The sequence below is a fragment of the Silene latifolia genome, chromosome 2 (assembly GCF_048544455.1).
Source record: "Silene latifolia isolate original U9 population chromosome 2, ASM4854445v1, whole genome shotgun sequence".
Taxonomy (NCBI): Eukaryota; Viridiplantae; Streptophyta; class Magnoliopsida; order Caryophyllales; family Caryophyllaceae; genus Silene; species Silene latifolia.
In genome coordinates, this window is record NC_133527.1 from 194,147,287 (window position 1) to 194,211,286 (window position 64,000).

General features: G+C 37.5%; 7 protein-coding genes and 1 non-coding gene across 9 annotated transcripts; 3 read left to right on the forward strand and 5 right to left on the reverse strand.

Moving 5' to 3' along the window:
- Positions 1-829: 829 nt before the first annotated feature.
- LOC141644153 (sphinganine C4-monooxygenase 1) lies at positions 830-5,283 on the reverse strand. The gene is made up of 2 exons (XM_074453625.1): positions 4,599-5,283; positions 830-1,806 (listed from the first exon to the last, which is right to left on the reverse strand). Exons 1-2 carry the CDS (start codon positions 4,809-4,811, stop codon positions 1,252-1,254), a joined length of 768 nt encoding a protein of 255 aa, XP_074309726.1. The 5' UTR covers positions 4,812-5,283; the 3' UTR covers positions 830-1,251.
- Positions 5,284-13,656: 8,373 nt separating this feature from the next.
- TRNAP-AGG (transfer RNA proline (anticodon AGG)) lies at positions 13,657-13,728 on the forward strand. The gene has a single exon. It is a non-coding gene; the product is annotated as a tRNA-Pro (tRNA).
- Positions 13,729-13,991: 263 nt separating this feature from the next.
- Positions 13,992-20,349, reverse strand: LOC141644154 (UDP-rhamnose/UDP-galactose transporter 6-like). Its single transcript, XM_074453626.1, has 6 exons — positions 19,966-20,349; positions 17,337-17,570; positions 16,433-16,617; positions 16,149-16,349; positions 15,082-15,243; positions 13,992-14,605 (listed from the first exon to the last, which is right to left on the reverse strand). The coding sequence occupies exons 2-6, from the start codon at positions 17,464-17,466 to the stop codon at positions 14,288-14,290; spliced, it is 996 nt and encodes a 331-aa protein (XP_074309727.1). The 5' UTR covers positions 17,467-17,570; positions 19,966-20,349; the 3' UTR covers positions 13,992-14,287.
- Positions 20,350-20,786: 437 nt separating this feature from the next.
- On the reverse strand, positions 20,787-24,480 carry LOC141644155 (uncharacterized). 2 transcript variants are annotated; one of them, XM_074453627.1, is made up of 3 exons: positions 24,326-24,479; positions 22,586-24,127; positions 20,787-21,297 (listed from the first exon to the last, which is right to left on the reverse strand). In XM_074453627.1, exon 2 carries the CDS (start codon positions 24,074-24,076, stop codon positions 22,592-22,594), a length of 1,485 nt encoding a protein of 494 aa, XP_074309728.1. In that variant the 5' UTR covers positions 24,077-24,127; positions 24,326-24,479; the 3' UTR covers positions 20,787-21,297; positions 22,586-22,591. The 2 variants fall into 2 exon arrangements, with proteins under 2 accessions (XP_074309728.1, XP_074309729.1); XM_074453628.1 differs by having other exon boundaries at positions 20,787-21,194; positions 22,586-24,480.
- Positions 24,481-25,556: 1,076 nt separating this feature from the next.
- Positions 25,557-28,718, reverse strand: LOC141644156 (uncharacterized). Its single transcript, XM_074453629.1, has 8 exons — positions 28,572-28,718; positions 28,363-28,474; positions 28,208-28,243; positions 27,680-27,817; positions 26,732-26,818; positions 26,399-26,446; positions 25,975-26,051; positions 25,557-25,871 (listed from the first exon to the last, which is right to left on the reverse strand). Exons 2-8 carry the CDS (start codon positions 28,435-28,437, stop codon positions 25,730-25,732), a joined length of 603 nt encoding a protein of 200 aa, XP_074309730.1. The 5' UTR covers positions 28,438-28,474; positions 28,572-28,718; the 3' UTR covers positions 25,557-25,729.
- A 3,014-nt stretch (positions 28,719-31,732) lies between these two features.
- LOC141644157 (cullin-3A) lies at positions 31,733-36,529 on the forward strand. Its single transcript, XM_074453630.1, has 2 exons — positions 31,733-32,210; positions 34,342-36,529. The coding sequence occupies exons 1-2, from the start codon at positions 32,050-32,052 to the stop codon at positions 36,380-36,382; spliced, it is 2,202 nt and encodes a 733-aa protein (XP_074309731.1). The 5' UTR covers positions 31,733-32,049; the 3' UTR covers positions 36,383-36,529.
- A 719-nt stretch (positions 36,530-37,248) lies between these two features.
- Positions 37,249-44,656, reverse strand: LOC141644158 (putative hexosyltransferase MUCI70). Its single transcript, XM_074453631.1, has 10 exons — positions 44,573-44,656; positions 43,959-44,187; positions 42,452-42,613; positions 40,942-41,297; positions 40,559-40,770; positions 40,222-40,478; positions 39,949-40,127; positions 39,246-39,346; positions 38,506-38,584; positions 37,249-37,587 (listed from the first exon to the last, which is right to left on the reverse strand). The coding sequence occupies exons 2-8, from the start codon at positions 44,179-44,181 to the stop codon at positions 39,275-39,277; spliced, it is 1,461 nt and encodes a 486-aa protein (XP_074309732.1). The 5' UTR covers positions 44,182-44,187; positions 44,573-44,656; the 3' UTR covers positions 37,249-37,587; positions 38,506-38,584; positions 39,246-39,274.
- A 7,090-nt stretch (positions 44,657-51,746) lies between these two features.
- On the forward strand, positions 51,747-52,993 carry LOC141644159 (uncharacterized; the record flags this gene model as incomplete). The annotated part of the gene is made up of 1 exon (XM_074453632.1): positions 51,747-52,993. A coding segment is annotated over one exon (1,095 nt), but the record flags the coding sequence as incomplete, so codon positions are not given.
- Between the last annotated feature and the right edge of the window lie 11,007 nt (positions 52,994-64,000).

The following is a 64,000-nucleotide window of genomic DNA, read 5'->3' on the forward strand; positions in this document are numbered from 1 at the left end:
ATTTATAGGTGAGAGAAAATAATAAAGAATGAATGATGAATAAAGTATATAAATAAAGTAATGAGAATTGTTGATTTTTTAGGAGAGAGAAATTAATAAAAAATGAATGAAACTTACAAAAAAAAAAAAAAAGGGAAGATAATCAAACCTGTGTGAAAAAGGAAAGAGGGAAGATAATAGGAAATTGGAGGGAGTATACTCCTATTAAACTCTCGAGTATGTGAAATACAACAACATCAGAGCCTTAATCCCAAAATGATTTGGGGTCGGCTGACATGAATCATCATTTGGAACCGTCCACGGGTAAACGCACACATCAATGCAAAAAAATAGAAAAGAAAAAGTGAAAAACAAAAGAGAGTGAAACATAATACAAAAGTCAGGTAAACTTATAGGTTTTAAAATCGAAGTCCGAATTTCTCGAGTATGTGAAATACGAAGACATATTCAGTAAGGATAAATATTGAACTTTCGGGTATGTCAAATACGAGGACATATTCAAAAAAAGGTTAAATCCCGAAAATATTGACTATTGGCTGGCAGTGTGCGCAATGCTGGGTGATCGAGAGCTTGAGATGGCGGTGTAAGGTGGTTAGTTTGAAAAGAAATGAAAGAAGGTTAAAATAACACTCTTTTACCCGAAAATTTTGAAAATGTAACGGAAAAGTTGATTCCTTTACCGTCTCAAATCCAGATCATGAACATCACAATTGGGAGCCATATGAGGTGGAAAAAAATACAATAGCAGAGTGTTCTCAGGTGAAAAAAATATCCGATTTTGTATACAAGTACACCGCGCAAAACAAGGAAAAAGAAGACAGAACGAATACAATCAGCAAAATTCAGCTGAGAAAAACAAGTTCTATATTAAATCCGAAATAAAGAACGACTGTGAACACTAAAGTCAGTACAAAATGAACAAAATCACTCCTCAAACTTGCTCCGTGTATCCGAAACTACTTTCACTAATCAAATACACCATTCAACACAGGCAATGCCATCCTGGAACAAACCTGCAGGCGGCTGCAGTCATCCTTAAACAAGCAATTCTAAAATCGCACCTCTACATGATTGAATTTGTTTCGCGGGTCAAAAACTTAATATAGACACGAATCAATAAGACTACAAAAACCAACATGTACATTAAAGCGCATTCCAGGGTATCTCAAATCAAATTACGGGATAGAGGGAGAGGCGGAGAGTGGTTCATGGATCACATACACTGACTATCTAATTCAAATCCAAGGCGGTTTATTCATCCTTCCATTCTTTTGTTGGTCTGGCCTCAAACCCACCACCTTCTCTATGCTCTAAAGAGTATGGCATGTAGGTCCCCAGTATCCGATCCCACATAACAAAGAACGGCTGGGAGAAGTTGTATTTGGTGCCGTAAAGCTGGTGGTGCACATCGTGATATGCCGTGTTATTCTTAAAGAAGACGTGGAAAGGGTTCCCTGGTAGCCATAGACCGCAATGATCGTCCACTGTTTTTATTGTTGCAAAGGAAAAAAAGAAAATAGATGTCCGAGGAGACATGCCAGAGATGAGAAAGGACAGAGCTCCACCAATTGTGTCGAGAATGAGACCCTCTAATGGATGGTTGTAAAGAGCCCCAAATGCGTAAGGTACAACAAGTCGGTGATGCTGCGCGTGGACATGACGGTATAGGAATTTGTTGTGATGCATATATCGGTGCATGAAGTATTGCCAAGTGTCCAAGACCATCATGGCAGTAAGAAATTGACGGGCGAGAACAAATATAGAAGTTTTCTGTTCGCTCAATGTTTCAATAGAACTTCCTGTCACCTACATACAACATGCATATTCGATAATAAGAAAGACGAGATAAAAAATTTATCCACTGAGATGCCACATGAAAACTAGCACGAAATCCTTTTTTTAGGGGGGAGGAGGAATAGCAACATCACAATGTGAACTTTTGCGCTCCATTAAACTTAAAGCCACAAGACCTAGCAGCACGGATCATTTGGGTAGGGGTCGGGTCGGGTCAGGTTGGTACATTCTGGGTTAAGAGTCTTCCAGTCGTTTTCAAGTCAGTTGATCGGGTTGGTCAACTAAGTATATTTTCAGGTCTGAAAGAACTTTCCGCCAACTACATACAGCATTTAGAACCGTAACAAAGCAGAAACCAGCTAACTCAGTCATTTAAGACGCCACATGAAAACTTAAGTGAATTTTAAGATACTTCGGATAAAAGCTACAAGCAATTGGGCTATCAAAACTCAAAAGTGTCTCAGTCATTTAAGATGCCATATGAAAACTATCAGTGAATTTTAAGATACTTAGAGATAAGCAACTGCAAGCTATAAGTGTCTCATGCAATACAAGATACTTTTACATGCTCATTTATTGAATGTTCTGAGATGGCAGTCCACGACTATTTTCAAGGGCTGCTGTTTGTTTAACAGGCGGACAAGCTCTAAGATATTTCTATAACTAGATCTTTCTCGAACAGTAACTTTCAAGCACAAGTCGTATCTCCCAAATCCCAATCAAGACAATGAGTTCACAATGCTCTGCCGTCATTTCTACCTGTGTTTTGATTATTTGAACAACATTTGTAAAGCTGTCAACTTGCTTTCTACATGTTAGAGTTCTCTAGAATGTTCTGTTCAATTCCTCGGTTGAAATTTACATTAACATTGCATTTTTAATTGTTTTTCACTACACGTTGATTTTGATAAACTAAAAATCCTATCTGCTTCCCATTCATATCCGTCACAAGGCTGAATGTAACCTTCATATTGAAGGTTAATACATTTTTCACTACAGATTTGAAAAGCAAAGCACATATTCCCTTTTTGATAAGATAAGGACATATACCTAATTTCACTTAAATAGGCAAGAAGTTTGCATGTAACAACGGAAGGAGAACATATGCAGAAAGACATCGTCCATCGACTTCTACTAATCTCTCAAGCAAACAAACAAAATTACATTACTCCCTCCATCCCGGTTATTTGTTTACCTATTCCATTTTAGGGTGTCTCATTCATATGTTTACCTTTTCTATATTAAGAATGTTGTTTATGAGTAATTTGATCATATACATCCATTGTGATCCACATGTCATCTACTAACAACCAGCACAAATGGTCTCCTCCTCTTTCCTTGGTCTTTGTGCCAAAACCGAAGGTAAACAAATGACCGGGGACGGAGGGAGTATTTAAGTTCAACTGAACATTCTGACTCATCCCAAATCCTTTCAAACTTGATGTTAATAATAACCATTTACCACTTTTCCACTAACTAACCCAAATCTTGACGGTCCTAGCTTGGAAATAAGAGGAAGGATACCTCTTTCCAGCTGCATCCCCTGTCCAAGTTGAGGACGGAGCTGATTTTGCAGAAAAGAAAAGAGTATATTTCAAAAGACACCCCCTGTCTTCTCTTTATATATTCTTCAGTGAACCAAAGGCAAGGGAATATAGACTCGGGCACTAAAGGGATATTAAACAAATGGGATTGGTGCATAGATGGGATATGTAATCAAACTATCAAAGAGCATGAAAACTCTTCCAACGTTTGGCACAAAGATTGCAAGATTTGTCAAATACATTGGTCAGATACTCAAATTCACTTAAGTTGAACTGACGTCCATGAATAAATTTAGGTGTTCTGGTCGTAGCAGATGAATTGGTCCTACTATTTCACATGCACACTTTCAACCTATATGATGACTAACAACTAGCAAGATCATCGATTCATAGATAAGAAATGCAAACCCTATTTTTTAACTATACTTGGGTTGACAGAGAGGAGGGAGGAGGGTGGAGGAAAAGAGACAAAGAGGACGGGTGAGCAGGGAGATTTATGGTGTTAACAAGTTCAAATGACCTAAAGAAAAAAGACATTAGATTGTCCAGGAAATTAACACAAGCTATACTTATTCTTAAGTAGAAACAATGTATAGCGAACTCCCGTAATTCTAGTAAACAACTTTGATCCAAATCGACCACTACTTGTTCTAGCTCAATCAACTTCCTCTAGGAGACATTTTCTGAGACTCATATTCTTCACTGATATCAACAACCAAAATTAATATTCTTCTGCAAAAGATGAATCAACATTCATATTTCGATTTGCCCAAGGCATGCTCTTTTAAAGGCCTTTTCTTTAGCACCACCACAAACCGGGGAATGCCTTTCCAATATTTCCTAACTCCACCACCATTGAGGCAAACTCCACATTCACATTGATCCTGACTGAAAGTTCCTCAAAGTTGCAGCAAATTAAACCTCAATTCAATTCTAAAAACATCGAAACCGGCACAAAGATAGGATCTTTCTCGTTCAACTACACTTCCTTTCTCAATCCTCAGCTCAGTGATCAAAATTAAGACATGGGCAATCCATAACAACAAATTGAACACATAATCAACAATCTACAAAGCAAAATCTCCACCCCATTCTAATTAAATCTAACTTCATCAGCTAATCAAACTACCCAAATGCAAAATCAATCAAGTTAACTCAAAATTAAGTCAAAAAAAGCCACACTAAGATTAAATTAAACCAAACAAACAACAAAAAATTCAGAAAAATTGAGGAAAAGAGGGAATGTATATGAATACATACAGCAAAAAGGATAAGAGCAACAACAGCTTGAAAAAATTGTTGAAGAAGAACACCCTTAACAACAGCAGATTTAGGAACTAAATTCTTCTCATCTTCATCTTTTCTTGAATGCAATCGATAATTATCAAAATTACCCAACAAAATATAAATCCCAGAATATATCCAATACACTATAATTGGTGCAAATGTTCCCAATATTTCATCTGACACCATTTTCAACTAAAAATAATTGACCCAAAATTAAAATCTTATTCTTATGGGTGAAAATTACATCACCCAGATGATGAAATGCCAGATAATACAAGAAAGATTAAAACTTTATCAATTTAAAAAAGTTGATGCAATGTGATTTGTGATTAGCTGGTTGAAAAGCTTTTTTAGGGTTTAATAATAATTGGGGAAGAATAAAAATCAAAGGAGAGAAGAGTCAATAATGTAACACAATGTTGTATTGTTGTGTTGTTGGAATTAGCAGGTACACATGTTATGTTTGTGTTTGTTTGTTTCTTTGGAAGGAAAGAGAATAGAGAGAGAATGTCAAAGTGTTTGTATTTTGTTTGAGTTTAAACTAAAGTCAGATTTCTGAAAACTGTGGATGGAAATTTGGAAATTTGGAAAGTAAACAAAATCACCCATAAAAATGTTGCAATTTTTTTCAACAATTGGGTGTTATGGTTTTGAGGTCGTTACACTTGTTTAGAAGTGGAAATAATGTAGAGGTGAGCATATGCTGGGCCGGGTCGGGTTTGGGCCGGGCTCTAACATTAAATAAGGCCCAACAAATGGGTCAGGTTGTCCTGGGCCACGGAAATGGGGCTTTTATTTAGCCCAAGTCCGGCCCATGCGGGCTCTTTCGGGCCACAACGGCCTTCGAGGCATGACAAAAAGACCACTACGTAATGACTAATGAGTAAATTATGGTTTTAAGTTGGCGAGATATTTGTGAAGAAGTAAGTGTCTTGGAGCAATTGATATGTAAAAACCTACCGACTAGTGACATGTATTGTTTTTTCACATACGAATATTACTCTTTTACATACGTCAATTACAACTTTAACCTTGTCATTTTTCATCTTTTACAAGTAATTTTTTTTTCTCCTTTCATCCACTAAATCATCAATAGCCACCTCCGTTCACCACCTTCGTCAGTCCATTTACTGGTAACCTCGGCCACACTCCCTCTGCGCCGCACTCCTCGCCCCCTGCGACTACAAGTGTTCCCCTCCCCTAGAACCGCCTTATCTCCAGCCCCAGCACTAGCCGACCACCGGTGTCCCCAGACCCAGCCGACCAACGGCGTCCTACGTTCCCGCCAACCATTGTCGTCCCCAGCCTCGGTCGGCCATTGTCGTCCCCCTACAATCGCCCCTCCTGCACTCCCCCTCCTTGCTCCGCATACCACGACCACCATTAGCCTCCCTGCTCCGACTACCACTGTCCATAACCTCCTTGCTCCGACCACCACCGTCCAACAATCAAACCCTCATTCCCTCCGCCATTAACCTAATTGAAGAACTTGAAGAATTATAAACCCTAATTATGATTCAAAATAATTAATACTCGTAAACAAGTTTTTAGTAATTGCAGACAAAATAATTATTTCACTAATTGAAGAAATGTAATTCATTGTCAAGTTTCAAGAACAATTTTGATTTAATTTTAGGGAGAAAGTATATGTAAAACCTAATTTGTTTAGATTTAGAAAAGGGGTATAGTATGGAAACTTTATGAAAAAATGTATATAAAAGACTAAAATCCGTATATGAAAAAGCAACACTCTTAGCAATCAGCCATTAGCACATTACCAACCGTGGTACAGTAGTGCATATTTTTATGATCATACAATTTAGCTAAATGATACCATTAGCATATTGCAGGTTGACATTTTTTTTTTTTTTTTGGCTTTGAAGACAAAATTATTCCGAAGTCAAAATTAGTGAAATGATACCAAAATAAAAATTTCCAGTGAAGTTTCTATTTCACGTTGGGCCAGGCCAAAATATGGGCCAAATGCTAAGCCCATACCCGACCCAAAAAATAAAGCGGGTTTTTTTGGGCCGGGTCATGGGTTTTTTTGGGCCTAATTTGAAGCCCAAGACCCGAATAAAAATCGGGCTGGGCCGGGTCGTGTTAGCGAGCTTTGGCCATTCGATCAGCTCTAAAATAATGTTGTTTTGGCTTAACCTATTTGAGTCGATAATTTTTTTTTTTCGGTTTTTATAACTTGTGTTCAAAGGTCAACTTAAATAACAGAGAATGGATGAAACTTAAATGAATAGTTTGTGTCAACATCCTTAGGGGATTGGCTAGTTATTGACGCAATAAGCACATGTGATGAAGTTAGTGAAATGAGAGAACGCAAGCAAAAATAAAATAATAAACGGCAGGAAAAATATCATTCACTTTTTTTATTTTTAATTTAACAAATAAAAATATTCATTTGAAATTTTTATTTTTGTCACAATCAATCATAATCTATTTTTTACCCAAAAACCAAGGTACATGAAATAGATCAATCAATAAAAAAAACCTATGATCACTTGTATACACCAGTCACTTGTCCAATATATGCCCAAAATAAAAATGTATGCTTCCCCGTCTCGGTCCTTTGTACTAAGAAGTTCTCTGACATTCTCATTTGTCAACTTTTAATATTTACTTGTGTAAATTTACGAGAAATATAAATATAAATAGATAACAATTGAGTAATACGCCCAAAACAGAAAATAGATAACAATCCAGCGGACAAAATTTTATACCTGTTTCCTTTCTATAATCTACCACTAGTAGATCGAGAACCTCATATTCGCTACTTCAAATTCAATTATTTATTTTCGCAAATATTCACCCATAACAACCCATGCATTGCAACATTAATATCCGTAGTTACATATTATAAAAGAATTTTATAATCTTACCGTATACCAAAAAAGACTACTTAAATAAGATCGTACATGACTGTATTTTCTTTTTTGATATTACAAATATTCTTAAGATCCTCCTCGCTAATGAATAAGGTCAAAAAGTTAGTAAGAGTGTTTAATTTGTATTTAAATATAGTGGTTAGTGAATAATCAATCGTATTCAAGTTCGCATAAGTTAATAATTTATCCATGCATATCTTCGTCTTACGAACACATCTCAAATTCTTACAATTCTCGACATTTACAATAACAGAAGTACATAACATTATAAAGCAAAAATACGTGTATAAGTTTAGTGTTTAGTTCAGTAAAATAAAGTCCAAAAGGACATAATCTTAGTGTTATAATTTTTATTCTTAAGCAATCGTTGGTTGGCGCAGTGGTAGTATGGGGCTGCGCTTAGTAGGGAGGTCTGCGGATCGATCCCCTACAACTGCGATTGGGAGGGGTTTAAATACCGTAATCCTTAGACATACCCCGAAATCCGGATTAGTCGGCCCAATGTGGCTCAGATTACCGGATGGTTTAGACCAAAAAAAAAAAAATTATTCTTAACTGATACAATTATTAGTTAGATATGTTTTTTTAGTTTCCTAAATTCTACATTTCCTAATAATGTTTTTATTACAGCATTTTTTATTACAGTACATAGTAATATTAATATAATATTATGGCACAAAATTAAAGGAAAATGAAAACAATCCGTTGGTTTCTAAAAACATAGGAGGCTTATTTCCTCACATGGGCTAAGGGCTAATAACAGCCCAAACCTTAAACCTTGATCTTAAACTGAACCTTTCCGCGTTGTTTTTCTCGTTTCTAGATCTTAACTGGAAATTTGGAAACTTTCCTTATTTTCGTTTATTACCAATTTATTTACCAGGTTAAAAAGTAAAAAAAAAACAAAAACAAAGGATAGGTTTAAGACAATAAAAATAAATTGTCGGTTCTACTCTACCACTCTTATAAAAACAAATTGCAAATTGTGAGTTCTACTATTCCTTATTTCTTTTACCCTAGTAATCACTACGTACTAGAAGTACCTAATTTACTCTTACTTCCTCCATCAACTCAAAAAAAATTTCCTCTCGTAAATTCATTTTTTTTCCTTTTTGAAACTTCAATCTTTTCCTTGGGTAAAATCATTCCTTGGTTTAGCAAAAAGAAATGTCGAGACGAGACTTTACTATGCAAGATACACATCACGTATTACCTCAGCCGAGCATACTAGGAGTCGGTCCACGTCCGAGCTTGTTAGGTCCTGTTCCAAGTCAGCATTGCGTTCAACCATCGTTGGAAGTTATTAAGTGGGTTCCACCGCCGACGGGTTTTGTAAAAGTGAACACGGACGCAAGTGTTAGAAACGATGGTCGAGCTGGTTACGGTGGTCTCATTAGGGATGCGAGGAGTGTGTGGGTTTTAGGGTTTTGCGGGTTCCTTGGAAACGAGTTCGAGCCTGGGATTAGGTCCGTGGTTCAAGCTGAACTGACGGCTATTTTGGTTGGGTTGAAGACCGCACGAGCCATGGGGTTGAGGCTAGTTATTATCGAGTCAGATTGCAAGGTGGCGGTAGACATGATTCTTGAAGGTGAAGATATTGTGAGAGACGGGCGCGACTTGATCGTACGGGAGTGTAGGGCATTGCTTAACCTAGGTGGTTGTTATACTATACGCCATCAGAAAAGAGAAGGGAACTTTTGTGCCGATAAAATGGCTAAGTTTGGCGTAGAAGGCGATGCGACTAGAGTAATCTTTACAAAGCCACCTGCCCAAGTCGTTCCATTGTTGATTGCAGATCATGTTGGGGTCGGCTACTTGAGGGGTACAAGATTGTAGCATTGTCTACCTTCTTGATTTCAAAAATATTGTCTACGGTGATGTATTTAGATAAATGAGTTCATTAATTTGTATGTATTTTATATAATATTAAACATTTGCAGTAGCTTCATTGTAAATAGTAGTAGATGAAATCTTGATTTGTTGTAATGAAAAGTTGATTGGTTTTCAAATTCAAAGTAGATAATCAATCACTTGTCATTGTAGATTTGTAATTGTTGGATTTATGGAGAAAAAAATGAAATGAATTAGCTTATTCTCTTGTACCTTGATGTAGTATTCCTTATTTAATCGAGTTAATTGTTTGGTTTATGTATTTAACCGTCTCATATAAGACTTATTTTCCTTTATCTTGATTGTTTCTTTTAATGGTCGTACTGTATTTCATTTAGCCTAATATTTATTTCAGAAGCGTACATATTTTCATAAAACAACTGTTTTTAAAACTTTGACGCGTACTCGTATGAACTTGTCACCCGTGGGATATTAGGAGCTAAATTGAGGGCCTTTTTTTTTTTGGATTATTTCCACTTTGGTGCCCTGAGGTTTGGCCTAACTCCACTTTAGTGCCCCGATGTTTGTATAATTTCATTTTAGTGTCCTGAGCTTTGAACTATTTCCCACTTTGGTGACCTGAGATTTGTCTTAATTCCACTTTAGTGCCCCGAGGTTTGAAAAATGTCGCTTTAGTGCCCCAAGGTTTGATAAATATACCATTTTAGTGACCTAAAACTAAACCAACGGAAACAATGATCTGTAAAAAATAACTAATAATTTCAAGGGGTATTATTGTAATCATATAAAAATACATAATAATTAAAATATTTCCAAACTCTTTTCAACCCTAGTGCTGCTTCTCCTATTCTACTCCTGCAATTATTTTCCCCAAAATTCATTTTTATCAAATCAAAGAAACTCACGAAGCATTATCCATGGTGGTAAGTGCCTTAGTTCCCTTTTTTAATTTTAGTTTTTTTCTTTAATTTTACTTCATTTTTTAAACGAAAGTGTGTATAAATGACGTAGTATGCTATTATTTTGCTTGTCTTAAACAAAAAAATTGTAACAGTTAAATTATTTAGTATAATTGCTGCATATTCAATTTTCTAGCCATCCTCGTTTTTTTTTTAAAATCAGAATCATAACATTATCACCAATCGGGGTGAGAGTGGGCGCAATACTATTGGAGACGAGATGTTGGCTATGGACGATAATGGTACATGTATGGGACAGCCAGGGAGTGAGGCAAGTAATCTGAAAAATTGGAAAACGTCTGATTCTCCATCCACTGATGATGATTGGGATGTAGAATGTGAAGATAACTTTGCACCTAGCGATACAGAACTTGATGATGGGTTTGATTCTGATAATTCTTCCTCCTTCGAAGATGATAGTTGTAGTTATAAGGTTGACACGGATGATGCATTAATGGATGTCAATACCTATTATGTATCAGATTCGGGGGATGAGAATGAGATACCTAAGTATCTCACTAATGGTAAATGGTTTTCGTATCAAGAGACTGGAAAGATTAAGTTAGAGGTGGGTTTAATGTTTGAGAATAAGCTTAGATTTCTAAGTGTGCTTCAATCATATGCAATTCAAGAGGGTTTTAGCCTTGATAAACAAAGAAGTACCAAGGAAAAATTCTGGGCCACTTGTAAAAAGGTTGTTTATTCAGACTCATCTGAAGAGGAAACACTACCTTCTAAAGTGAAGAGCATGAATGAAAATGTAGGGAGCTCAAAATATATTGGGAAAGCTATGTTGGCAGCTTCTGAGGCAAAGTCATGCCCATGGAGAGTGTATGCTTCGTTATTACCTGATGGTATAACCTTCCAAATCAAGACCTTGAATAACCAGCACACTTGCACAAGACTTGATAAAAACCCAACTGTAAAACATCCATGGATTGCTGAGGTCTTAAAGGATGATTTTAAGGAAAACACTAGCATGAATGTTATGGAAATGAAAGATTTACTTGTTCACAAGTTTGGCGTGAGATGTAAAAAAAGCATGTTGTATAGGGCAAGGAGTCTATTGAAAGACCTTATTGAAGGCTCTCATAAATTATCCTATGGCAGGCTACCAACATACATTCAACTCATTCTTGAGAGAGCACCCCACTCAATTTGCGGGATAACATGGAACACTACTGAAGTACCTCGGTCAATTCATGTCTTCACAAAGTTGTTTATAAGCTTTGAGGGCTTGTATCAAGGATTTTTAAAGGGCTGTAGACCGTTCATTGGAGTTGATGGTTCACATCTAAGAGGAAAGTATGGAGGGACTTTGTTAGTTGCTGCTACCCTTGATGGTAATAATGGAATTCTTCCTATTGCATATGTCGTTGTGGACAAAGAAACAAAGGAAACATGGTCTTTTTTTTTCTATCATCTAAAGAGAATGGCGAATACAGAGACAAGGAGCAAATGGGTAATAATGAGTGATAGATAAAAGGTATTGTGTTTCTTTTTTGTTTTTTTCTATTACTTCAATACATATATTTTTACCCAATACATAACCTTATTATTTCATATCATTGGTTGATGTAGGGAGTTGAGGCAGCATTAGATGAACAACTTCCGGAAGTTAGTAGGAGAATTTGCGCCCGACACTTTTATGCCAATTTCAAGCAAGAGTGGCCCGGAGACTTGATGAAAAAACACTTTTGGACCGCTTCTAAGGCTCACTCTGAATTTGTTTTTACTAAAGCTATTAACCAAATAAAAAAATATAGCACTGATGCATATGGTTATTTGATGGATGTGCCACTTGAATTGTGGGCAAGACATAAGTTTGATAAAACTCGAAAGGTCGCTGATGTGACCAACAATTTTGTTGAGTCTTTCAATGGAAAAATTAGGGAGATTAGAGCATTGCCAATCCTTAGTATGCTCGAAGGAATAAGGAGAAGATCAATGAAAAAGTTACAAAAGAAAATGAGGGCAGCACGTAAATGGAATACCGAGATATGTCCAAGGGTGGACAAAATGGTGCAGTTGAATTGGGATGATGGGTACTTATGTATTCCAGTAGCGGCAGGAAAGGGATTATACGATGTAAAAGATGGTACTATATTTTTCAATGTGAACCTTGTCAAGGGTACTTGTGATTGTCAAGCATGGCAAAATATAGGGATCCCTTGTAAGCATGCTGCAAGTGCCATCAGACATCTCAGAAAAAAAATAAGAGATTTTGTGCATCCTTATTACACTAAGGATATATATTTGCAAACTTATGGAGGAATCATTCATCCGATACCTGACTCAACAACGTGGGCCGAAGATGACTTACCTTTTCTACAACCTCCTCACCTAACTAGAAGATCTGGCCGGCCTAGAACTCAAAGGCGTAAAGAAATAGGGGAGCACCCAAAAACAAAAAGGTCCACACAGGTTAGATGCTCTACATGTAAATGTTTTGGACATAACAAAAGGGGTTGTCAAGGTGGTGATACAAAGAAGCAGAAGACACAAAGCCAAAAATGAAAGGCAAAGGAAAAAAAAGAAAACAACCTCGACTCAGTTATTGTCACAGTCTACAAAGTGCCTTACTCAAGAACCTTGAGTCAGTGAAGAAAATTATCTTTAAGCACTTATTGTTGTGTTAGATGATGATGCTATATTTTTATTTTTGGACAGTTGATTTAACACAAATGTGAAGATTGGATGACAGGATTAGAATATTTTTGGATGACAGATGGTTTAGCACAATGTGGGGATTAGTATATTGGCTTTATCATTTGTATGACATAAGCTTTCAAATTAATATTTTTGGACGTGTTGGTTACATTTTTCTACTGATTATTTTAAAGTTATTATTAATTTTAAGTTATTCAAGTGTAAAAAATTACGTTTTGTTTAAATTACGTAATTATCCTTAACATGCTTAATATATAGACAAAAAAAATTGTTATGTGAGTCTAAGGCACTAAAGTGGAAACATTACCAATTTAAGGGCATTAAAGTAAAATTTCACAAACCTTATATGACATTAAAGTGGAATTAAGGCAAACCTCAAGGCATTAAAATGGAATTAAGCCAAAACTCAGGGCACTAAAGTGGAATTAGTTTAAAACTCAGGGCATTAAAGTGAAATTATACAAACCTCAGGGCACTAAAGTGAAATTAAGCCAAACCTCAGGGCACCAAAGTGGAAATAATCCTTTTTTTTTTAAGTATTTGTTAATCTACAAGCCACTAACTAGGTAGTCTTTGATTGCATTAATTAACTCAATAAGTTTAAACAAATTACAAAATAATATATCGTATTAAATTTGTTACAGTGCATAACAAGGGCATTTGGTCTAGTGGCATGATTCTTGCTTAGGGTGCAAGAGGTCCCGAGTTCAATTCTCGGAATGCCCCTTTATTTTAATATTTTTACAAAATTTGGAAAATTAGGATTATTCTTCATAACTGCCTGATCGATCGTTGTATTTAGCAAGTTTTAAAGGAATTAGGTTTAGTTTGCATAATTAATTCGCCTTATTTCCTGTTAATCACAATTACAAACTTTTATTCGGAAACCGCTAATAAAGTAATTTTACGAAGCCAGGCCACATACTCAGCTAGTTCATTTGTTAATCGCAAATAAATTCGAATAAATTGTAAGACTTACAAATCCTGAATAACACTAGGGAAGCTCAAACAGCAATCAGAAATAGAAGTGGCATGCATCCAAGAAGAACAAAATTGAGTATCAAACAAGACACATTCTAACTCAAGTAAATTTCTCTCGGCATTTCGACACATTCCAACAACAGTAATTTAGAATGCCACCAATATAAATGATCTGTAATGATAGATAACGCTCAGGTCCGATGTCTACTTGAATCTAACTCTCATATAAATGACTAAATGTTCACTCGAGAATTCTTTGCATGTATTTGTTGTCGGTATTTGGATTAAGAAGAGAAAGAAGGGACTAGACTTTGCTATCGAGTTCAGTGGAATCAGCTCCATTCTTTTGTTGCTTAGGCAATGAAGGACTCCGACGTTCTTTTCCACCAGGCTTTGAGGAGGCATTGCCGTACCATATCATGCCTAGCACAGCTATGATCATGCCTAAGACCACATGTAGATTTAGACCCTCTTTTCCAAAGAAGATGAATCCGAGGATCAGAACTAGAATTGTTTTCATATGGCCAAGTACTTGGAAGGAAACTGCTGTGAATCTACCGATGCAGATGAACTGGCTCAGGTTTGTTCCAATTGCAATTGTGCATGAAAGGGTTATGAAGAACTGTGGAATGAAAGCAAAACATTAGCAGCGACTTTTTTTTGCAGAGAAATCGGGCAAGGATACCAAACAACAATATGAAATGATTGGCAAGTTTTGGTAAGCGCTGATGACCCGGCCTGAATAACCAAAACCACTCAGACAGACCAGTACTCGAATAACTGGACCTGGTCCCAAGCCAAAAATGACACGACTAACCAGAATAACCGTTTGCTAGGCATACTCAACAAATCATTTTTAAATTTGAAATATAATTTACGACAGCAAGGGATAACGTGCATGTTAATATGTTAAGGCTTTGGACCTCTTTGCTTTGTGCTCCGAGATAATAATGTCAAGATAAAGAAAGTGCAGGTACAAAATCTCGATGGTTGAAAGAATCACGCGACACCTTCCCAAAACTGAATTATAGAATTCTAAAGAATATGGCAATGAGAATAATGGCAAATAAGCATGTTCTAATGGGACGTAGTCCTTACCACAGATGGTGCAGTGTAGTTGAACGCATCAATCCTTTTGCCAGTCAACCAATAATCGAGGAATGGGCCAACTGTGAGCAGCGATACAGCCTGCACTGGCGCGGTGTGACCCAGTAGGTTGAAAGAACTGAGCGAATATTTCTTCTGTAGATGATGTACATACTGCAAAATAAATCAGACTAAGCTCAGAAAACTTCAAAAAAAAAAAAAAAAAGCTAGATAAGGTCAGTAGCAGTATGATAACATTTGCTATGTATTGAATCCTTTGTCATGTAACAAGAAAAATAGCATGCTGAAAATTGCGATAACGAATACAGTAATACTGTACTATAAGAAAATTCTTCACTACACTGCTCCCTGCATGATGAAAACAATAATGCTTTTGAGTGAGAGAAGGGCACATGGTCTCATCCTTAAAAGTACAATATTAATGTCAATTGCCAATCATGCCCGCGGTTTCAGAGGACCACGGTAAGATTAAGTTAAGATTCAAATGGCATTAACATGCAGTGCAAGAGAAAGAACGGCAAACATAAGTCATCAAAATTTCTGTTTCCACATATTCCCATGACGAGCAACAACCTTACAAATGTTTTGTTTGTAGAAAAGATCCCTACCCTATCTTCACCCCCTCACCTAGTCACCTCTGTCGTGACTCTAATCAGAGTTGTTACAGTTAGTTTTCCCTACTTTACGGTTGAATATTCAGGTCACAGAGTATCTTTGGAGAACATCCTTCATGTGTATTGAACGTAGAACAATACCTCGTTTCTAAGATCATTCTAGGTATAAATAACACAAGTTGAAATACCTACGGTTGGCAACAAAAGACTAACAGACAACTTTGACGGAATCTTCTATTGAAAAGTACTCGATGTTTACTATTTCTGAAAAATATAGGGCGTTTTAATATTTTATAGAAGTTAAAGATCAGCTAGGCAGAAATGCTGCAATACGCTACCTGTAGAAGCATGAGATATATATACATATGCAAACTAGCCTTTTCTAAATCCAAGTTCTTTAAAATTAAGCTCAGTAAATGGACTACAATGGCATCAGGAACTTACATATTGCTGTAGAGAAGTGCTCCAAACAGCAATGAAAGCAGCTACAAAACCCTTAGTATTTACACTGACATCAGTAACTGTGCATACCCCGACACCTACAAGAACAAGCCCTATGCTGAGCTTCGTGTCTCTTGAGTACCTAACTTTGTCGAGCACAATCTCCAACAGGCAGGAAACAGGTATCATACTCAACTTTGCAATCTGCGAAGAAATAGGAATTCTTGGATCTAACTCTTGTCTAATGAAACTTGATGAGATTACAGAATTAAATAAGGGAATGTTACCTGATAGAACCCAACAGAGTTCAACATAAGACTGACATTCATGCCAACAATGGAAAAGTTTGCGAATATGACAAACTTCAGTAGGTCAGACAATGGTAAATGAGAGGGTTGAATGAATCCGAGCCATTTGAGAACAAGAGTCATTATGGTTGTGAAAGCAAAGTGCAAACCGGTCAACGTCGTAGCTGCAAGATGTAAGTAAATGTCTGAGATTTAACTTCTACAACTCTATAAGGCATTTGACTGAAATTCAGAAAGCAAGATTAACTAGGTGGAAATATGAGGCATGTAAAAAAGATCCTACTAACTCTATGACATATATAATCCGCAAAACCTCATTTCAAACTAGACCATCAGGCAAAATACCCAATATGTAAGGACAAGTTGCTATCGTTTTAGGTTGATGACCTCATTAAGGCGACAAGCCTACCCAATCGATCTCTAATTTCTACCTGTTACTTTGAATTAATCAAGGTGCTTTCGTCTCTTTGCAACGAAATCAAACCCTATTTTCATGTTCTTCAAACCCCTGATATAAGAAAGAGTGGGCCTAATTTTGTGTGTGTGCGTCTCTCTTCAGAGTACAGCTCAATACTCTAAACGTGTACGAAGACAAATAAGCGCAAATGAACCTTATAATTTTTAAAAATAGAATAGCTTCTCGGGAAAAATAATATCATCAATATAAATCCTCCATATAACCTACGACACAATACAAAGGTTATCTTGGTAATTACCTCAAGCTGTCATTCAGTGATCTATTTCAAAAGTGGGATTTCAGCTTAATCTTTAATCCATAAAGGGAATTCATATCATGAACTTTAGTGGAGTAATCAATTAGAAGACTAGTACACTAAAATTGCCAGTAATGCAAAAAAGTAAGAAGAGTATATTAGACAGTTACCGAAGCTAAAGCCATATGAGGCCATCAAAGCCTTATTTACAATAATAATCCCCACTGATGTGACAACATTGAACATCCAAGCAGCAGCATCGATGCTTGCTTTCTTCTCTGCCTTGGTAGTTGGAGCCATATTTCTTGAACTATTTGCACAAACAAAGATGCTCACCCCTCAGTTATTGTTAAACAATGCGGATCATTTCTTGTATAAGCATCGTCAATTCTATGACAGTTTATCTGCAAATATAAAAAAGAATTTCGCCATCACACGAATAAATAGAACTTTAAGTAACGAAACAAATAGCAACTGATTACTCAAAAACTCAATTAAATGCACTCTGTAAGGGAAAAAAGTGAACATTCTTGTATCAGAATCGAAGCTATCAACGAAAGATACCATAGACAATTCAACACAAACCATTACTCTATAACCACGAGCAGTACATTATAGAAGTGTTGAACTATTAGCAGCAAACCAAACTGCTACCGACGCTTACTCGAGTGTCTTCTTCGTAATTTGAAAAATGCTCTTTGCTGCATATCTGTCTAATAAAACCTCTCCGATCTTAAATAGAACCATGAAACGTTTGAGCGAGTATACCTTACATGTTCAGAATCCGAGAATGCATTACTAGTGTACCAGAAGCGTGATTCGTGAGTCATGACCACAAACAGTTACGCAATCACTCTAAAAATGTTCTCAGAAATTAATCTAAGTATAATAATTTGATAACGGAGAAAGGGACAAGAAGCGGTTTTTCAAGGTTGCCTCTGTCTTACCATAAACAAAGAAAATAATGAACTGCCCGTGGGTCAACATTATTTGATGTTTTCCTATATCAAACGATAATGCAGGTACATTGTGAACATTTTACATTCTTACTATAACATCAGCTAATGTTGGTATAGATGGTTCTGTCCTTTAGCATCACTGCATCAGTAACAGGCCTGTCCATAAGATGTTCGTAAATGATTGAATATCCATAGGTGTTCTTGTAACGGCGAAGAACACCTAACTAGTAGTTGCTCAACTAGACAACAAAAGTTGACTAAGGCTAGAAATCTAGAAAGCTCAAGCCCTGTGGTTCAACTAACAGGCATAGGAATCCGGACTTATAGACAAGAATCACAAAACAACCGCAGATCTTTTTGAGAGAAAAAGAGAATATTAAAGGGAAAGAAGTACAAGGAGAATGGGTCCTCATTGCTTCTCAAGTGACAATTAACTAAGCCTTTATTTACTGTGTATTCTGTAGTCGAGTTATTGAGGATGCGCAAAGGCCCTTCTGCCCTAACCCGATAAAGGCGCAATAATAACAACTCTCCCCCAAAAAAATAAAAGAAAAATGTATATGCCGTGAATAATTGGATTCCGGTCATTCCAAACAACCAAAACACAGCAGACATTGCGCATTCGAAGCAACTTTCTCTATTTGTGAGTACACAAACCCAGAAACATCAATAGGATAAGCTCAACACTGAGACAAGATTTAGCACATTAGAAGAACTAGCTGACACCGAGGACACCATACAATGTCCAATCTGGCAGCACTAAAGAGAAAATACATCTAAAATTCTAAACTAAGAGGTTAATTCAAGACCCAGATATACAATGCAAACTGATTCAACCGAAAGTTTAGTACTTTCAAGAAAAGCAGTCCTGTTCTTCTTAGGTTTTTCATGTCTCCTTTTGGATATCGTGTGAAACACTTTAAACTTGCACAAGAGCACACAACTACCTATAAAGAGGATGCTTCAAAAACGCTGTACAACATCAAAAGTTAGCTTGCTCTACTGCAACTAAATCCAATAGACTCGAGTCTCGGCTACATTTCAAACAAAAGTTCATTTTGCACTATTGAAATCGATAGCAACGACATGGACAATGATTTAACTCTGCTGATAATGAACAGACATTGAGACAGCATTAATCAACTAGGTACACTACTATTACAGTATTAGTACTCCGCGTTGATAATAATAATAATAAGATTAATTATGCAGTACTATCTTCCACAAAATATAACAATCACTACAAAATTAAGCTGGAACCTGACACAGAACTTCAAACCCTGCACAACCGGCAATCCAGCTAAAATAATAATCATATGCATCATCCATTAATACATTGATAGCATTCCATTTCCCTACTAAATTCAAACAGTGCCGGAACTAAGGGGGGCGAAAACCCAGCTCAAATAACAATCATATATGCATCATCCATTAACATTGACAGCATCCCATTTTAATGCTAAATTCAAACAGTGGCGGAACTAAGGGAGGCTAGCAACAAACAAAAAAGTTCAGAACTTTAGTTAAAATTTCCGATTTTTTTTCTAGTTTACCCTATTACATTAATAGTTTGCCCCTGTAACTACAAATCCCGGTTACGCCATCGAATACAAACCCTGCATAAACACACTGATCTAAGCAGAATTCAGAGAAATAAAAAATGAGCTCAAACAATCACCATTTTCACTCCATCAAAGCTCAGAAGACAACAAATTTAGTAATTTACAATGTAATTCAAGAACAAAAACATAAACTCAGTTAATGAATTAATGAATAAACAGTAATGATCATAATTGCATAAAGGCAAATGCAAAAGCATTAGATTAAAGAAAGAAGATACCTTTATTAGATCAATGAAGGAGGGAAATTCAAATGTTGATGAAATGGGTAAAATGTATGATGATAAAGTTATGATCTTTAGATGTGAAAATTGGGTTTTTGAAATTCAATTAAATGATTAAATGATGGATTGATTGATCAATTGAATGATTGATTGAAAAATTGAGTGTGATTTGAATGATTGATCTTGTAATATTTTTGGGGTTTTATAAAACAAAATTAAATTAATGATTTAAGGGTGTAATTTGGAAAATTAAAATCTGAGAAAAGAGAGTAAAGGTGTAGAGGAAATGGAGAGATCTTTGCTCTCCTTCCTCATCTGGTAATCTAGTATAAATGTCACTTATGTTATATTTTCACTGTTTTAGAATAGTGATAACGTCACTCGAAAATTAATTATGTCGCTCATTTTAAGTGAACGAAGCGATTTAACATTGAATTAATCGGTAACAATTTTGGTAAAATTGTTAAGTATCTTGGAAATGTATTGAAAATTAATCTTATGTAAATCTATTTATGATCACTAGTTTCGCCTTCGGCGCGCGGTCCTGGTAATTATTTATAAATTATTATGGATATTGACAGTAAGAATGATAAGATGATGTTGCCAAGAATGATCAAACTCGGGTAGAGAGACACCAGGGCTGCTCGGGTACACCTGAGCAAGGCGAGAACCTGATATGTTGTTGGGGTAAGTCTGGTCGTGTGGTGATTTTTTGAAAATCTACAAAACACTCAACGTTGTAGCGGGACAACCCACTAACAGGTTGGACGACACAAAACTTTTGACTGTAAAAATAATCAAAAATAGAAGACAACCCATTAACACAGGTAAACAGGGAGATGATAAATACATATCTTAACAGGCCTGTCAAACTTAATTTCATTCTTACAAGTTACAAGAAATGTGGCTAATTACTAGCCAACAAACACCAGGGCGAAGAAAGCCATGTACTTGCAGATATCATACACCGTTCCAGAAGAAAAAAGTAGAAGCTGAAATGCATCCGCCACTTAGAATGAAAACTATATGAAACATTCTTTCTATTACTGCTTGCTTGCTCCGACATTATCAGACTGGGTGTAAAGAGCTAACTGCTAAGAACATGATAAGCTGAGAAGCGGAAACTGTCTGCCCGTTTGCACATGGACACCCTTTGCACCATCAAAGTAGTCGGAGAAAAGTACGTGTCATTTCGTCCTGGAGAGTTAAGGCTAGTCGGAATAATCCTGAAATTCCACATTACATAAGATGGAAATATCCTTATTTTCATCTGATAGAATAGGATGCAACTTCTAAGTCTATGTGGCTCTAGTATCCATCAGTCGGCAGCTGAAAACAGCAAGAGCAAGTAACTGAATCATATTATGCCATTAGAGCAGTCCAACAGCCTAGCAAGTAGCAACTATAACAAGGAGTACAAAAACCAAAATCAAGTGCAGCGACGTGACACTGCCTACGTAGAAAGAACAAAATTGAGGGAAGATTTGAAACATCGCCCTCCAAGCAAAAGTAACAATACAATTACTGATCGAAAAGGGACGCTAACAGAAACAGCGGCAAAACACAGAAAGCACAAGAATCATATCTAAGTGAGTGGACCAAAGATTGTTCCAAGGGTTAGGTAATTGCACAGTGCAGAGCTTATACTTCAAACCAAACAAACCAATATCAATTCAGGAAGATTCTGTAACAAATATCATCAACCCAGATTTCAGTGACACGTCTCAGAAAATGTAAAATCAAGGTATGTCTGATGCCATCCTTATAATAGAAAGGATTGATACGAAATCTGGGATACGATCATTATATGCTGAGTCAGTGAACTCTGCAAAACGATGACAATATAATCCACAATCTGTCGTACTACCCAAAAACGACAACTTGACTAAAACCACAGGCTGAAAAAGCGGGGTGCTCAGTTACTTCACTTCACTGCCATCCATAAAGCTCAGCAACGGCTAAAAAGTAAAAGCAAAATATTTATGCTTGGGAACATCATCTTTTATATCAGAAATGTTGTCTAAGGTGTCTACATTTATATTGTATGCAAATATCAAGGATTTGACCTAAAGGTAAACGGGTAATATCCGGGTGGCATGCGAGTGGCTATACTCGCTCACTTGCATTAACGACCAATTTCGATAGATATATACGGATTACTGGCTTGCACAATTGTCTTGCACTGCAGATCACAAGTATGGGAACCCACGACCACACATCAAAATGGGTGCAACCCGCTTTCCAGATCCCGAGTCCAGTAGAATTATAGCTAGCTGAGGAGATAAAGGCTTTTCGCACAACCATATTCTTGCACCGAAAATTCCTTTCGAGAGAATTCAAGCAAAGGAAAACAATATTGCTTTAGTTCAGAATTCATGTTACCCTGAATTCTATAGCTATACCAAGGTCCTTGTTTGTCAACACACACAAACTTTTTTTTTTTTTTTTTCTTCTTTTTAGTTCATTTTTTTTCTTTTTCCCCTTCAAATAAGCAATAAATAAACTACAAATGACGGAATGAATATATACAAAAGTGTTAACACTCTCCCCATGCTTAAACCAAACATTGTCCCAAATGGTAGGCGGGAAAACAAAATATAAGGGAAAGACAATATACCATCACCTAGGAAGAGCTAGACCCATTGCACGAACGACGGGTCCGACGAGCATGAGAGCGAGCCTCCCTCTCTTGATTTCTCTGCGCGATCTTAGCATACATTTCATTAGAAGGAGGTTGGTAGGTCTCTGGATACATGCGTTGAAACATGTCGCGAAAAGAGCGTTGGAGTGCCAAAGACTCCATATTCTGATCCTGGATGTAACCAATCTCATCCCTCAACTCCTCCATGTTGACCTCCATTCGCGCCCTCCACTCAGCATCATCTCCACCAACCCGGGGTCCACCCGAACTACCGGCCTCAGCTTCCTCTATCTCCTCATCATCAGCCCTCGCGGCAGGCGCCCGCCTCGCCGGAGGAGTCAAATCAACCATATGAGCCGGATCTGGCGGGATATTCAAATCCCGATTATGGGGCCCCACTGGGATTCCATCACTCCTCGCGGCAGGCGCCCGCCTTGCCAGAGGAGTCAAATCAACCATATGATCCGGATCTGGCGGGATATACAAATCCCGATTAAGGGGCCCCACTGGAATTGGATCACCCTCTGGTCGGGGTAATCGCAAGTAAGGAAGTTTAACTCTAGTCCCTTTCAGCAAAGCATATGCCGGCTCATCAGAAGCAATAGGAGCAAGCATTTTCATCCTCTTCATCGACTCAATGTCCATCCGCGGGTCTCCAGGGATACGGTCAGCATCATCCAAAGGTAAACCCAACTGTGTAGCAATCAAAGTAACAAGACCACCCATTGATAGCTTCCCACACTCCATTCCCCTTGTTTCCAGACAAGCATTAACAAACGCTTCCACCCAATCCGGGTGACCAACTCCCTCCGGACTCATACTCCACAAAGCTTTTATTTCATTCCTAGGAAGATTAGTTGGCTCACCCTGACAAAAGAAATCCATCGCTATGACACGATGCACAAACCTAAAAGCGGGGTGAGAAAGCCTAGAGCTCTTCTCAGTAATACTTGATTTAGCTTCATGATTAAGTGCAAACCAAAAATCAGCCACCGTTGCATCACTAGGACTCACCCATGCTTCCTCATTCTCCCTCGGCGCAACACCAAAGGCAGTTCTCAACTCTCCATATGTCATAACATGGGTTTGATTCAATAGTTGAAACCGGATGCTTTCAAACTCATCATCACCCACCTTCTCCAAGGTAGACAAGAACTCCAAAGTTAATCTCCTATACGTCGGAGCAGTCTTATCTAGAAACCCTCTAAGTCCCCCTCTACTCAACAACACCTCTACCGCCTCAAGCACACCCAACTTCTCCAATGCATCTCGGTCAAAGAACTTTGATACCAAAACTTCCCGTTTGTCAAGTGTAAGATCACACCAAATAAGCTTTTGTTTAAAAGTCAAATTACACCCCAGATAGTTTACTCCAGCACGGAGTTTTGGCCTAGTGGTGGGTTTGGTAGCGGAAGTAGAACCGGGTTCGCCGGGGTTTTTACCAGGTGCTTTTCGTTTGGTTGTCATTAAAACTTTACTAATTGCACAAAACTTAGCACATAAAAACCGTCTCAAAACCTTCAAATTGCGCAAATTCAACCAATTAATTAACACCTACTAAATACGTCTTATCAACCTCCAAACATTAAATCCTAGTTCCGCCACTGGTTAAATCCGATGTGTTACTTCAAATTAAACAAGGGATTTGAATGATATAGAAACACTAAAATTACAAATAGAAATTGGAAAGATAATTGACAGTGTTGGAAACATTACCTAGCAACAAAATCAAAGCTTGAATCTAGTAATGTCAATCAAGAAGGAGATCCCATAGCATTGTTTTGGAGCTTGTTCTTTACTGGGGTCTCTGGGTATAGTAGGAGTGTTCTTTTACTGGGTATGGAACTTCGGATAAATGGGTAGCGGTTAGACCATGTCATGGACCAAGCGAGCGGGTTACGCGTTCGGGTAAAATACGTTATAGTTTGGGTTTCGAAAATTCGGGTTTGTATCGATCAGTTTAGATTATTTCAAAATTTTAAATTTAGATTAGTTTTATTTGTATTAAGTACAAATTTTTAATATATTTATCCATTTACGGATCGGTAAAGTTTTAACCCTGAATGTGTCGATTATTATCGGACGGGGTTATTTTCAAGCGGGTTTCACTCGATTTTTCAGGTTGAGTCATCCTTTCACTACTCTAGGTGCGGTTGTTTCAACGGTACGGCAGATAATTTAACAAGTATATATATTACTACTTTATATATTACGAGTATTTATATTTGAGTATTTAGATTTGGATTTTTTTCTCTCCGGGATATATCAAAATACTTGAATAATTATTATGAATTTATACTAGTATAAAAGATTTTCCCGTAAGAAATTTAATTATATAGAGTATTTTTTATGATTTTTTCATATACTCCCTAGTTTTTCGAGGAGTATATACTTTTTCCATATACTCCCTTGTTTTGTTGAGTATATATTGAAAGTAAAAAAAACTTATTAATATCAAATGATTGCCTCGAAAAATCGAAAACTCATCAGAAAAAATGTGCAAATGTGAGACGGTCTTGCATTCGTCCATCAAAAATACTCTCGTATTCTTCATTATACGAGGAGTCAAAATATGACCGTGTAAACTGTCGGGAACCCGAAAATAACCGAGACATGTTCAAATGAAGACCTTCATCGTTGCACTCAAATCTCGATCATTGGCCACGAATGTGAACGATAATGTTTGAAATGAGTTCATGACTTTCTACCGAACTTTTGAAATACAGTTGCAAACTTGCAATGCAACATCACAGGTCAAATTTGGTACCCATAAGTTTGGGAATCAAAAACAAAAATTCCAGAAATTGTCAGGACCCAAATTCCTCCTTCCAAATTCCAAACAAGGAGTGAATCTAAATCTAAATCTAAATCTCGTCATATAGTAAAGACTGTCTTACCCGCAGATTTCAGCTATATGAGCGCAATGTTTGCAGTAAGAACACGACTGTTTGAGAATGCAAACGATCTGGCAATTTTTTTTTAATAAGAGTAACACAGGAACATCTCTTCCACTACCAATGAATTTTAAAGCTTCTAAGATCCTGGTTACATGAAATTCCTACTTAAGACACCGAACGAGAACAACTATTTGCAGGCTTGTGACGAAGCATTCCTCAAGAATCAAGCCTGAAAAAGGCCCCAATCGTTTACTTTGAAGCTGGTAACAGAAACCTTGAAAACCTCAGCCATCGACGTACGTCCTGACTGTTCTGCAGGCCTTACCGCTCCAGCTCCAACTGTGCCCGCGCTTTCACTCAGTGGACTGCCATCAAAAGATTTTCAACATTTAAAAACTGCCTTTTTAACTAAGGAATCATTCTATACAACATGAATAAACCTTGCAGATGAGTATTATTTAGGCTTACTTTATAACAACAGGTTCATATGCAGTGATCAGGACATCAGTACCAGCTTCCTTAAGACGCAAATTTGCCAGATAAACCTGCATAGTTCACAGAGAGGCTTGCAGTTACGAACTTACGAGTTAGAGCCATTAATTTTGTCTCCATTTGACTTAGGTGGGCAAACTTAATCAATTTCGACTATTTATTTCTCCAAATATATGTAATTTAAAATGTAAAATCTGCCATGTTTGGCTTATCAAAATAGTTATCTTCATATGATTACTGAAAAAAGGTTGTATCTGGTATATATATCGAGAGAATATCATGCAAAGTTTGAAATTGTTTTACCCTCAAAGTCAAATTGAAATAAACGATATGAAGAGAGTATTATGAGTTATATGAGAGACGGAGAAAAATGAACATAAACAATTTACCGACCACTTACCCTCACTATATTCTGTGCTTCTCTCCCTTGCCTCCCCTTGGAGATAGCCTGCATAATAATGACAGGACAAAGCTTGATGAGCTCAAACGCTGGTCCGGTAAAAATAGGAAACAGTGTGGCGTCGAACAGACAAGTTCTACACTTCTACTGAATAACGGGCAGAACTGAAACCTGACAACTATATATGTAATTTGTTCACTACAAAACTCGATTAGTGGCAAACAAGTAAACTACTTGAAATCTAATAGCCTCAATCTACCAACTTCAGAAGGCATTTGAGTCCTTCCTGAAATGGATACCTTCAAGGCAAAGTGAGGTAGAGATAAGTCATACCATTTGGCCAACAGCAGTGGTTACAACAGCTGGCGTGTTACGATAGCTCAATGCGGGAGCCTCTATGACTCCTGACTGTTCAATTACCTGCAAATGAAAAATTGTCAATGTTCCATCAATTTCTGGCACTGGACCCAGATGACGCCTCCATGATTTTATGGCAGACAAATATAAAAGGCAGAGGAATGAATGCTAACACACTGCCAATTTATGATAGCATTGTACGACATTGATTAATCATATCAAGCATACTAGAATCTAATCAACTCTTAAATTAATCTCTGCATTATACTAAAATTACTGAGGGCAATATAAGGCTGTAGGATAAGTGGGGGGGGAAAAAAAAAAAAAAAAGGTATTCCGTCAAAAGAACAACTAGAGCACCCTCCCAATTTGATAGGGAGGAACGGAGATCGACAGTCAATGGTCGATTTGTAATAACCTCTTCCCTGATCCTCTCCTGTAAAGGGGTCAATCATCTACGGCCACAGTGGTTTCAAGTTCGGACTTCAAGTTCTGCCTGTAGGCTGTAGCTATAAACGGATTTTCAAGCACATCATAACAAGTATAGGGCTTTCACTAAACAAAGTAGCAGTCAGCAAAGCCGGAATACAAGATTAAGATTTTGGGGGGGCGCAAAAGTCAGTTTCGAGGTTGAGGCTGCAAAGGTAAGTGCCAGCCTCAATGCGAGCGAAAATATAATAAATATTGTGATTTTCAAAAAGTTATATATACAAAGTCGAGGAGGACGGCTGCTAGTTGCCACTACTAACCCCTTAACTCCGCCAGGACCACCACTTAGTGATCACCCTCAACCTCAACAACTCCTATACCGCTACTTGCAACATAATTCAACTATAAAACTCGGCAGGTAAACAATCAATCAGTCAATCACAGAGATGCATACTACAAAATTCAGCCAAAGGAAAGAAACAAAGCTAAACTTACCATGCCACCTTCGGCATCCTGTTCCGTAGCAAGATCTTGAAGGAACCATACAGCACTATTTTCATCAGTAACCTCATGTTTCAAGTCCAGCAATTCAACTATGATACTCTCATCTCTATCAGGGTCAGAAAAAGCTTCCTAGAATCACACACAAAACCCACATCAAACCAATTTACATAAATCTTTAAAACACTCAAAAATTTAACCTTTTCATTTTAAAATATCCAAAAAATAAGATGATACTAGAATGATAAACCGAAATATTTACATAAACAATGAAAAATCTTTATCAAAATTACATTCTCTACAAAACAATTTTCATAAATACATAAATGGGCAAACACAAGCAGGGTGAAATACTGAAAGTGTGTCTTATAGACTGCAAAAACTCAGAAATTGTGAGGATATTTCCACATTCGGGTTCTTAACACGCGCCCTTAAGACACAAGTTAGAAAAACCGTTAAACAAATAGTAGAACAAATTGAAACCCATGATTCAAAATAATAACACAAATTCAAAGAACCAACCTGGTGATCAGGGACTTGCCTAACATTGCTCAAATCCTACACAATTCAACACCAAAAAAGACAAGATTTTGATCACTACCCACAAAATTCAAACATTCATACTAACAAATTAAGTAAAAACATTAACGAAAATCACAAGGTTTAAGTCAAATAACCTGGAATCTATCAGGGAACGTCATAGAAATTGCTCCACCAAACAAAGAGTGCACAGAAAATGCATCTTGTGCCATTTTCAGCAATTAAATTGAAACCAAGAATTCTTATTAACTGCAGTAACAACAAAAATAAATTGTCTAATTAAGCAGAAATAATGAAGATAAAAGGAGCTGAAGAATGTACTTGATGATGGAGTTTGTGGACTGACCTGAGAAAATGAAGGATTATGAAGTTGGTTGCAGAGTTCCAGAAAGTGCAGAAAAATGGAGGATGAAGAGGTGTTTATATATGCGTGCTTTAATTAGCTTCATAATGACGCCCCTAATTATCCTTTGTGCTTCATAGTGACGCCAGTTCTTTTTTTCTTTTCTTTTTTCCATTTATACTGAGTTTTTTTCCGGGTGGTAATCGGGTTGGGACTTGTACCAGGTCTAACATTTTTAGACGAGTTGGTTTTTGGGTCACTTGATGCGCCGGGTTAGATCGAGTTTGGATCGGGTGTAGTTATTGTCATTTTTTTATCGTGTTACTTCAAATTTTTTACCAATAATTTTTGTTTTTGCCGGTTGTTTGATTTTGTTACAATGTTATCTTAAATACTAAATCACTTTCATATAAATCAATGTTAAGTTTTGTTCCGGGTGTAATTCCAGAGCAGTTATATGTTACCACCCGTGCTTGTAGAATGACGTCTTTGGTTGAATCCTCCTTGCGGTCTCCTGAAACGATGAACAAACTGAGGGCTCGGCTTTGGACCGAGCGAACTCACTCCGACGCTCAAGTCAGTAACTTAGAGAGGTAAGTTGTTGTTACTTGGCAAAGTACGTATTGTAGAGAGATAAGGAAGATATTACCAGATGAATAGTGATTCTTGGGTTAAATTGTGGATCCCCTCCTCAATGAGAGTTGAGGAGTATTTATAGACTTTCACCTTTTGTCACGTAGTGGCCAAGTGGCTAGCAGGTGGAAAGACTGATCTACCCCTCGGTCGAGGGACTCATGGCAGGCCGGCGGGCCCTGTTGACTCGCCGCCGAGGGGTCTTGGATATGAGTTCGCGGATGTGTGCCTCGGCTGGCTCATTGTCCCCGCCGGGGCACAAGAGACAGGCCGACAGGTGGCTACTGGGTGGGGCTTCTCCTCCGACTATGGTAAGTCGGGCTTCTTCTCCGACTCTGACGAGTCGGACTTCTTTCACTCCTCTGAGGCAGGCCTCGTCGGTGCATGGCGCGGCTGCTGTCCCCGCGGGTGCGGGAAGGACTTAGGTCTACCACTGGCACTCTGGGCTCCTCCGGCGTCTTGACGGGGCCAGCTTCTTCCAATGCTCCATTCAAGTCTCTTGGAGTCACATTCTGGGCCCTGGTCTCCTGGACGGGTTCCGCCGCTCTTGTCGGTGTGACAGTGTGAGCCGACGTACTACCAATTAGGTCCAGGAGTAGCTTTAGTTTCGCTGCATCGACCACATGTCCCATGATGGTGACCTGGTTGGCGGGCAACGACGTATCTGGTATTATTGGCATCCCGTACTCCGGTTGAATTACCGTAGGTGGAGGGTCGCGCAACTCGAAGCGTGGACGGTATTATCTTGGCAGAATTCGGTTTCGTCAGTCACGAATACCTCTTGTTGTTTCGACATCTTGTTAGCTTTTTGGGTTTTTTTTTTTTTTTTTTTTTTTTTTTTTTTTTTGGGAATGAATGTGACTAGCTTCTAGTATCTCTTCCCCACAGACGGCGCCAATTGTTCCGGGTGTAATTCCAGAGCAGTTATATGTTACCACCCGTGCTTGTAGAATGACGTCTTTGGTTGAATCCTCCTCGCGGTCTCCTGAAACGATGAACAAACTGAGGGCTCGGCTTTGGACCGAGCGAACTCACTCCGACGCTCAAGTCAGTAACTTAGAGAGGTAAGTTGTTGTTACTTGGCAAAGTACGTATTGTAGAGAGATAAGGAAGATATTACCAGATGAATAGTGATTCTTGGGTTAAATTGTGGATCCCCTCCTCAATGAGAGTTGAGGAGTATTTATAGACTTTCACCTTTTGTCACGTAGTGGCCAAGTGGCCAAGTGGCTAGCAGGTGGAAAGACTGATCTACCCCTCGGCCGAGGGACTCATGGCAGGCCGGCGGGCCCTGTTGACTCGCCGCCGAGGGGTCTTGGATATGAATTCGCGGATGTGTGCCTCGGCTGGCTCATTGTCCCATTTGGGCACTTAAGAGAGAAGCCGACAGGTGGCGTCGGTTAGGCTGTCTAAGCCGTTGACTTGCTGTGGATATCTTTGACCTTGCTCAATATGCTGACTGGTCAGCGGGTGCAGAATATGCCCCATCAAGTTTAATGTTGTTGGATCATCGATCTTATTGGTCGATATAAAGTTAGATTCATATCGGGTTAGGTTCTGGTCTTTGATTATCCGATTATATCGATTTCGAGCCGGTGTACCTTTCATTTTTCCGTTTATCCATAATATTTTTAGTTATTCCCAAACATAGCCTTATAAACTCTCACTTAAGTCCATTAATTAATTCCTTCGCACAATTAGTGGCGGAGTCAGGAATGTAAGTCAGTAGGGCAAAAATTTTCAGCGGGGGTGAAACGGTAATATTATAAGGGGGCCTCAAAAAAATTCGAAAATTTTAGCTACAAATTTCAAAATTTTCAAATGTCGGCGGGGGCAACCGCCCCTGCTAGCCCCTCCCTGGCTCCACCAATGCGCACAACCCACAACTTCAACTCTTCAAGGCTCGTGTTACACTGTTACCCAATACCATCATGGCATCATGGAAATACACTTTACACCACCACTCGTTTCATAAACCACCGTAGTTAGATCTAAATTTAAATCACTCGTTACAAGTCTTACAACAATCAAGAACGACAAAAGTTTTTTTTTTTTTATTTATTATTCCTCTCTATGACTTTCCCACTTCACGAATCCCATATTATTTACACGTCAAAAGGCAATTTTTGTTTTTCTCTTGCATTTTTAATAAAAAAGAAGCAAACTTCTTACGAGTTCGTATAAAAAAGCTGTTATACATTATAATTCACACAACAATAAATAAATATTCATAATTACTTACCCAATAAAAAATCGCCTTATATCATTCTATAATAAAACCACTCAAAATTCTAGTGGTTAAAACTTTGATAAAACTTTGATATGGTCTAAGTTTATGTTTTCTAGATTTTGAGTCTGTCACTCTCCGGTGGTACCTGATATAAGTGGTTTGCACGCCATCACATATAATCGGGGTTACACACTGTACACCAAAGAACAAAGATAACCATTGCGGGTCTTTTCGTAAAAAAAAAAAAAAAAAAAAAAAAAAAAAAAAAAATCCATATCCGTTACAAAATTATCATATCGACTTCATAATGACGGAGTCTTTTTCTATTTACACGACACCACCCATCGTTCAAATTCCAAACCTCTCAATAATTCCCCTTTTTTCTTTTCCCCGACAATCGTTACCCTAATTGAAAAGCTAAACCCTAATCCCCAATCGCAATCCAATTAAATTCCCTCTTTCCCTTTCAAATCTCAACTTTAATCAACAGATCTTCTTTTCGACACCTCTCAATCATGTCGATTTCGCAATAATCTCACTTTTCTGCATTTTGGGCGATTAAATTGGGGATTTTCTGGAATCGTAAATTATTTAGGGTTTTATTTATTCAATTGAAGGATGAGTAATCAAAGGAAAAAGCCGTTTCAAATTGAGGCGTTCAAGCATAAGGTTGTGGTTGATCCGAAATACGGCGATAAAACATGGAAAGTACTGGAGCATGCGATTCATGAGATTTATAATCATAATTCTAGTAATCTCAGTTTTGAAGAGCTTTATAGGTGATTCATTCTTCTTTCTAATTAATTGATTTTGTTTTCTGCTCATTTATACAATTTAATTGATGTTGGTGATGTTTGTTATGCACCTGGTCCCGATCATTTGTTTACCTTTGATTTAAATATCGATTACAAAGAGTAAAATGTGTAAATGTATTGACGGGGACGCAGGGAGTACATGAATAGATTTGTTCTTGCATTTATAAGCTCGTCTCGATCATGTATAAGCTTTGATTTAAATATGGCTGACGAAGAATTAGAAAGGTACAATTGACTGAGAAGGAGGGAGTAGTCGAATAGCTATGATGATTTGATAACTGGGAAGTTGTGGAAGGTATATAGTATAAACCTTGGGAAAGAATGGTGTGTGTTGTTCTGGGTTTGAGGAAGCGGTGGCGAAGTGATCTTATTGTAATGTGTGTAACATCTTAGTTGGATGTATTTTTGAATGTTTGGCCAATGGCCAGTGAAAAACCAGGAATTAACAACGTGAACAGAATTATGAATTGTAGGATGAGGTTGTGCTTCTGTTGTCGGTTTTCGGAGAGGGTTGGATACTTGATGCTTTTGAATGTTGAGCAACCAAAATCTTTCATCACCTGTTTACCTGTGAACCTGTCTATGATGGATTGTTGGCCGTGTTTTATTCACCCTTTTGAACAGCCCATTTTGTATAGGTGACAATTTGTGGTGCTTCTATATGTTAATCCACCACAAATCACCACTGTCAAAGTGAGCAATGCATTTGAGCAGTATTTACTGTGATTGGATGTATCAGTTGATAGCTTTGTAGTACTTGACTATTCCTAGAAACTTTATGTTTGGAAGGCTTGGATTTAGTTTTGTGCAATGTTGTTTTTGCGGTCCTGGTGGGCAGAATAGCTTAGATTTCATCCCTCTATCTGATGACCCCATTCTACTATATTGGATGCCTGAAAAGGATTTGAATCTAATTGGTAGGTTCCAGATATTCTTTCAATCAACCTAGGTTGCCTACCCTGTAATCAGTGCAATCGGGAAAATCATTGTTCATCATTTTGAGAGAAGCAATGTCCGATTTCTTTTGCTTATCCTGTTACGAACTCTTGCAATCTCTCAACTTTGATTCCTATGATGTTGGTTCCATGTAACTTCTTCACCCCACCAAGCAACATCTGTTTAATCTGGTGGTATTTGCTTTTTGTATTCTTGTATGTTCCTGTGGTGGTATTGTTTTTCTAAGTGTGTAAACAAAAGAAATGTCACTCTTATATTGATAGATATTTAAATATTTGGAGATGCTCTTTTTAGACACATGCACGCAAGCTGCCAGAATCAAAACGATGTTTTCTTCCAGGGAATTAATTACAGAATGAACATTCAATTTGTGTGGGGACTGGGGAGTAAGGGAAATATTCGGGAAAGTGGCTAGAAATACTTGGTGCATGTGCATAGTTAGAGTAGCTGCTGTTATACGTATAGGGAGGGCCTAACAAATGCTGGTTTGTGGTGGATTTAGCTTGTTATGTACTAAGATTTTAATGCGACTGCTTTTGTCATTACATACATGCTCTTTGGCTGCTACTCTGCTGAGTGATAGAATTACTCAGATAGTCAGATATCTTCTTGCTTATGAGAATAGCCGATTGTTTTCTCAGAACGGGGAGCTTCAAATATAATACGTGGATGAATGGGCGAAGGATTAGAGTATCTCTTTGCTTAGTTCATGGCACCTATGTTGAGTGTTATTTAATAACTTTCCACATCGTTAGTATTTGTAAAGAATAAGAATAATATATTGCTTGGATTGTAGTAATATGATAGAAAAAATGAGAAGTATGCTAGAAATTCTTTTGCTCTCCACAGTGGGGAGTTCTACATCGAAGTTGATATTAGGAATACTCTTTTATCAACAAAAAGCAGTGCCAGATAGCTTGTATCTTTGTAGGGATGATGGTAAAATTAGAATATATCAGATTTAGGCATTCGGCTGAAATGGTAAAAGTAATTTGTACTCAATTAAAAGTGAAGAAATGGGTTAAATGGACATTGCAGTTTTACATGTGGGCTTGTGCTCATGCATCTGTAGCCTTAATTTTTTGCTTCCCCCCACGTTTCTCATTTATGCTTTTGTTTTATGCTTGCTACTATGCAGAAATGCTTACAATATGGTTCTCCACAAGTACGGTGAGAGATTGTATTCTGGACTTGTGGCAACCATGACTACACATCTGAAAGAAATCTCAAGGTCCATAGAAGTGGCTCAGGGAGGCTCTTTCCTTGAAGAGTTGAACAGAAAATGGGCTGAACATAACAAAGCTTTACAGATGATCCGGGATATACTGATGTACATGGACAGAACATTCGTTCCCAGCACTCACAAAACACCTGTGTATGAGCTCGGCCTGAACTTGTGGAGGGACCATGTTATCCATTCCAGCAATATCCAGCCAAGGCTCTTAAACACTCTTCTTGATTTAGTTTTAAAAGAGAGAACTGGGGAAGTTATAAATAGGGGGCTAATGAGGAACATAATCAAGATGTTTATGGATCTAGGTCCTTCTGTCTACCAAGAGGACTTTGAGAAGCCATTTCTCGAAGTTTCTGCTAACTTTTACCATATTGAATCTCAACAGTTCATTGAGAGCTGTGATTGCGGTGATTACTTGAAAAAGGCCGAGAGGCGGTTAAACGAAGAAATTGAAAGGGTTTCTCATTATCTGGACGTTAGGAGTGAAGAAAAGATAACTAAAGTGGTGGAGAGGGAGATGGTTGCTAACCACATGCTAAGGCTTGTTCACATGGAGAATTCAGGTCTGGTGAATATGCTTCTTGATGATAAGTATGAAGATCTTGGGCGAATGTATAACTTGTTTCGTCGGGTAACTAATGGTTCCAACACCGTCCGAGATGTGATGACGTCTCATATCAGAGACACCGGCAAGCAGCTTGTTACTGACCCAGAACGGGTGAAGGATCCTGTTGAATTTGTGCAGCGTCTACTAGACGAGAAAGATAAATATGATAAAATAATAAGTTTAGCATTTGGCAATGATAAGACATTCCAGAATGCTCTGAATTCTTCATTTGAGTACTTCATCAATTTGAATCCTCGTTCGCCCGAGTTTATATCTCTATTTGTGGATGATAAACTCCGTAAAAGTCTTAAGGGTGTTAGTGAAGAAGATGTGGAGGTTGTACTAGATAAAGTCATGATGTTGTTCAGATACTTGCAAGAAAAAGACGTTTTCGAGAAGTACTACAAACAGCATTTGGCCAAACGACTGTTATCAGGAAAAACTGTGTCCGATGATGCAGAGAGAAGCTTGATAGTCAAGCTCAAGACAGAGTGTGGCTATCAGTTTACTTCGAAGTTGGAGGGAATGTTCACTGACATGAAAACTTCTGAGGATACTACTCAAGGGTTTTATTCTAGCCATGGTGCAGAGTTAGGGGATGGGCCCACACTGGCTGTGCAGGTTTTAACAACCGGTTCTTGGCCTACACAATCAAGTATTCCTTGCAACCTGCCTGCTGAATTATCTGTACTTTGTGAAAAGTTCCGTTCGTATTACCTCGGGACACACACCGGAAGAAGATTGTCGTGGCAAACTAACATGGGCACTGCCGATATTAAAGCAACTTTCGGTAAGGGTCAGAAGCATGAACTAAATGTCTCTACCTATCAAATGTGTGTCTTAATGCTCTTTAATAATGCCGATAGACTTACGTATCGGGAAATCGAGCTAGCTACTGAGATTCCTACCATAGAGCTTAAGAGATGTTTGCAGTCTTTGGCTCTTGTTAAGGGTAAGAATGTTCTTCGGAAAGAGCCCATGAGCAAAGATATTGGTGAGAATGATTCCTTCTTGTTCAACGACAAGTTCTCAAGCAAATTCTATAAGGTCAAGATAGGAACAGTTGTATCACAGAAAGAGTCGGAGCCTGAGAAACAGGAGACAAGACAACGGGTGGAGGAGGATAGAAAACCACAGATAGAAGCTGCTGTGGTAAGGATAATGAAGTCGAGGAAAGTTTTAGATCATAATAATGTTATTGCAGAAGTCACAAAGCAATTGCAGTCTCGTTTCTTGCCAAACCCAGTGGAGATTAAGAAGCGTATTGAGTCCCTCATCGAACGGGAGTTCTTGGAAAGGGATAGTGCTGATAGGAAGTTGTATCGTTACCTCGCGTAAGGTGAGGGATGTTTTAGTGCAGTTTACTGTGTCATTCTGATGTTTACTGCTGAAAATGGATTCAATGCTGTATCTTATGTTGATTAATGTGTCGGTTGCGCTTGAATTATACCCATCTCAATGGAAGTTTGAATAGTTTTCCTTCAATGTTGGGCGTTGATTTTACATGCATTTTTCCGTTTGGTCTCCTGATGACCTGATACCACAGTGAGTTGTCTCAAAATGTGTTGCTGGCCTGGTAATCCCGTTATTGTTCTCGGAACACTTTTTATCTGTTCCAAAGGGCAGAACCTACAAGGCTGTGACCTCATATGCCCTTGTAATATTGGTAGCTGTTTTTAAGCACCCATGTATTGATGCTACATTGTTGTTTTTAAGTACAGTTGTTTCGGTGTCATGTTGCTCAGTGGGAAGTCTGTATGCTGGTGTATAGGAGGTAGCTCTAGCAGCTCACCTGTCCCATTTAACGCGTATCTGCGTGAGACACAAAACGAGAGTCTCACCTGAACACATCTTTGTCGATATATTTTGTCACAGGAAGCGAGACAGGAGGTAGAAGTAATAGAACAGATTTCACAACTCAGGCTGCCGTCGCTGTATTTGGGGCAATATGTCTGATGGCTCATTTAGTTTTGCTTGGTGTTTCAGCGTATTGATAAATACTATTCAGATATCCGAAAGATTGCTTTATGACATCCTAGAGCACTTGTAACTTACCAGACATCCTAACCACTAACTCATCTACAATAGACGGATACTACTCAATACTCGGATTTTTTTTTTTTTTTTTAAATTGTACTTGATTTGTAACGACTTTCTTAATCAAAATAATTACGTCTGTTAAAATTAAAGAAATAGTCCGACTCTTTTCAACATGTTAAATTTATTTTGGCTCCAAGGGATTCTCAAGAGACGGAGTTTTACAAAGATCACAAATAGGAACCTGTGAAGATTTGTACTTCGGGAGTTACAGGTAAGAGTTCTGAACACGTCAGGAGCACAAACTCAGTTATTCATCACTGTTGGAATGAATAATGCCGGCACAAAAATCTCAAATTACATGGAAATCATAGATTCATCAGGAACTTCATCATCATTCTCGTGGGCAGTTACATCACTGGAAGAATGAATCATCCGAAAACCAAGGTCTGTGAGTCATACGACTAAGGTGAGCGCCACGCAGACGGGATGGCAATTCTGATATACTGCAGAGAAACAGCAGTTGTTTAGTTCAAGGGAACCTGCATATCCAGACTGTTGATTAAGGATGCATATTTAAAGTTCAATCACGTCTATCAGGTCGACTCATCTAAACAAGCATTAGCACTCCTTTCTCTAGTCATCTCAGAATTAAGAGTATTTACTCCACAAAGTAAATACACAAACAATGGACGCTGTCTTCGGGGTTTGTTTGGATGAAAAGATTTGGAGGATAAAGGGAGGGGGCCAAAATCATTTATTTGTTTAGGAAGGTAAGTTGGAAGGAAACGGAGGAGAAGAAATAGTGGGATCCATTTCTCTCCTATAAGCTTAATAAAAATCCCTTCAACATCGGAAACATTTGGAGAGATAACACCCACTTTTTCCGTTTCCCTTCTAAAAATTAATCCAAACATACTCTTAATGATTTCTCTAGTCATCTCAGAAGTTCGAGATTCATCATACTGAAACTCAACGTCTTTGCATCATGTCAGGCTTTAGCCATATTCTTACACATATCATCTCAATCTCATGATAGTGTATTATTGTTCCTAGTTCGTCTTGAATTCAGAATGCGAAATAAACAAATTTGTGGGGCATCAGATGTTCTTCATGGTACACTATCCTCTTCGCAGCTAGAAAAGAAAAGACGTGAACTTAACTACTGATTTGTTCAATTTGATCTACACCTCAAAAGTGTGTAGCCGACAGCAATAATATAGAAGTAGTAGTTTTGATAAATAAAATGTGACAAAATTTACATAGTATCTCTACATATTTGATTATACGAATGATCAAAGTTGACAACTTTAGACAATCGCATTCAGATGAGAACAAAATAAATATGGTGGAAGTAGCAACAATTTCACTGAAATAGAAACGAACTCATGATGAGAGACAAGAGATATAAATATAAAACTAACCTGGACTTCTGGATAACGAGGACGCACAGACAAATTAATCCACAGGTTCATCAGATTTTTGCCATCTTAGGTTGAATTGCTGAAGAGGTATAAAACCCCACACAACCAAAAAAAAAAACCATCAGGAAGGAAGAAACGCATATTTACTAGTGAAAATGCTGCTGGCCAGTAAAAACGGAGAAAAAAATGGTTGTAGATGGTTCGGATAAATATATACAAAACCTAAAAACAAAGAGTCCCAAATGGCCAAATTCATTCTTCTAAACAAGGAAACGCTGGTGATTTATTAGCTACTCAATAAACAAAAACTAAATCACTTGGAAATGCATCCGAGTTCATAAAGAGCTTTAAGACTAGTATATGATCACATTCTCTACTGAAGTTGAGTCTTAGGGTGTGTTTGGATAGCAGAAGTGGAGGGAAAGGGAGGGGAGGGGGAAGGAGGGAAGGGAAAGAGAGGGAAGAGAAGGGGAGGGGGAATGGGATGTTGGTGTTTGGATACAATTTCCCTCCAAATCTTGCCTATTGTGAAGAGATTTTGATTTGCCTTGGAGGGAAAATGGATCCCTCCAAATCCCTCCCCCTCCATTTCCCTCCACCCTTGTTTGCTATCCAAACAAAGGATTCTAAATCCCCTACTCTCCCTCCCTTTCCTCTCTCCAAATCTCTCAATCCAAACACACCCTTAAGAGTACAACTCCTCATGCAAAGATAGAGAATAAATGAATAAGGGCTATTACCATGTCAGGAAAACAATCTTTCTCAGTGATCAAGGAGGAGCCGGCAGAGAAGAATCGTCCCTATGATGAAATAACTTCACTAGTGCTCGGCGTTCACAATCCTACAAGGAACAAGCATTCCCAAAAATAATCACTCAGTTACAAAGTTCAGCAATGATAAAATTGTTACGTACTCCGTATTAAATAAGAAAGACTGGTTGCATATATACTGTATATAGAGACCGTGAACAGCATTAAAATTACACCTGCTATAAAGTACTGTGTTATAAGAGCTCTCAAATTACAATCAACATGTTTGTTTCTTAATTCTGTTGAAGTGGAAGGTATAAGTACGAGATATATAAGAAAAGAACTCTCATTTGCACTTGAAACCGACTACAGGCAGAAAGAACCACTGAAAGAAAACTTCTTATCCTACTAAACTTCTGTACGTTCCGCAATAAGATGTTATATGAGAAGACAGTAAATGGAGCTAAGAACTAATTACTCTTTATCTCCAATTTCAGTTTTGAAAAAAAGCACCTAGTGTACTCTCATCGTTCACCCGATTTTTGAAGCTTTAGATCTACTTACTCTCACCAAAGAATGGTCTCAGAGCAGTCGAGGAGCTATTAGAATAGAGAGCAAGAAAAGTGCAAAATGCTAACAGCAAACTCTCAAGTATATAACAAATGAATAAGCACATATTAGCCAAAAATGTAACCTTGAACATGTGAAGGAAGAATGGTCTACGAGAATTAGTTCGCTTTAACTTTAGATAGGTGTAGGCGAAGCTGAGTTGGTCCCGGGAGGTGAAACGATCGACTTCATTAAACCAGAGACAAGAAAAGAGATTTGACATTGGCGTGTGGGCCCTGATTATAAATGAGCCTTCGGGAACATCTGCGCATGAAGAATATGCGACATAATTAAATGGACAACTGCGGGTTATTGCAAGTAAAGAAACCCCTTAAAAGAAACAGAGATTAGAACGTACAACTTGGAAGTAGTTTATGAGGGTCGGAGACATCAAACTTGGTAAGCCCGTCAGACCGGTAAAACATGAACTGCTCATCTATAGCAGTGTGGTTGTACTTATTAAGACGCTTATTTTGGAGCACCTCCTCCCACAAACACTGACGATCATAATGTTTCGAAATAGCATACTCTGACCGTGTTCTCCATAGAAAATGTTCCAAAATTAGCAATGGATCAGCATTAAGCCGCATCTTACTATCTAGCCAGATTGAATACCTGCATAGTTGAAGTGAGCCATCAACATACAGAGATGATACTGTTCACAAACAATTAATAACAATGGCAAGAAGAACTACCTAGAAGATGGAAATAGGCGATGAGCAAGAAGCTTCGGGACCTTGCCATTTCTACGCATGTCCTCGTATGGCAAATTCCTGACAATAACAATTCTCCATAAACCCATGCGTCCTCTTTCATCGGGAACATTTCCTTCAGCAGATAATTTTATCAATGTTTGCTCATCCAGGAACATAACAAAGCATACATTTCTCTTGGAATAATCACTGATCTGTTACAAGCAAATTCGTATGTTACACATTTGGTTTCAAAATTTTATTTGCCTACCAGAATTCCTGAGCCTGCCAAGGGGCTCAGCCTCGATATGGAGAAAATTTGGAAATATAGACAACTTTACAAGATGTAAAGATACTGTCATCATCAATATGCATGATACACTCACCAATTTGCTAGTCGGCCTCCTTAGAAAATCAGAACTACCGAAGATGCAAGATGAAACAATAATAACACAGGACTGCATATACTTGGTGTCCTTATCATCCAATTTAAATCCAGAACCCCCAATTCCATCAGGCCCCTTTACAAAACCACAATGCAGAGTCTTATCTCCAGCATGAAAAGATTTCTCCCGCTCTTCGAGGGATTGATGTCCTCCAAATCTGAGATCAGATGGGCTCTTAATGACTGCTTTATCCTCTTTGTCGACATAATCTAATTTAAACCTCGTGAAGTTAATGTAATCTTTGGGCTCCAGGATATATTCAACACTTTTTGCAAATTCAATGTCACACGGATAATCTGTATGAGAAAAGATAATATCAGGAAAAAAAACCACACACACACACTCACACACGCACGGGGGGAGGAGGGTGGCAGGATGTTGTTAGTAGGCAAGTTCAACATGTAGGCTATGCATGTACAACAACTTATGGTAGCATTGATTATAGCCATTATAGTAATCTACATAATAACAGAGAAATAATGTTACTTACAAATCCCAAATATCAGAATAGGCTAACTATTTACTTACGCATATGCTATCTAAGTTGACATTCAAAGAAAAACAAGAGCATTTCAAACATTAAATTCTTTGGTTAGTTCTACTCCAACTATGGTGACAACAGAAACCTCGTTATCTGCCTTCTGCCATATATTCCATTTTCACCCACAAGACAACGAGTCCTCCACAGATTAAGTTATGTCTGATTCCGCATGACTCAATTATTTACTCGGAAACTATCCTAAAATGAGGCTGTGAGGACACGCCTTTAAACCCAAAAAAAAAGATAGTTATCAAGTGTTGTCAATTTATACAATCACAAAAGTAAAGTGTTGAAGTAACACAAGTAACAAGTGCCTTCATAGTTCATAGAGTAAATCTACACCTGGAATATCAAATGTGTGACAAATAAAAGATTAGCAGCAAACTGATGAAAACTTAAGCAATTATATACGCCGGCTAATTTACTACTCCGTATTTCGCAAAACCTTGTTTTAACATGGGTCAAGGGTCAGCTGTGATCCTTTTTACCATTGATCTGGTACGAAGTACAGTCTTAGCACAATAAAAACTATTTAAAAAAAAAAAATACATATCTAGTAATATACAGATGTAAAACAAGCTGAGATAAAAATTAGTGTTGGCTAAGGTCGGTAACCAACTTCGGTCATTGATTTAGTTGCCTAACTCAACAATCAACTCTACGGTGTTTAACTATCTGCTAGCATATTAATTTATGAAAATCTCCTTTTTCCTTCAAAAAGAAATATGAAAATCTAAGAAAGAGATGCAAGTAAATGAACTTACGCAATAACAGAGCTACAAGACTTTCACAACTCATAACTGGTACAAAGTATACATTAACTCCGACAACCCCTTCCCAAGAATTTAACATGTGGTTTACACCTCCACACGACAGAGCAAAAAGCACAGCATAGTAGACTAGACTTACGTTTCCGGGATCTCCTTTTTGGAGGAGGGTTGATCTCAGCAACTTTATCTTCTATATCAATGGATGAGATAGATTCCAAGGTATTGTTGATCACTAAGAGGCCATCCCTTACACTAAAAGAAGATTGTTCCTTTGAAATGTTCCTGTCAATTTCCTTTTCACCTACAAATTTTTATCCATAATTAGAAAAGATAACAATTCATTGAAAGACCTTCCAACAGATACATATACAAATTATAAAATATTCTTTTAGGAACTAAACAATGCGTTTCAGCCGCTAGCACATTAGGTGCGGCTGTAGTATAAGGCACGCCTAATAAAGTGCACTACCGTGCAATTCCATATATTTTGGCATATTCGCCATAATCCTAATTGAGGTCAATGTCTACCGAGAGACACGGGGAAAAGGGGTCTAGATGTAAGAATTACCAATGGGGTCTGGCTTCTAACTCGAGGTATCAATAAACTACCCAAGAGGAACCTGGCTCTATCCAGATCAGTTCTGGTCAGACCGGCCTCTGTTGCCCGGTCCGGTTAGGTCAGGCTGCTTACATCGTCCTTGACCCCGAATCCAACCACAACGTGAAAAAGGAAATCACCATACATACTATCCATTAAAGAATATATGAGGTAACTAGTGTTCACTTGAAAAGAGAAATATCAATGGAATACACACAAGAGTTTAGTGACATTCTTAACCTCATTTCCTTCGACACCACCCCTTAGATTAGATATGCAACACGGTGCAGGCAAACATTGTTTTCCCATCAAGCCAATTTTCTACTTGAGATATTCGTAGAGGGTAAGATTGTTTCATTACCAGAACAGCATCCTTCCCTTCGCCCATTATACCTAGCTTATATTTCTTTACCCGTTAAATCTCTTTAAGGGTGTATTTGGATTGAGGGATTTAGAGGGAAAGGGAGGGGAGAGAATTGGAAGGATGAGAAATCCATTGTGTGGTTAGCAAAATAAAGGTGGAGGGATTTGGAAGGGAGGGAAAATGGATCCCTCCATTTCCCTCCTCCAAGGCAAATTATTTCCCCACCAACATAAGCAAGATTTGGAGGGAAAATCACCTCCTCCATTCTCCCTCCCCTCCCTTTCTCTTCCCTCCTTCCCCCTCCCCTCCCTTTCCCTCCTTTTTTCCTATCCAAACGAGGCCTAAAATCCCAGGAAAAAGTGTGCACAGAAAAAACTATGAAAATACAAATTTGTTTGTAAAAACGGTGCGCCTCATTTGCATTTGTCGCCTTAATATGTTGCATGCTCTTCAATCTGGTTACTTTCTCATACATGAGTACAACCACAAATAAGAAAGCAACCAAATTGGCGAGCATGCAACATCTAAAGCAACATAGGACTATAGGAGAGAACATATATTGCATAAAAGGTTCTCACTCCGATAAAAGGAGCAGCGATGAATCTTGTATCAGACAGTCTCACATATAAGTCAGTTCTATTTAAATATATATGAACTATAGGGAATATTGAATACAATTCTCACCATGGAAATGCACTTTAATACTGAAAAAGGTGACACACACAAAGCAAATAGCTCCAATCACCATCAACAAAACCGAGAGTCGCTGTCGACTGATCCAACCAAACCTCCTAGCCCTACGGCTAGCTCGAAGGGCAGTGCCAGTGCCAGTGCCACCATCACTTCTATCATTCGCTTTCGACACGATTCCTACAATAACATCTCCTCTTTGGTACATACTTGTCATTCCTCCCTATAAGAATTCATTTTCACACAGCACGTAAATCTTCACCATCAACCACCTCATTTCTGCAAATATTATTGCATTCATCAATTTTTTTAAAATTTACCTAAAATTCACAAAATTATTAACATTTGTCTCATTTAATTGAACCCTAAGCTACCCATTGAACTATGAATATCAAATTAATGAACAATTAGTCAAATACCCAATTCAAATTAGACAAAAGGGTATCATAAAAATCATTCCTTTGAAATAAATTAAGCAAATTATTCAACTCGGCGAATGATGATTCATGTTAGTCGACCCTAAATCATTTCGTAAACTAAAGGGGGATTAAAGTATTAAACTACGTATTATATAGTGCAAAATAAAAATTAAAAGGGCGTAAAAGTACCTGTAATGGAAGATCTGAGTATGGGGGAAATTTGGAGAAATTAAATTGGCAAATATTTACAGAAGTCGGTGGTGTTGTATTCGATGAAAAAAATATTAAAAAAATTGAACGAGTAGAACGAGCCTACGTAAGGCTACGTTATGTAACTTATGTTGTTCAAGTGGAGAAAACAAGTGGGTTTTAAATTCATTGGGCTTTCGTTGGATCTCATTAGCATAAATTTGGGCTAGGAATCAAATATGTTTTGATTTTGATTGAAGTGCTATGAGTTGTGACTTGTGAGTTGTGATTAGGGGTGTTCATTGGTTCGGGACCGAATCGGACTGGACCAAACTCTCTGGACCAAAGACTAAATAAGGGTTAAGAGGTGGACCGAGGACCGGACTATATTAATATTGGTCCGGTTCGGTCTGGACCATAAAAACACGTGGATCGGACCGGATCGGACCAAATGGACCAAAGTGGAGCAAATATTATTGTCATTGACATGTTTTAGCATATAAAACTAGAACTCGAGAAGTTCGTAATGATCAAAATAAACAACATTATATTCTTACGAGATTTAACTACATAATTACACATCTTATAATACGTGTAAACAAAGTAGAAAATAAAATCAATAATATTACAAATTTAAAAATTCTTTTATTACATAACTTCGATCCATGGTCCGGTCCGCGGTCTATTCGGGTTGGTCCAAGACCGGACCGAAGACCAAAGTAGCGTAAATAGGTGGACCGTGGACTGGACCAAACAAAATTCGGTCCGGTCTGGTTCGGACCACTGAGTGAACAGCCCTAGTTGTGACGGAGTTCCGTTGAATAATAGATCACAGATTTAAATCTAAAATTTTAATATATTATACGAAAATGAAGTATTATTTTTGTTCATGGTCTTATTGAAAACAATGGAATATGAAAATGAGTCGGTAAGCTCATTCTATAAATTAATTAAATTAGTTTGTTCAAAGCTTGAATTTTACGCACAAATATTATTATATAACTGATTGTACGATTATATTGTATCACCATAATCAATCTAACTGAGTTTATGTGTAGTTTTCTCGGACTCTTTTATTTGTATTTTAATTTAATTAAAATCTAACTGAGCTCATATATATTATTTTTGAGTTTCATTATAAATTTTTAAGTTCAATATTTTTATAATAGGGTCTAGATTCTTTCAAACAAAGCTCTTAATCTATAGATCTAAGCTCAATAAATACATTATAAAGCTCCGGTTATGTTCTATACAATCAATACAACTGGTTGTATAATCTACTTACTGAATTTTACGTGATATTGGAGCATGTGAGTATCCAATTAGACAAGGAGTTATGACTTATGATGTAGTAAAATTACTTGTTGAAAAGCTAAAATTTTAAGAATGACTTAAACTGTTGTATAATTCATTTTCTTTAAGGGATTCTTATGTGAAAATGAGAATTGAAGCTTCATAAATATCACTTTTGAGTATACTATATTAATTAAAAAAAAAAGATTATAATTGTTGGCCATAAAACCTTTAATTTGAAACTTGACGTATTTCATTGTTTAACCTAGTATCATCAATCCTCATAAGATCATACACTAAACATTAAACAACCATCATTTTAGAAGACGAATTAGGCTATACATCAAACAACCTTCTTATAATGAAACCATACAAAATATAGTGGGAAAATTTAAGGAAAAAATAATTAAAAAAACAAAGGAAGGTTGTTGTCAAAAGGTTGGGACAAAGAATACGTCAATTCCCTTCCATACCACATGCATGTGGCAAACATTAAACCAATAAATCTATGATGTGAGATTAGAGTAATTAATAGTACAACCATCTTAATGAAATTATTTGGCATCATATATTGTTTCATCCATTAATTAAAAGGGTTCCCATTTTATATTTGACTTTAGTTTATAAGATAAAGACATAACATAATCGGAAGTTTTATCGTCATTTGAATTATCTTCGTTTTCTTTTCTCTCTGTTTTCATCTTTTTTTCTCTAATTTTTGCGGAGATTTTATTCTGGTCCCAAACTAAATTAATTATTTGTTGAGGTGGAGAAAGAATAAGAATAATAATTAAACATAAATTTATATATAAGAGAAAATGAAAAAGAACGGTTGGTTTCTCTTAAGAAGGTTATATCCGTTTAAAATGTTAAACGGGTTGAATATTATCCCATATAAGTGGATGAGACACTGTTTATAAGCATCGTGTAAAACTTATCTATTTAACCCGCTTTATTGTTGAACACTAATATACCCGTATTTTAATTCGATTACTCGATTTTTACAAAATAAAGAGAAGATAAAAGGAAATGTAAAACAAGTCAACCACCAACATTCCGACATGGCAAAAATGTATTATTATTAAGTATTAAAAGAATCGTCTTTTCGTTTGGTAAAACATCTTTGTCAATCATCACCGGCATATTTATACGTAGTTATCATAATACAGTTGGATTTGCACGTGAGCTTCTTCCTCCTACATTAACCATTCCATATGGACTTGTCATTTGGAGACAAACTCCATTGTCAATGACTGATAATTACATTTCTAATTTTGAACAACCCTACATTCCAATTAAATCTTAATGAAATTGATCGATCAACTTTGGAATTATATTCAGTCGACAGTCCTACTATAGTTTAAAATAATACAGTACCTATGAAGATATCAGCTAACGTAGCTCGTAAAGTCATTAGGGAAATACTTATGAATTGGATTCGAATCCCTGGATAACATATTTGTCCTCGTAGCTCCTTTAAACAAAAAAAGTCTGTATATAAGTAGTAGTGACGGAGTATTACTAATTGGACATCCTTCAATTTTCAATTTAAATTTAGTTTTAACAGGTTCGATTTAAATCTTGACCTATCACGCACATTACATAAGTAAATAAGTGGATTAACCAAAATATGACAAACATTGAATCACAAAGTCGCATTTGATCATTAAAGTTGAACGAAAACAATAATGTAAATGTAATAATGTTACTGCTATAAATTCCCTCTCATTTAACTGATTGTTTACATTTTATTAAAATATTCATCACAAAAGAATAAGAATGTAAATAACTATAACTATTCCGTAGTTGGATAAGAGGGAATAATAATGCATAGATGTGATTAACATTGCTTAACAAATCCGTTTGAAAAATCAACCATGCATGACAACACGAGTGTTAATGACATAGACGTCCTATGATTGTTACTGCTACTTGCGCTAAACATAACATATTCTAAAATCTAAAGCCATTGTACTATCGATTCCTTAAACAAGACGATAAAATCATAGTACGATTAATTAATTAATCACTGTAAATGGAAATAATGCCAATGATTAACGACACCTAATTCCTAATTAATCATGAACATTATAAGCCGATTTCGAGTAATCCTATGTTGATTATGATTAAACAGTTTCCGTCTTAATTTGAAAAATATAATAATCCGTACGTAATCGTCTTTTCAATAAGATAGTGATTGTGATGGTACTGACTTTTATATGGAGGAAATTTTTTGGAACGATTTAATAATTAAAAGTGAACTGTTCAATTGAAAACACATCTTAACTAACATGTTGATGCAATCATGCAACTATGCAAGGCTTTATTTGCTCTTCCATATTATTACTATTCATCAATAGAAAAATTATAATATGTGGAGTGTAAAGCAAATGTAATGATTATATCAAGTGAATGTTATGATTCATGCATGTTATTTTAGGGTTTTAACTTTGATAAAAGGGAAATGATATTTATTTATTTTACTCCATAAGTAATAACTTTGTAAATAAAGTTATACTCCGTAATTATTGATCTCTATATATAATCATCAGTTTAAGTTTTTAGTTGACATATATAGTTTGTTCATATTTCGTATCTTTTTTTCTACTTAGCTTGGAATTTAAGTTAATGGAGTGTTTCGTATGATAACATTACTATATATAATAAACTGATAGCAAGCGATACATTAAGTTTAATAACAAAATTTAATTAGTGTGACTTTAAATATGTTATTTCTTTAACATCCCCACGAAACTAAAAGAATAAGAAAACTCAATGTTTTTCCCGCCTAAATGCATTCTCCTATAAGTGGGCCTATTTTTTTTTTTGTCATTTTAATTCACTACCATTCAATACATTAGTGGGCCAACGAAAAATTCAATGTGTAAGTATAATTTTTTCTGTAAAACAAGAAACCCGGTGGGCCCCAAACATTGATATTTTATATTAATATTACCTTATTTAATACTAATAGAATTTCCATAACTATATGCGCAATCTTTGCCACGAATAAAATATTCAGTATCCTATATTTCTATACACAGAAAAGTTCTAGTTCCAAACATTATAGTGTTTAATATAGATTATAGAGTATAATTAAATAGTATAATTAATACAAATAAAATCTCCAAAATGTTATGATGTATAAATAAATTTTGCCTTTTTAAATAACGTACATACTATTATAACTACAACCCATTTATGTAAAATTAAAGCTCAATTAATTTAACCCTCACAAATATCGTGCTTTAGCACGGGATCTCAACTAGTTCACAAGTAAAATAAAATAAAATAAAATAGTAGATTCGAGTTTTGATCAAGCTCACGGTCACTCCTTCCCATATTACTCCAAATTTTCATTTAAGTTAAGAGTATTAAGGGGATTTATTCTTCAAAATTGGTTTTTCAGATATTTTGTCTTGTCATTGTCATCATTTTCAATAAATTAAATGTCTAATCTAGATACAAAATATTAGATTTTATGATAAAAAAATTATAACTAAAATTATCAGTTTCTAGCAATAAAATAGTCGTGATTTCTTATCAGGATATGTTGACATTTTATCAAAAAATACATACGTTCTATCTATTTTAACTTAAGATCAGAGTGAATTAAGATATTATCAGCCGTCTGAAATGAGATTGGATGAAACCCTAAATCCAATCAATCTTAACTGTATGTTAGGTTACTCATAAGTCTATAACACAAGGTGTCCGTATAAATTAATTTCATAAACGTACAGCTTATGATTGATGATTTGATAATACATGCATGAATTTGACATCAATGATTGATTATTGCAAAATAATAGCAACTTTTTTTTCCTTTGAGTGAAGATGAAGCTAGCCACTTGGCCTGTAAAGTCTCCAGCTAGCTACTACCATAATTGTGCAAGCATGCAAAGTGCTTGTTATGAATCAACCAAATTAAGCTTGTTAGGAGTCATCACTTCATAGTGTGAGAGAATGGATTAACAAAGTGTCAAAACTATGCCGGTTGGTCTTTATTGTGACGGGTTATAAATCACGACGAGCAAAATATGACCATTTTACGATAGAAAGTAAATATTATATTTACAAAACCTTTTTATCAGATAATGGTTATTATATTTCATAAAAATAATGAGAAATTTTTGAAACTATGTTGTCATGTTCTTAGTGGATATATACTTCGCATGAAAATAATGACTTTAATTATAGGATTGTCGTTGAAAAAAAAGTGTAGTTGAAACTTGAAACGTAGTAAACATAATAAAAAAAGATAATCAAAGTAATTCGGACTAGCTTAGGGTTACAATTCATAAGTTTACAAAAGATATTGAGTAATATACAATGACACTATATATCCCCATATTTTAAAATCTCTAAAGAGTTGTCTAGCTATAACTTGCAAACTTTCAAATACATGAAAAATTTCATATACATGCAAAGTACAAGTGAAATAATGGTGACATCCGTAATCTAATTTTGTATACTTACTCATATTGTTTACAAAACTGTAGTAGTAGTTTTTTTTTTTTTTTTTTTTTGATGATGAGGGGTTGAATTTCCCCGGGCTCATACATTCCCGCACCACCACATGGACCATGTAAGCCACTCCCTTCGGGGGGCTGCAGTGGCCAAGTGATCATCGCCCCAGCTGGTAGTCGAACCCGTGACCTCTCAACTCCTGCATTTCTGCAAGCTTCAAGGTTTAACCCAGCTACCACTGGACTAACACCACTTGGTTACTAGTAGTTTATAATATATGTGATTATTCATTTATTTGTTAGAATTACTACGAACTATTCCGTTTTTTTATCGTCTTCTTAAAAAAAAAAAAAAAAAAATCAGTTCAGGAGAATAACCTTGAAAATAAGGTGGAGAAACTGTTTTGTCTAGAACTCAAATAATTGTCTATCCTTCAAGTAGTCCAACTGTCCCAAAATGAAATTAATAGTTCAGGTGAAAACACTCATGCATACTTTATTATCTACTCCATTTTTCAGTCTCAATCCTCAACTAGCTCCAGCTGTCCCTAATTAAATCATCCACGAACAACAACAATATTTGATCCTTACAAATAAGTGTGACTCATTTTACTGATGTACCTCATAGCCAATAACACGTCGTATCTTATACAACGATCTTAATTACTACTCGTAATAGTTTAGTAAAAAACTTTAACCTAAATTTTGGAGACAATAATGCTCGAGTTTGATTATGCATGCATGTTGTATCAGCTTTCGACTCTATAAAGTATATGTAAAATAAATACTCATGTAAGCGATTTTTAAATAACCTATATATAATATTCGCATCTATTGCAATATTATGTTAAGATATACGAATTATTAGGACAATAGCAATAATTGTAGTTTCATACCAACTTTTTTTATCGACACATCATCACATATGGAACTTCTTAAACTCATAATTTACTTCTCCTCTCCTTTTTCTGGCACGAGATTGATTTCTCATTTTAAAACGGTTTGATATGAAGAGCTCTTTATTCTATAGCTCATGGCTAATAAACTCCTAATTTATATGAAATTTCTTATATTCTTACCATTGTTATTGCCCTTATATACCATTATAAATCGTACAACGATCTTACTTCAGAGTTCGAACTTTCTCCACAAAGTATTATTTTTAGAAAAAAATATCCAACATCAATTTCCCAACTGTCACCCTCCAATAATTCTCCTCCAAGCACTCCTTGTTGCTCCTACTTAAACCTCACAACTCTCCTTCTCCCATTTCTCACTACATCACTCTTCTTTTCTCTATTAATTCAAACAAAAGTATCAAATTTTTAAAGTCCCACAAAATATTACTAAGCTCATAATTTCATATATTAAGGTCCACATTATAATAATTACACACGTATTATTACTATTAACATTGCACGGGATTTATACCAGTTAATAGTATGGACAATAATAATACATTTCCTCTACACCTCCTACAAAAACTCGAACCGTCCGAAACCGACAAAACAACGGTCCAAGACCAATCCCAACCCGGATCGGCCGGTTTACCTAAACCGGCCCTAAAACGGGCCACCACTAAGGACCGTCATACAAAGGTAGACGGGCGGGGCCGGCGTATCCGAATGCCAGCACAATGTGCTGCTAGGGTTTTCCAACTGACCCGAGAGCTCGGCCACCGGTCTGATGGTGAAACCATTGAGTGGCTCCTCCAACAAGCTGAACCGTCTGTAATAGCTGCCACAGGAACCGGGACTATTCCAGCTAATTTTACTTCTTTAAGTCTTTCGGTTCGACGGTCCGGTTCAACTGTCTCGACCGGGTTACATTCTAGGTCGTATGGGTATGGTACGTCTAGTTATAATTGTAATTATAACGTGAATAATTATAATTACGTTAGTCCACAAAATTTAATGAGTTTATCGGGTATGATGATGATTAACGGTCATCAGTTGACTAACGACCCGAATAACTGTCGAATGTTGTTCCCTAATGTTGTTAGTGGAAATAGTGAGTTGGAATTATCATCCACTTCATCTCCAACTATGCTTAATCTACACCATAGTGGAAATCTCGACACGTGTCACACGAAGAAACGTGTCAATAACAATGACGAGGATGAGAATGAGAACGAGAATGATATGGATCCAAGTCGGATCTCATATGTCGGGTCAGGTACAGGTCAGGGTCCGGTCCCGGGTAATGGAGGTACATCAATGTGGACATTTCCTAGTACTAATGGTGTTAATAATATTAATAATAACAATAATAATAGTAATGGTACTATGGCTAGTGGGTTACATTTTATGAATTTTCCAAGTAATACCCCTATGACGACGTTTCTATCGGGGCAACCTATTAGCGGTGGTGGTGGCGGTAGTGGTTATGAGGGACAATCGAGCTTGTTCGCGGCGTTAAGTGGTGTAAGAGGTGGTAGTATGGGGTCACATACTCATGGAAATGGGTCGAATAATGTAAATCATCATGGAGATAATGGATCTAATTAGTTAGGTATGTAAAGTATATTATTATATGGTAAAATGCCCACATTTAATAATTATTATTACAATGAGAAAAATACTCATTGTGTTGATGTAAGTTCTTTTTGCTTTTGTTTTCCATTCAATTTAAAGTATATGAATATCATATATTTATATGTGCATTAGCTAGCTAGGTCATTATGTCCCTTCCCCTTTGTTCTTTATGTTGAAAGTGTATCGATCATGTTTTGTGTACATATACATAATTATGGAGAATATTATATTGAAATCGATACATGGAGATGTACTTAATTTTATTTTTTATATACATAATAAGAAAATCAAAAAAATTGTGAAAAACCGTTTTATTAAAGGCTATATGTAATCAGATCACTAAATGTTTCAATTACAATTAGCATTTGTTATTTTGAGATTATCAATTATTTTTTATCTTACTATATATCTGGTGATTTTAAATTAAAGATGACTCGTTCATTTAGGGTAAGTGTACTTAATATGGCCTAAATTTGAATCTGATCATCTTGTATTCCTTAATTCCTTAATCTGACGTTGGTCCTGATGTCCTATAATGATGCTTATTGCTTGAACTAAATAAAATGCTAACAATTTTCTATATTAAACGATTACACACATTGAGACTTGTACTCGGGAAGTAGGCCGTCGGACCAGGACCAAAGCGGGGGGGGGGCTTGGCCGGGCCGGGCCGAGCTGGGACATGCTTGACCCGAGGCGGGCTAGAAGCAGGCCGAGCTAGCGGGCCTAACATAATTTTTTTAAATTTTTCCAAAAATAGACGGGCCAGGCCGGGGCCGGGCTGGGAATATGGAACCCGGGCCAGGCTAGGGGGAATGAGCAGGTCGGGCTGGTCAGGGGGCGGGCCGTGTGGGGTAGCGGGCTAAGGGTGGGTCGGGCCGGGCTGGCCCGTGCTGTTGGCCAGCTCTACCACTACAAAAAAAAGGTTCCATAGCGACGGAAAACTCCGTCGCAAATATGTCAATCCCGTCGCAAAAATAGATCTTGCGACGGAATTGCGACGGATTTAATCCGTCGCTCTATTTCGTCGCAAATTTTGGTTCTGCGACGGAAATTCCGTCGCTGCTAAATACCTGCGACGGATCAGTGCGTCGCAAATACTGGCCGCAAAAGCGGTGACTTGACTTGCGACGGAAAATCCGTCGCATATCACTGTTCTTTGAAGGCCACGTGGTCACCAAAGTCAAACAGGAAGTCAAAATATGCGACGGAAAATCCGTCGCAGATCACTGTTCATATGGGACACGTGTCCCTAAAGTCAAACAGAAAGTCAAACCTTGCGACGGAAAATCCGTCGCAAATTCCGTCGCAGGATTAAATACCCGGTGGGTTTACGCGTTCTTCCAGCCGGCCAAATTGCTTTGAAAGCAATTACATATACTCCGGTTTCCTACAAACATTCGGAAAATCCAGAATTGAGAAATTCACAACTCGTTCAAGACGAGATTTCCAAACAACGTCTTCACATTAACTTAAAATAAAAGGTTTACAACCGTTTAGTACAATAATTGTTCAACAAAGAAAGCCAAATAAGTCCATAAACTACGGGGTAGGAATGATAACTTCTAATCAACAAACAACTACATCAATACACGGGAGTGGGAGTAGGAGTAGGCCTAGCATTGTCGCCACCATCATCATCAAAGTCATTTCTAGCTCCAGATGGACCTCCCGGGTTACAAGTTTGAGTGGTAAAACCTTGTTGGCTCAAGAACTCCTCTATTGCCGCAAGCCTTTGAGATTGTTCGGCTTCGACTTGCTTTAGTCGCGCATTCTCTTTTGCGACTCTACCAACAAAACCCGGAGTATGAGGAGTAGAAAAGAGGTTACCAATCGAGCGGCGGTGGTGCTCCCAAATTTGTGGTGTTGCATTTCCCGCGCCAAGTACTCTACCTTTCTTATCAAACCCTCCATGTTCTTCAATATAAATTTCATTATCATCAATGTTCTCGACCCCTTGGCTCAAGCTCGAGTTTTCTTTGAGATGATTTTACCCTATATCAATAAAAAACGAAAGATTAGATACCATCTACTAAATAATCATGATTGAAAAAATGAGTTAAAAATTAAATAATTATAGTAACTTACGAAGAGTTGACCAGTTTTTTGGATAACCATCCTTTTGTGCTATGCTTCCTTGTCTTCTCCAACATTTGCAAAGCGGACGGAATATCTCCTTTCCCATCTTTATCAATCTACAATTTTGATACTTGTTAAATATAATTACTAACTTTAAATAAAGTTAAAGAAAAAAAAGGTAATAAATTAAAAAAGGAAGTGAAGAAATTACCATTGAGTCCATATATTGCAAAGTGCTTTTTCGACCCATTACGTGAGTAGCCAACGCCTTCCCTTTTCTCGTCACTTCCCGACCTACGGTTGGCGAACTCTCGCTCCGATCTTCCCGTGAAACTAGGATCATCAAGTGGTCTATTCTTCAATTTGGTGCAACTCAAGACTAATCCAATCCGGCTTTTCATGCTCTTCCTTATGATAAGCTCGATAAATCATTTGCCGTAAACGGGTCTTCATGGCATCTTCCCAAGCCTTCTTAACCCTTGCCTTGTCACGGGGATCGTAACTAACACGCCATTGTTCAATAAAAAATAAAGTTAGAAAATAAACTTGATTGTAAATAAATATAAAATAAATGAATAAAATACCTAGTATTAAATTAAATGACAATTGCTAATACCTCAAACCAATTCCACCAATCCTTCTTTAGAGTAGATGACGCCGATTTCGATTAGGAGCATGTTCTTTGTAGTTGCATCCAATATTATCCGATATCAAGCTCACAACTTTCTCATTATCGAACACGAAAAAAAGAATGAGAAGATAATAAATATATATATAAATCGTTATAAAAATAATTAATTACGAAAAAATAACATACTAACCAAACGCCGCCATCTTGCTCAAGAGAATCGAGATGAATTTTGTCAATCTTTGGTATTTCTTCATTCTCGTTTCCTGTCCTTGGTTTCTGCATTACTATTACTACCATGTCTTCGTCTCCTCGACGCCATAGAAACCAACTAAATTCCTCAACATTGTTAGAAATCAAATAATAGCAACCAAATAACAAATTAGCAAAGTAAGAAATTGGCAACGTAAGAAATCAAATAATCAAATAATAGCAACAAAAAAAGAAATTGGCAAAGTAAGAAATCAAAGCTTCAAATAATAGCAACAAAATAAGAAATTGGCAAAGTAAGAAATCAAATAATCAAATAATAGCAACAAAAAAAGAAATTGGCAAAGTAAGAAATCAAATAATCAAATAATAGCTACCAAATAAGAAAGATTTCATTAAATTAAGCCATACGGCATCTACAACTAATAGTACCAACAAAGTAATAAGATTGAAAGAAAGGGTACAAAACATCTACAACTAATATAAATCCTAGACATCATCATCATCATCATCATCATCATCACTTAAATTAGTGTTTTCGTTGCTTTCAAAAAGCGATTCTAAAAAATCCTCATCATCATCTTCTTCTAAATACTTCTTCAAAGCCTCCTCTCCTAACTCTTCCTCATCTTCCTCCTCTTGCATAGCATCATTCTGTACTTGCATTTCATCTCCTTGCGTTTCTTCTTGTTCCTCCTCCACATTTTCATTCTCATCCTCTATTTCAATTATTGTCAATGTTGTATCACCATTAACATCTTCTTGAAAGATAGATTCATCAGTAGGAGCATCCACTTGTGATCTTGCCTTTATTTTAAAAATCTGCGACCACTGATCTTTATCTCTTTTGATATTTGGATAAGGAGCATAGCAAACTTGTTCCACTTGATATGCTAATACAAATGGGTCATATTTTGGAAATTTTTTGCTCTGATTAACATCCACAAGTTTATATTCCTTATGTACTTGCATTCCTCTTTCGAGTTATCTATCCAATTACATTTGAATAAAATAACGTTGTAAGGGTTTTTCTCACCAGTATAAGACAACTCAACAACTTCATTTAGGGTTCCATAGTAGTCAGCTCCTTCAGTCGAACTCACACACACTCCATTGTTAATTGTAGACTTTTCCAAATCTTTCCCATCTATGAAAGCTCGAAATTTGTATCCATTGATTGAATAACGCTTCCATGTTCTTACTTTTTTGAAGGTCCATTTGCTAAGGCAACTACAACTGGATCTTTTAAATTATTTACCTAGAATTAATGATAAAGAACCAATTATTTACCAAATAATAATATAATTTAAATAAGCATTATAGAATATATATTATTTACTTACTTGACCTCTAAGCCAGTTAGGGAATTTTGTTTCAAATTTGTTCCAAATATCCTCGGCCATAGAAATCTCAGGATATTCTCTTTTGATGTAATCCTCAAACAACCTTTCCATACGTTTCAACTCATCAGAATCACAATTAGATAAAATATAGAGGTGTGCACGTTCATATTCGTTATCTTCCAAAAATCTGTCACGACATTTTCCAGAAGTAGTGCCCTCATGATCTTGAAATAGCTCGGGCAAGGTAGAATACTTCGCCTTTTTCTGACCTATGTCAAGGTCTTTTGCCTTTGTGTCTATATGATCTTCAAAGTAAAAAGAACAAAAATTTGCTATTTCTTCAAGCAAATATGCGTTGCATAATGACCCTTGAACACGAGCTTTATTTCCAATTTTTTTTTTTAGATGATTCAAGAACCTACAAAAAAATTGGTTAAGAATGAATGAAATTAAGTATTAACCTTAAAAGGCTTCGTAAAAGATATTGATATTACCTCTCAAAAGGATACATCCACCTATATTGCACAGGACCACCCACTTTCACTTCATATGGCAAATGAATTGGCAGATGTTCCATTGAGTTAAAAAATGAAGGTGGAAGTATTTTTTCCAATTTGCAGATTATCTCGACAATATTTTTCTCGAGACTTGTTATTTTTTCAATTTGTACTGATGAAGTGCACAAGTCTCTGAAAAATTGACTAATCTCAATTATGGCATTCCACTCATTTTTAGGGAGAAGGTGCCTTAAAGCAACCGCGAAGAACGCTCCATAAACACATGACGGTCATGGCTTTTCAAGCCATGTAGCTTCAACTCATTCATATCGACACATCTTCTCAAATCTGAAGCATAGCCATCTGGAAACTTTAAATTACATATCCAATCACACAACACTTTCTTCTGCTCTTTTTTCAAAACGACTGAATCCACCTTTCGCGACCTTGAACAAAGTTGGGTTGGGTTCAAGGTTGTCTTGTCTTTTCTATCCATCACCGTGTGAATTAGTTGTTCGAAAAAAATTTTCTCAATATGCATGACATCAAGGTTATGTCGAATTAGTAGTGTGCTCCAATATGGAAGCTCCCAAAAAATACTTTGTTTCCACCACCCAATTCGTTTCGCTTTAACCGTCTTCAATTCATGGTCAGATGCATCTACGATTTTTGGTAAATCTTTCACACATTCCCACACTTGTTCGCCCGATAACCTCGTTCCAGCAACATCGTTCTCTATTCTTCCTTTTCGAAAGTGGACTTTATCCTTGCGAAAAGTATGATCAGTGTCTAAATATTGTCTATGACAATCAAACCAACTCCATTTTTCGCTATCTTTGAAGCCAAGTCGATTTAGTCTCTTTTTTCGTACAACATGGACATGCATTCTCACCGGCAGTTGACCAACCAGATAACATGCCATAAGCAGGAAAGTCGTTGATCGTCCATAGGAGTGCGGCTCTTAAGTCGAAGTTTTGTTTCCTAGACACGTCATATGTAAACAATCCCGTGTCCCACAATTGCTTCAACTCGTGAATTAGAGGTTGTAAATAGACGTCAAGGTTTTGTTTGAGACTCTTTTGTCCAGGAATAATTAATGTTAAGAACATAAATTGTCTTTTCATGCATAGCCAGGGTGGTAAATTGTAAGGTGTAAGCATCACCGGCCAGCATGAATATGTGTTCCCGAATGGCCCAAAAGCCGAGAAACCATCGGTGCAAAGTCCAAGTCTAACATTCCGAGGCTCAGATGCAAAAGAAGGATGAAGATGATCAAAATGTTTCCACGCCTCACTGTCACTTGGATGAGACATTGTCCCACTAACTCGGGGTTTTCATAATGCCAACGCATTTGTTCCGCGAGGTTTTTGTGGCATAAATTCATTGCAAACGTGGCCCTATTGGGAAATAATTTAAGAAATTTTCGGGGACCCTTTTGCCATTTGCATTCTTTGCACTTTTGTACCTAGCTCTACCACATTTTCTACAATTGTCGAGAAGAGCGTCGTCCATCCAAAAAAGCATACATCCATTAAAACATGCATCTATCTTTTCATGAGGAAGTTGAAGAGCTTTGAGAACATTTTTGGTTTCATAGAAGTTACGCATCAAAATATGATCTTGAGGAAGAAGGTCTCCCATGAGTGACGTGAAACCATCTACACATTTATGGGCTAAGTTGTATTCACATTTCAGAGAGACAAGCCTTGCTTGATCAGTAGCAATGAGAGCCGACATCCCTCGTAGACGGGTTGCTCAAGACGTTTTTTAACATTTGAAAAAGGCTAATACATTGGGATTTGGAGATTCAACAACCACCTCGGCATTAAGAGCTTCTTCCCTAATTTGATCAATGCTATCGCGCAACGCATCCTCTACCATATCCCTATAAGGATTGTCAGAGGGCATTGCCATTTCCTCTTCCTCAACGGGAAATTTCTCTCCGTGACACACCCAATCATAATAGTTGTCACAAAAACCCTTTAGACCAAGGTGTTTTCGTATTTCTTGTTCAACTAAAAACTTTTTATTTTTGCACTTACTACATGGACACCTAATTTCTTTATTTCTAATGAATTCGTCTTGTTGCTTAACATAATCAATGAATTTATTAACCCCTATTACAAATTCCTTCCTTAATTTTTTATTGGAATCCAACCTTTCATACATCCAGTTTCGTTCTAATCTCTTCATTGCAAATCTACATATATATTAGTAAATAAAAATTATTAATAAAAATGGTAAGAGCATTCATAAACTTATCTTTGAATTTTTCATACAACAACAACAACAACAACAACAAAAACAACAACAACAACAACAACAACAACAACAACAACAACAACAACAACAACAACAACAACAACAACAACAACAACAACAACAACAACAACAACCACAACCACAACCACAACCTGCAAAAAAATACTTTCAAAGTATTGGGGTCCTTATCTCTCCAACCTAAACCCATCTTTGAATCTTTCATACCATTAGTAAATACTCAATATTTTTCTTGATTGTAATAAGACAAAAATTTGGCAAAGACTTCCTTACGAGTTCTCTAAATACATTATTTAGAATGAATTCTCACTCTACATATGTATTCGGAGAACATTAAAGGAAATGTCAACCAAATTTTGTCTCATAACAATCAAGAAAAATATTGAGTATTTACCACCTAAATGGCATAAAAGATTCAAAGACGATCCAAAACGGGGACTATTCAAGAATTACACCTAATGTGTAATCCTGAATCGGGTACTAGGTCATAAATATATTAACAATCACAACACAAGCATAAGATGAATTAATATTTGTAAAAAAAATAAACATGACACAAAAAAACACAACTTATCAAAACAAACTTAATAATTACTAATAAACCTTATAAAACTAAGCAAAAGTAGAGTAAGCATCCTAAAATTGGTTTAAATATCATAAATTGGCTTTTAACTAAACTAAATTAACTACTCTAACATTTTTATGAAATTTTTTCTCTATTTTTATGAGAAATAGTAAAATTCAAAATTGCTTCAATGTCGACTAGCCTCATTTTATTTAATTATTTACATCAAAATTTGACTACCATCAACTATAATCGATTTAAAAGAGCTTTGAAATACTTAGCTCACTTCATGCAAACCAAAAATATAATTCCCTAAAACATAATTAAGCATTATAAAATTGATTTAAACATCCTAAATTGGCTTTTAACTAAACTTCACTAAACTTAACAATCCTAAACATCCTTAATTGGCTTTCAACTAAACTAAACAATTCTAAACATCCTAAATTGGCTTTCAATTACACTAAACAATCCTAATTGTTCCGGGTATGATTCCAGAGCAGGTGTTTGTTACCACTCGTAGCTAGTAGAATGATGTCCTTACTTGAATCCTCCTTGCGGTCTCCTGAAACGATGAACAAACTGAGGGCTCGGCTTTGGCCGAGCGTACTCACTCCGACGCTCAAGTCAGTAAACTTAGAGAGAAGTTGTTGTAACTTGGCTAAGAGTGTATTGTAGAGAGATAAGCAAGATATTACCAGATGAACAGTGGTTATTAGGTCAATTTGTGGATCCTCTCCTCAATGAAGGTTGAGGAGTATTTATAGGCTTTTACCTTTTGTCACGTAGTGGCCAAGTGGCTATCGGTGAAAAGATCGTTATACCCTCGGCCGATGGACTGTGGCGGAGCTCGCCGAGGGTCTTGGATATGAGTACGCGGATTTGTGTCCCGGTGGCCGGTTGTCCGGCCGAGACCTAGGTGACAGCCGATGGGCTTTCGGCTGGCTAGGACTGTCTAAGTCGTTGACTTTTTTGTGAATACCCTTGACCTTGCTCAATGTGTTGACTTGGTCGGCGGTGCAGAATATGCCCCATCAATTTGCCCCAGCCGTAGTCTATGCCGTGGTATGGGCTTCGATGTATGTGAACGTATATTCTGCGTAAGTATTTTTGCAAAAATTTTTTGGTATCGGCTTTTCCGGAGCATCGGCGTGGTTCTTGTTAGGCCGTACCATATATCCCCCTTCCACATGGATGCGTAAAGGGTATCCGATGTGGGAAATAATATGACGTTGGCCGAGACCGGGGGCCGAGAGTCCGGTTACTTTTGATTGCCCCCGGCCGTGCTTCCCGGCATGGTCAATCATGTGGCGGCGGAGAGCAGTGCCTAGGAATTTGGTTGAGGGAGATGAACAGCGAAGAGATGTGAATGGGCGTGTTGAATACGCTTGGTAATCGTAGCATTGATTGACATTCAATCTGTTGTGTCGATTGACATTCAACCGTTGCATGTCCGACACGTGTCCGCTTTCGATTGGTTGACGCTTCATGGGTCGTGCCCTGATTGGTCCTTCTTCATGGGCTTTTCCCTATAAATAGGGTAAGTACTCCGTGATTTTGGCCATTACTTTCATTTCCTCAAATTTTCAAAAATTCTCCCAAAATCTTCCTCTCTTTAAACTTTCAAGGGCTTTCTATTCTTTCAATCTTCGGTCTTCGATCCGGCGAGTGTATTTCTTCAAGGTAATCAAACAAATTTTCTTTTATTTCGTTTGTAATTTGTTGTGAACATGTCTTTTGCTGATGCTGGACCTAGTAAACCTGCGTCGGGGGGCCCTAGGTCTCCTTCTCCTGAAGTTGATCCTCAAATTCTTGAGGAATGGGAGGACTCTGATTCCTATGGCGATTTTGGTGATGATTTCGGCGATGAAGTGGAAAGGCCTCGTCGTAATGAAGGGAGGCAGTACGTTATGGATCACGGCGACGCCTGTAAGGCTCGTCTTGACCGTGCTTGGACTCATAAGCTCGCCAGTTGTTCAGGCGAGAAATTCTTCGAGGGCCATTTTTTCTTCGGTAGGGGATACGAAATTGTTATCCCTGAGGAGGGTCAGGCCGTCTGTTGCCCTCCACCGGGCCATACCGGCGTATATATGCATCATTTGGAGTATGGGCTCCGGTTTCCGCTGAATGGGTACGTTGTGGCCATTATTAGAGCCATGAACGTTGCCGTCGCACAACTGCACCCGTTAGCTATGAGGACCATAATCGGCTTTGTCTGGCTCTGTCTCTTAGGGAGAGGCCCCAACGGTGAATTTATTCACGGCTTCACCATCTCAAACCATTTTCTCGCCGCGTCGGATGGTACGGTGTGGAGATGGAGCCGGGTTATGTCTCCGTCAAAAACTTTCTTCTTGCAAGGATGGCAAGGCCGGTGGGTGTACGTTAAGGTGCCGGATGACTATCCGCGCCTGTTTTTTCCAAAGACCGAGTTAACTTGCGGTGTGAGACTCAAAGTGAGCACGATAGATGGGTTTCCGGAAGAAGCTCAAAATGGATGCTAGCGGTGTCTATCTCCGGGACGATGAGAAGTCGGCAATGAGGCTCTTTGAGGTGGACAAGGGCGGGTGCCGAAAAGATGGATTCCTCCGACGCAGATCATCCTTCAGGATGAGCCGCTCTGCCATGTCGGCCTCATACCGGCCCTAGCACGGGGTGAGTGGGGTCGGTGTGAGGCCCATCGCCGCTCTTAATGCTCTTGCTCCTCGAATTCCGGTTTATCGCCTCTACTTAACTCTTTCTTTGTTTCTTTATGAGACCACTTTGGAAAGGGCTTGTCCGAGGATCTTCTCCGCAGAATGGGGCCGCACAAAGATGGGACCGTTGCCAACTTACATCCCAGGGCTCAAACCCACGACCGTAGGAGGTCGCCGGGTGATCTTATGGAGCGGCGGCCGAGGGGCTTGAGCGTGGAGGAGGCTCGAGCGAAGGTTATCGGCGGCGTTGTTCGTCGGACGCGGAAAAAAATGTCTTCGGCGGCGAGGGCGTCGACGTTGGCTCCAACTCCCACCCCTCCAGCTCCCACCCCCCCTTCTAAAAAGGTGGAGGTTGTTGATATTCCTTCGAGGGGGACTCGATGCGGAGGAATCTCCCTTTATCCGAAAGAGGAAGGAGGCGACCCTCTACCGTTGGCAAGGAAGTGCCTCCTCCGCCAAGAAGGCGAAACACGGTACCTATTCATTCCGTGGCCTAAATTTAGCCGAGTCATTGGGTGCTCCTGGTGACAGCTTCACGACATGTCGATTTACGTTGATACCGACGTCTTTATTAAATTTTTGTAGGCCAGGCCGCGGCCGGCTTCTGCTCTCGTTGGGCAAAGATGTGGAGAGGACCTCGCGCGGGTTGGTGATCAAGGCGCCACCGTCAACCCTTCACCCTGAAGGCTTCCTCTTCCGGCCCGCGAGGTTGGGGGTCAAATTGTTACCACCGTCCCTTCAACCGAAGGCTTCGTCTCCCGACTTATAGAGGAAGGCACGAAGCTAATTAGGGAGCTTGCAAGGTGGAACGTGGTTACCGCCGCTCGTCTCATGGAG

What these genes read in the sequence shown, in the direction of transcription:
- LOC141644154 (XM_074453626.1), bottom strand. Translation starts at nt 17,466, where the DNA reads ATGGCTCCAACTACCAAGGCAGAGAAGAAAGCAAGCATCGATGCTGCT. An exon ending in GCACTTCTCTACAGCAATAT is followed by an intron (nt 15,244 to 16,148) that starts GTAAGTTCCTGA and finishes TTTATTTTGCAG; the next exon opens with TATGTACATCATCTACAGAA. An exon ending in ACTACACTGCACCATCTGTG is followed by an intron (nt 14,606 to 15,081) that starts GTAAGGACTACG and finishes TTCATTCCACAG; the next exon opens with TTCTTCATAACCCTTTCATG.
- LOC141644157 (XM_074453630.1), top strand. Translation starts at nt 32,050, where the DNA reads ATGAGTAATCAAAGGAAAAAGCCGTTTCAAATTGAGGCGTTCAAGCAT. An exon ending in AGTTTTGAAGAGCTTTATAG is followed by an intron (nt 32,211 to 34,341) that starts GTGATTCATTCT and finishes GCTACTATGCAG; the next exon opens with AAATGCTTACAATATGGTTC.
- LOC141644155 (XM_074453628.1), bottom strand. Translation starts at nt 24,076, where the DNA reads ATGACAACCAAACGAAAAGCACCTGGTAAAAACCCCGGCGAACCCGGT.
- LOC141644156 (XM_074453629.1), bottom strand. Translation starts at nt 28,437, where the DNA reads ATGGCACAAGATGCATTTTCTGTGCACTCTTTGTTTGGTGGAGCAATT. An exon ending in AGGATGCCGAAGGTGGCATG is followed by an intron (nt 26,819 to 27,679) that starts GTAAGTTTAGCT and finishes TTTCATTTGCAG; the next exon opens with GTAATTGAACAGTCAGGAGT. An exon ending in AAGCACAGAATATAGTGAGG is followed by an intron (nt 26,052 to 26,398) that starts GTAAGTGGTCGG and finishes TGAACTATGCAG; the next exon opens with GTTTATCTGGCAAATTTGCG.
- LOC141644158 (XM_074453631.1), bottom strand. Translation starts at nt 44,181, where the DNA reads ATGACAAGTATGTACCAAAGAGGAGATGTTATTGTAGGAATCGTGTCG. An exon ending in TCATAAACTACTTCCAAGTT is followed by an intron (nt 40,128 to 40,221) that starts GTACGTTCTAAT and finishes CTTCATGCGCAG; the next exon opens with ATGTTCCCGAAGGCTCATTT. An exon ending in TCTTCCTTCACATGTTCAAG is followed by an intron (nt 39,347 to 39,948) that starts GTTACATTTTTG and finishes TGTTCCTTGTAG; the next exon opens with GATTGTGAACGCCGAGCACT.
- LOC141644153 (XM_074453625.1), bottom strand. Translation starts at nt 4,811, where the DNA reads ATGGTGTCAGATGAAATATTGGGAACATTTGCACCAATTATAGTGTAT. An exon ending in TTGCTCTTATCCTTTTTGCT is followed by an intron (nt 1,807 to 4,598) that starts GTATGTATTCAT and finishes TGTTGTATGTAG; the next exon opens with GTGACAGGAAGTTCTATTGA.